Source organism: Arachis stenosperma, chromosome 10, assembly GCF_014773155.1.
Source record: "Arachis stenosperma cultivar V10309 chromosome 10, arast.V10309.gnm1.PFL2, whole genome shotgun sequence".
In the NCBI taxonomy this organism is placed as follows: Eukaryota; Viridiplantae; Streptophyta; class Magnoliopsida; order Fabales; family Fabaceae; genus Arachis; species Arachis stenosperma.
In genome coordinates this window covers 123,774,090-123,846,178 of record NC_080386.1, presented here as the reverse complement: position 1 = coordinate 123,846,178, position 72,089 = coordinate 123,774,090, and the positions used below count along the sequence as shown (strand labels likewise).

The window sequence follows — 72,089 nt, the reverse complement described above, 5'->3', positions numbered from 1 at the left end:
GAAATTAAAGAGAGATTAAAAAATTAGTAACCAAAAAAAAAAGATTGATAAAAAAAATATAAAAACTGAAATTAGAGAAAATGTTATTAGAAGAATATATAAGTGTGTACTTTCATATGCATTTTGCCCCTATTTTCAAATCACTTGTTACTGAAAATTGATATTGACTTGAATTCTGATTTGAGCTTATAGTCAATGAAAATACATGTGTTCTTGACCACTACTTTTCTGAATTCAATTGAATGAATTCAATGTCACACCTTTCAGTTCAGCGAGATTAACGATTCTCTCTCCATTTTTTGTTCTGATATATTTTTTTCCAAAATCCAAAAATTCAATGCATCTGTTTTAGGCTCCTCAACCGCACTATTTTCAGTTGTCTAATCCGTGGTTGTTTGTATGTTGTAAGATTTTTCTCTTAATGTTGTATGTCTTGAGTGTTTTCTTTCATTATTTTGTTTTCTTTTGTAGTTTTATGAGTTTTTTTTTTTTTAAACAAAAGAGCTCAACACATTAAAGTGGAGCATATAGCGTCAAACAACACAACTAGATAGGCAACTCCAAAAAGTACCAAAACCAAAAGAAAAGAAATTCGCATGTTATCTCCGGCATAGCCATCAACAACATTAGGAATAGGCACCTCTCCAATCGTCACAGCTAAACATGGTCATGCGGATGATGTCTTCTACGCCTCTGTTTTGATTCTGAAATATCATCCTATTCCTTTCCAACCAAATGTACCAAATGATCACACAGAAGCACCTCAAACGCTACTTTCGATCCTCTTTCCTACGTCCAACTTAGGAAATGGTCCTTCATCAACCCCAGAAAAGACCAGAGCCGGTCAAACACAGATAACCATGCACTCCACACCTGCCAAGCAAAATCATAGCCAAAGAACAAGTGATGGACCTGCTCAACATCCTTAGAACATAAAACACAACTCTTATCATCATGGCAAATAATCCCGAACCAACTGAGCCGTTCCTTGGTATTCACCCTGCCTACCAGGACAAACCAAGCAAACAGCTCCACTCTTGGTGGAACCAAACCTTTCCAGATAGACTTCGTGAAACTGTAGTTTGTTACATCCTCTGGTAGCATTCCTTCTTGTAGCACCTGCACAAAGGAGTTAGTCGAAAAAATACCAAGTCTATCATATTTCCACACAACTTTATCCTCCCTATTAATCACTAGCCTGACCGGTCTCAACGCCTCATGTAACTGACTCAGAAGGTCTAACTCCCACTGAAAAAGCTCTCGCCTCCATTGGAAGTTTCAAACCCATTCTAACCCATCCCAAAACCCACAATCCCCAATAGCCGAACCACATTGGTTTGTAACAGAGAAGAGCCTGAGAAACCGATCTTTCAAGGATCCACAATGTAACCAAACATCCTCCCAAAACCAAGTCCGTCGTCCATCACCAAGCTCCATAGCCAGGCCTGTAATCATCTTATCCCTTATATGCTGCTCCTTAATTTGTAGATGGCAAATATCCTTCCATGGGCCTCCTCTAGATGGCAGCACTTGAGTGGACAGTAACTCATTCGACCTCAGATCATTACAGGATCAGACCACCTTCTTCCAACACGGGCACTCTTCCTTAGCAAAATGCCACCACTACTTAAACAATAGTGCAATGTTTCTAATCATAGCATCTCCAATCCCCAACCCACCTAAGTTCTTAGGGGCCTACACCAACTCCCATCTCACCAATGCCATACCATTCCTCCCATCCTCCTTACTCCATAGGAATCTTCTCTGTAAAGAAATCAACTTCTTAGCAATTGCCTGCGACATCTTATATAAGCTTAAATAATACACTGGCAAGCTGTTCAAGACTGATTTGATGAGCACCAACTTTCCCGCTTTGCTTAGCACCTTGACTTTCCAAAGACTTAGTTTCTCTTCTACCTTGTCGATGATAGGCTTCCAAGTCTTAACCAGCCTCGGATTAGCTCCTAAGGGGACTCTAAGGTATTTAACAGGCAGAGTATCTTCCTTACAACCCCACAGCCTACACATATTTTGTACCCACTGCTCTTCACAATTGATTGGAATCAAACTGAACTTTTTGAAGTTGATACTGAGCCCTGACATCAACTCAAACCATCGTAGCAACCACTTGTAATTCTTTATAGTCTCATCTTCTGGTGGGCAAAACAGAATACTATCATCAGCAAACTGCATGTGTGATAGCTCCACCCGGTCTCGACCAACTACTAAAAGAGAAATACGTCCGTTCCTGACTGCCTCACCAACCATTCGATGCAGAACATCCATAACCAGCACAAACAAGAATGGAGAAAGTGGGTCACCTTGTCTCAAGCCCCTTTCCATTTTAAACGGTTTTGATAACGAACCATTGATCAAGATCGATATAGAAGCTGTGGTCACACACTCCATAACCCACGCCTGCCACCTGTTCCCAAACCCCATCTTTTGCAGCACAATATCCACAAAGCTCCACTTGACTCTATCATATGCTTTTTGAAAATCTAACTGGATAATGGCTACCTCCTTTTTCCTCCTTTTAAGCCAGTGCACTGTTTCACACGCTATGAGAGCCCCATCATGAATTTTTTTACCCTTCACAAAAGTACTCTGAGTCTCCTCTACCAACCCTGGCATCACTGCTCTCATCCTCCTAACTAATACCTTCGAAATAACCTTGTACACACAGCCAACTATACTAATAGGTCTGAGATCTTTAATCTCATTCGCACCAATAAACTTAGGAGCCAATGCAACCCATGTAATATTGGAACCTGCCGGTAGCCTAGACATCTGAAAGAACCCCATCACAGCTGCCGTAAATTCAGCCCCAATCTCATCCCAGCACCTCTTAATAAAATTCATGTTGTACCCATCACAGCCTAGCGCTTTTGATGACTCACAATCCCACACTGCCTCTCTAATTTCCTCAGCCGATGGCATTACCTCTAAGGCCATAGATTCTTCCTCATTTATCCTCTCCAACAGACCATCTTTGAACCCCAACAAAGGAGAACTCTCCTGGTGATACAGATTCTTATAAAATTTTCTAATAGCTATTTTTATTCTAACTTGATTCCTTACCAGTCTACCATTAACTATTAGGGTATCAATCTGATTATTCCTCCTTCTTGCCAACGCTATATATGGAAGTACCTTGTGTTTCTGTCCATTTCATTTGCTTGCCAAGACCGAGACATTTGCTTCCAGTGAATTTCTTTCCTTGCGTACCACTTCTCACAACAAGTAACTAACGCCTTCCTTCTAGCCTCGATGGTTTTATCATACACTCCATTACTTACCAAATCATCAACCTTTTTTATCTCTTCCTCAAATTTCAAGATCTTCTTGTCCATTTCACTAAAGTTGGCCTTATGCCACCTTCCAAAGGACCCGTTAACGCCTTCAACTTATCTGTGAACTGCAACTCCCCTAAACCTCTCTATTCCTCCTTAACCATTCTAAGAAGGCCTTGATGTGTATACCACGAATCAAGGCTCCGAAAAGGCCTAGGACCACCCCTCATTATTTTATCTTCCACAATAATAGGACAGTGATCTGACAGGCCCCTATGACCACCTCTTAATTGAGTCTCAGGAAACTCTTCCAACCATTCTATACTAACCATAGCTCTATCAATTCGACTGCATCAACGGCTTCGGAACCATGTAAACTTGCGATCTGTAAGCGACAGATCCACTAAGTGCATGTCTTGAATCCAAATCTTGAATTTTTCTACAGACAGAGGTAAACTAACAGTGCCTTTCTGTTCCTCCATATTCACTATCTCATTAAAGTCCTCCATGAAATAGCAGGGGACCTGATACAACCCAGCAATGTAACTCAACTCCTCCCACACATGACTCTTCTCTTCTCTACTATGTGAACCATAGACAAAGAAAAAAGTACAGTTGAAATTGTGTTTTAACAAGACACCTTCCCCCCTTATAGCAGTCATTCACTTTAAAAAATATTTCATCCCATATCATCAAGAGACCACCGGATGCACCATCCGACCCTATATATTGCCATCCAGTCCCAACATACCCCCAAATCCTTTCAACGTCAAGTCTCGTCACAACCTGTCTTTTAGTCTCAATTAAACCTACCAACTTAAGTTATGTTTGTTTTTTAAATCCTTTACCATTCCCATCTTCCCGTCATTCCGTAAACCCCTAACATTCCAAGAACTAAAAGTCATTTAGAACTATTAGTACACACCTATTTTTTAGTTTTGGATCTGCAACGCCTCATCTTCGCCTTTTGCTTCGCCAATTTTCTCCTCTGTGCTATTTCTTCATTCTGAGCCTGAAAAATTGCCATTATGTGTCTTCTTCATTGTACAACACAGCACCTGATTCCTTCGCCAGCTCCCAGGTCAGTTTGTTTTCCAACATCTGGTCCTCTAAGCACTGAGAGTCACTGACCTCATCCTCTTTGTCACAGTCACCCTACCCAGGTCCGGGACCTCCACCAACTTCCACAGCTTATCCAACAGTCCCATACCTCCACTGTGGTCCAGCACATTCCCTCGACTAGTCCTCAGCCCAACATTTGTTCCCCGAATACTGCTGCCGCATCAATCTCCGTGGCTAAAGCCAGCTGCAGCTCGCCCTCCACCACAACATCGTGCCCCTCGCCAATCACCCCAACATCCACCACCCTCCGATCCACACCACCACTTGCGTCATCGTCTAGAACCCGACCTGGTAAGACGGCTTCCCCACCGACAAGGCCAGCCCCGTCATTTTTGCCATCTCCAGCGTCTCCAACAGTTCGGACACAGCCATCCCCACCACGGCCCAGGCGCCTTCCCCGATTCCCACCATTGCTGTCTCCGTCGCGGGTGTCAGCGACCCCTTCAAGGGAGCTCGCCCCAACCAGGTCCCGAAGTTGCTGTGCAGGAGGAAGAAGAAGCTTCGGACTCCCCTCCCAAACCGGGTCGTGTCTATCAGCCAAAGGAGTGAGGCCCAAAGTGGGTCCAACCTCTACTTCCAATATGTTTTTTCTCCTAGGCCCAGCCCTTGGGACAGCCTTGTTTTTTTGTTTTCCCTTGTGAGTAGCCCTTTTCAGCCCATCAGCCCCTTTTAGCCCATAACACAATGCACGATAATCACAAGTAACCGTTCTATCCGCAGCTGAGGCCTAACTCAACTGGTTAAACCATATGATTCTTAATATGCTGCACGAGTCAGCCTCATAGCTAGCACCGTTATTTTTATGATATTTTTATGGAGATTGGATCTAAAGAGACCAAAATTTTTTTATTCTGGTGTGTGCTATCGGTGTTTGCACAGATCACAGTGAGGCCATTTGTCATATGTTCACGGTATTTCATGATTCATCCATCCTTTCGTTCTATTTTTTAGATTTGGTTATAATTCCTTCATGCCTTTTGGTATTAGCAGAAGGCAGCAGTATGGGAACTCATTGGGGTTTCCTTCTTCCCCAAGTACAACACCAAGTCCCAAATTGCACGAAAGAAATCAATGCTTCAGCGAGTCTAACGTCCATGGGAAATACTAATAGCACTTCATTTCTCCAGATTTTGACAAGAGAAACAGTGATACAGAAATCATTCGCATTGATCAATCGGGAAATACTAATAGCACTTCCATCCAGCTTGGCGGCCTGAATCAAAATGTAAATATTTCTAAATTTCATTGTTAGATTTTGCATCTAAACCAATTGCTTAGTCATTCTTTTATTTTGATCAGTGTTGAGGAAGCTCTAAGGCTGACACAATGGTTATCGTAGAACAACTAAGTCTTGTGTCTGTTAGGCTGTGTTTGTTTACAAAGACAGGATACTAAAACATGGACACAGAGACACAAAATTGTGTTTGGCAGAAAAGATATAGACAGAGACAATGTGTTTATAGATACTGAATTAGTGTATTTTGTATACATCCTGGCCGGAAGGATACGGAAACACTAACAAAGAACACAACTTATTTTTTATTTTTTACAAAGGACACAACTTATTTTTTATTTACTTTCATTATTTTTGTTAATTTTTCATAATTATATTTTTTATTATTATATTTTTCATCTCAAATTTTTTGAATGAAAAAAAAATGAGAATAAATTAGATTTTCATAATTTGTTCTAATTTATAACCAAACAGAATACAAGAACGCAACCTTATTGATCCTGCATTATACAGGTAAGACCCAGCATCTCCAGTGAGAAAGAGATCAGACATCTCATTTGGTGCCATTACAACAACAATAACTCAAGAAACAAGTTCTAGTTACATTTTAATTCTCTTCAAATTTTCTCATACAGGTGAAGAAGTTCTAAGTGCCGATGAAAACAGTGAGGCCTGTTGATCTTCCTTTATCGAACAAAACAAAAGCTAACTTCATCATTCATGATAGAGACTCGAATACCCAGAATTTCATTCAAATTCTTCAAGATATAAAATCACAATGATGAGAAATTCACCAGTTAAAATGACAATTAAGATCCTAACCATAAATATATAGCAGAAAGCCTGCTAGCATCAAGTCTTCTTAGCGGACATACTTCGAGCCAGATTTCTCATTCACCAGGTTGCTTGTTTAACCCAAAGTTATTCTTTGCATTAGAACAAATGAAAACAAACAAGGATTTTAACAGTGGCAAGATTATTAGTTCAGAGCAAACGCAAAGAAAACTCATTTGATGTGGTCAATGACATTCTTGTTCAAACATCATTCTTGGAGTGTTCTTATACTCAGTGGCGCCCAACAAACGAGCTACCAGGTAGAAACCTACAGGGTAAGCAGCATTTGGAGGAGGTATGCACAGAAATAGACCAGTTACAACCTCAAAAAGAATCTTAACCTGCCCATTGAGGATGAGAATTTGACATGTCTCTTATGCAGAGATTTGAATTTGATGCATCACCCTACAGTTTGGACTAACAGCAGCACTGAGATAACAAATGAATAGAGAAGTTGATCTTTAAAGATTTGATAATTTAAGTTGTTAGAGGACAATTAGAAAACTGATAAGCATTGCATTAGCTTCATAGCTTGACCCAAAAAGAGGAAAAAAGTTCCAATCTTGTGTGTCAACTTCCAATACACATAGTTTGAACTTTAAAGAGAGGATAATAAACTGCTTAGTTGAGTTTCACCCTTGTTTTTTGTATAAATTATTGCACATTTTAATGTCTTTCTTTATGTATTTATGGTTCATGAGTTCATAATTACATGCAGGAATAAAGGATTATGTATATCAGTATCTAGTAACAACATTTGGAACCAAGTTGACAGAGTCTAACCTCTATGCTTCCATCAAAAAAATTGACAAACGTTTAATTCCATATAATATCCAGGGTGTTTCCAATTGCTCACACAATAGCATGAACCTCGGAGAAATCTATTTCACACTTAAAGCCTTACTCCAAATCGAAGCTAAAATGTTATTCTTAACATACTAATCCTAGATACATGAGCAGCCTCGCAACCAACGTCCAGAGAAATCATTCTGCCCCCACAACAAACATGATACCATGACAATTGAGATTTCACATACTCACGAGGCAAAGAAGAAAAAGAATTCCGAGCTATACTTGGCCAGGGAGCAGATGTGACCTTAAACCCTGCCTTTTTAATATAACAGTAGCCTCAACGTGAAAAAATAGCCCTATTTAATAGAATTTGCATTAATAACAAAATACAACAAATGTACATACTATCATACAATTTGTTTCAATGCTATTATACTTAATTTACAAATATTGCAAACGAATTTCTCTACGATAATTTTATCTCTACGGTTTTAGATAAATTATAAAAACCATTACTATAAAGATCCTGCAAGCCAATAGAATATTTACAAAACTCTATATTGATGTGAATTGTATTGGTGACTAATTTTGATATATAGAATTGATAAACCAGAATATATAATAAATTACTCTAAGCATATGCATAACTAAATTCAATTTGATACCATTATCTACTAATATCTAGAAACGATACATTATATCACATTATGTATACTCGAAAACAAATTATAGGATTTTGTCCCTAATATTAGAAAATACCCTAAAATTTAATCTGACACTAACGTTTTCAATTATATTTTCAAGTTTTAAAATTATCCCTAAAAATTTTAAATTTTATTTTTATCATTTTACATGAAATTAAAATTCACTATAATTTTGACACAAATCTAAAAAGATAAAATTAAATATAACTAAACAATCAAAAATATTTTTGAAAACAAATTCATTCCTTAAGAAAAAAAAAGTATACTTTACTAAATTATATAACCTAAAAAAATTTATAAATTGAAATGTATGTCTCATGGCCAGTCCCAAATGGTAAAGGCAGCGACGCCGCTCCACAAGGCAATGGAATATGAGACAGCCCCCGGCGGAGATGCCACCCGTTAGGGCAGCGCCGTCGACGCCGATTAGCATTGATTTCTGACGGTTACTTGAGAACTATGCAAACACCAATTAAGTTTGCTCTCAATTATGTATGAGACTCCTCGGAGAAATCTCCCGTCAATAAAATTTTCCAAAATTTCTTAAAAAATAATAAAACTAAATAAATTTGTAGTTTCTGCTCAGTGAAGAATTATCATTCTCATTGACTTTTGAAAAATCTCTGAAGTCTGACATGTGAATTTTATTCTTAGTTCGTCATAGCAGAACACGAATCTATTACTCACTTTCAGCTGAAAATTTCAACAAAACAAAAAACAAAAAAAAACAATTGTGGATAGAACAATATAGCAAATTAGTAGTAGCTCTCATACGCAATAAAATTTCTACTCATACGTTAAATCGGAATAGCGTATACTGCAATGTATGCAAGAAATCACAGAGCAACCACTAATTGAAGGTTCAGACTAGTTGAATTTGAGATGTAAAATTCAAAACCCTAAGATTTGGGGAAAAAGGGAAATACGCTTTGTTATTTCGCTAATAGAGATCAGAGATTGGAAAAAGATGTCGGTCACGGTAATTCAGAAACACGGACCAATATAAAAATCATCATGTCTCTTAGCTTTCAATTCATGAAAACAAAAGTTTAAAAAAAAATAATAATAAAAAAGAAGCTGAATAGGAGAAACAAAAAGGTGCGATTAAATCATCAGAGACTTAAATACAGGTAATCATGGATTGAATCCATTTCATATTGTTGCAGTTTTATTTTCTCATCACTTGATTGAAAACAAACACACGATTAAGAAAGAAGCGAAATAGAGTAACCTAACGAAGATGAATGGAAAGAGTAGGGGATCTAGCACAGAAATATGGAGGAACGAAAAGAGCATAACCTGGAGGGAGTGACTGTAACCAGATGCTGCATCGGTTTATAAAGAGGATTTCGACGGCAAAGTAGAACGTAGAAACCCTAAACATGGAAAGGGGTGACTGGGTTATGGGCCTGGTCAAAAACAATTTCTAAGCTTTGTTTCTATTATTTCATAAAACATTATCAGCCCAATTTTCCATCCTATTTAATATCTTTTATGTTTGTATTCCAAGGAATGAGATTAGTGAATTTATAAAAATGATAAATTTAACGTTAATTAATTTTTTTACTATATATATTAAATAAGTATAGAAAATTATTTTTTAATTAGTCAATTTTTTATTATAAAATTATTTTTTTAGCCCTTTTTTTGAGATTTCAGATTTAGATTTTAAAATAAAAAAATAATTTCAAGAAAATAGTAAATATTAGTAAAAAAATTTGTATTTGTTTCAAGTAAAAAATGAAAAACCTATAAAATTATTTATTTTTAATTTTTTACTAAGACATTGTTAAATAGATTATCCAAAAAAATCCATGTAAATAACAATGATAATATCTGACATATAACATGATACATAGCAACATAGGTGTAAGTATGTATAACTTCACCAACATAACATTTTATACAGATCAAGACATATTAATATAAGTATGTATAACTTCTTCACCAACATAACATTTTATACAGATCAAGACATAATAATATTGACATAGCGAGTTTAAGGTTTTGTTTTTTCATAACACTTTTTATGAAGAGAAAAGAATACAAATAATTGAGTGTTTAAAAGCCAACATGCAAAAGTAGAAGAAACTGCTTTTCCAGAAGTGAAATTTAAAAAAAATGCAAGAACTGTGTTCCTTTTGTAGCAGCAACAACTAATTAGTTTCAACAATTTCAACCAATAAAATTCAATATCCCTTTTAATCTTAACATTAGAATTGATCCACATACACAACTTCATTGCTATATTTCAAACAATAAGTATTAATTTGATTTATTCTGATGAAATCAACCACCACACATAACCAAGACAAATACGTTAACAAATTAATTCTTAAATTCATATCAAAATTCTACTCAGATTGGTACTTACCACCATTACCATCACCGTTATTATCACCATCACCCAACCCATAAGGACAAAACGTTAACACGTACTCTTTAGAAAAACAATTCGCCAAAGGAGTAGGTGTATCAAAAGCATAACTAAAATAATATGGACAAGCCTCCTTAAAAATGTTTGAGTACACATTAGGCTTGCACTTCTCTGGACTACCATATTCATTCCTACAACAGAAATTGTCAACATCAAAAGCCAAACAAGCACTTTTACAAGCCACAACTTCTCCTCTAGTGTTCAAAACCTCAAGCTCATGGGGGCAATAATTTTTTAACTCTTTTAAGCATCCTAGAATTGAACATTTAGGATCCTTATTCTTTGCCATCACGGAAACCGGTATGTTATAGCCATCAACGAGGCTAACGTCATAGAAACTAGCCTTTTTCTCGCCCTGGAGCGAGAACTCGACTAGTGTTGCAGGGGGCGTGCCTATGAGCCCCTTGCAGGCTAGTCTTCCGTCGCAATCTCCGGTTTGGCATGCTGGTTTCCAATTCGAATTGAAGTTGCAACCAGTTCTAGCCCAAATTCTACCGTTCCATGTCAATGGTGCTATGATCTTTTGGGTTTGGTTTGGAGCAAGGTAGAATCCACCATCTGCTATTATTGGTTGGCCATTGTTTGGTGCAGTTGCTGGCCATATTGGAAAAGGACATTTATTGTGCACATAGAATGTTGCATTATGTGCTTCTATAACAATATTCCCTGCATTTATATATATTTTGTCATTTCAACAAACCAATAATTTTGCAAAATTTTTACATGTTGTAACATTAAAATAAATGGAAATCACTTAAATATACAGAGATTAACTTGATGTATGATGCATTAAGCTAATCCAAGTTAGTAATGTAAAATTATGCTAAAATGATAAAATCTATATCATAGATTATCCTAGTGTGTAATGCACAAAACTATATTTGAGGCATGGTATTATTGTCCGAAACATAGTTATATGAGTTTACTAATTTACAATTCATTTACATACTAAAATGTCATAAATATATTTTTTATATAAATATTTTCAATATGATGTATCATGTATCTATTCGCGTATCAAGACGTATTGCATTTTATATAACTATGGTCCAAAGTAAAATATTCAAATTCAATTACACTTTAGATTATAAGAGTATTATAAAACCAAACAAATTTGACAGGAAATAATATATATCTGTTTCTATTGTTTGGGAATAGTAGAGAGTTGAAATATGTAATTATTACCATAAAAAATGGAAGGGCAGATTATGAAGAAAAGCAAGGTGGAAATGGACTTTGGAAGCTGCATTCTGAATAAATTGGTATGAGTGCTGGAAAATGAACATGGAGGTAGTGAATGTTGTGTGTATATATATATAATGCGGTTGAAGATTAGGGAAAGGAAGCCAATGAAGTGCTTCTTCTTCAATTGTACTTCAAGATTTGATGTGGATATTCTTTAATTTACAGAAAAGCAAGAAGAATGATGATAATGGTGAACTTCAAGCATTGTATCATCGCTTGAAGAAAAGTAAAACAATGATTAAGGAGCTTCGATGAAATTAACACGTGCACACTAGAGTGAGAATGATGAAAATATTGCTTAGTGAGAGGTTATTATGTTATCAATTTTTAGTAAACATCTGGTTATTGTCCATTTTTACGAAAGATAAGACGACTTCTGTTTAAAAAAAATACTTTGATTTTTTATTTTTTATTTTTTATTTTGTGACACACGGTTAAAAAATTATTTAAATAATAACAAAAATTAATTTTGTGAGAATTTTATTTATAATTTGTAGCGATTTTATTATTTTAAACTCTTACAAATTATTAATAAATTTATTTTTGAAAATTTCTTCTTTGATAACGGATAAGTAGAAAAATACTATTATTAAAAATAATGTAAAAATAATTACAGTACAAATACTTTTAAAAAAAAATAACATCAAATAAGAAATAAAATAAGAGAACATTAATGTTAATGATATTGGTATTGATAATAATAAGTTAATAACGAGAAACAAAATAACAATGATAATAAAATATGGTTATAAAATAATAATAATAATAATAATAATAATAATAATAATAATAATAATAGATAAAGAAGATAGTGGTCATAATTAATTATATTATTAAAAAAAACTTTATAAAAATTTAAAACTCATTTAAAATACAAATAAATCTTCTCAAGTAATTATTATTACTATTTAATGAATCTTTTAACGGTTCCAAAATATAAAAACTGAAAATAAATTTTTTTTAACAAAAATCTTTTTCCTAAAAATAGACAAAAACTAAATTGAGCCTTTACTGAAACTCCAATTTTCGTTACCACTTAGGCACTTACCACAGACATTTCTATTTGTCCCAATAGCAATTCTATTAGCCACCTCAACAAAAAGTCAAAAACCATTAACGGAGATAAGTTGGATTCACGTTGGAACATTTTTATAGTTAAGTAAGGTCATTTATACAGCAAATTGTTTTGATTTTGTCTCATCTCTTTCTCTTTATCATTTATTTTGATTCAATTTTTTTTTTAATACCGTAATAAGACCATACATTTAGTGTCCGCTATAAAAAATGGACTTTTTCATTGTAAGTAAATCAAATTACAAATACCAGTTTCAAGATCCAAAACAAGTAGAAACAAACACAAACAGATAATTATATTTTTATAAAAAGATAACAAAAACCATTAAAAATATTACAAATACTAGTAGGGACACATTATTTATAATAAATTACTCAATCTACTCTCTCAACATATTTCATTATAAAATAAAATGGCAAATTATTAACAGAGGTATTTTTTTTAGACAATCTAATTCAATTTTAAACGACTTAGATTAAATTAGATTTACAATTTTATAAAAAAATAAATATACATAATAAATTTTAACATTAAATCTCAAATAACCAATAATAATATAATAAGTCTTAATAGTATTTTAAAAAAATAATAATAACATAAAAATAAAAACAAAATTATAAGTTGATTAAAATAAATAAATATCTTCTTAAAATTCATAAAATATTCACAAAATAATAATAAGACATGAATAAAATAAAAATGTATAACAAATTAAACATATTATAAATAAAATATTATATTATAATGTGTGATTTGAATTAAATTAAATAGATTTTGAAAAGTAGATTTCAAATTCTATCTAATTTACGTGAATTATCAAAATCTAATCAAATTTAAATGAGTGAATACTCCATTTGACCCTTAACAATTACCTTGAAAGAATGACGAGACCCCCAAGAAAAAAAAACACTCAATCTAGCCCTTGATTTTTTTAGATTGATTAATCCTTGTGCCAAAAAAAAATAACATTGATTTTTTTTGCACAGAGACCTCGTTGTCCTTTCGAAGTAATTGTCAGGAGGTGGACTTGATTTTTTTTGTTAAGGGCCTCATTGTCTTTCGAAATAATTGTTAGGGACTATTTTTTGAATTTTTTTCAATTTAAATTAATGCGATTTTTAGTCGATTTTTAATTTAAATTGAATTAGATAAATAATTTAATTTAGATTGGTTTAAATTTAAATGCTCTTATTATTATTATATTCTTATCATATATGACTTTCTTTTTACTTTTTAATATATCTCTTAATTCGATAAACTAAAAATTAATTTCTTGTAAAATTAATTCTATTTAAAAATTTATTAGTTAATAAATTACTGCTTTTATATCTCGTATGTAATAATAAATATCAAACCAACTCAATCTTAATTAGTCTAATCTCATTTGCAATGGTTAAAAATTAGAATAATGTTTAAAATTTGTTGTCAAGTCAACTCAATTAAGTTTTTTTTGTTTTGTTGCAATTAAGTTTCAATTATTTTCCCTCGACTATTTGGTCACCTCCTCTATTCTGTATTTATTATTTTTAAAATGTTTGAAAATTATTCTCAAGAGTGAAGACAATTTAATTTTGTTTTTAATTAAATTTTAATATATATTTAAACTAAAAGAACGAAATTTCAACGAATTTTATTACGATAAAATTAATTCTAGATATATATAAATTAATTGTCTTCAAAAATGTAATTATTGAGATTTTAATGTTTACTGTTTGGATTTTTTAATTAAATTAGGGAGTTTTAAAAATTGAACACATTTTTGTACTGAGATATCAATATGTGTTAGAAGAGTTAAATGGAGTATCAATATTTGAGACACATGCAAAACTAGAATATGAATTTAGTAGTGAGATATGCACAATGTACAATTAGTGACTCAGTATCTCAGATATACTCATCTAATTTAATTCAAATAATTTTAAAATTTAAAATTATAAAAATATTTCATTTAAAACTTAGATGATTATAATTTAAATTAATAATTTAATTTAATTCAATAAAAACAAATATATTTGTATTTGTTGCAAGCAAAATTAATTTAAAAAATGACATCATTAAATTAAATTATGCACGTATAAAAATAAATTGTTATACATACTTAATCTAACAATGTTTTTGATATAGTAAGATAGTATATGTATAATATAAAATTAGTCTAATAATATCACATAATAATATCTAAGAGACAATAATTTTATTAAATATAGTACTCTTTTAAAATAATCATAAATAATTTAATTATAAATAATAAAAAATATATAAATATAAATAATTAAATATAATAATTTGTCAGTACTCATAAATAATTAGTATAATAATACAAGTATATTTAATTAATAATTTAATTTATTTCAATAAAAACAAACATATCTATTCATTATTTATCAAAAAACCTTATAAAAAAGTTTAATTTTTAATTTATTTATTATTTATTATTAAAATAAAACTTTAAAATTTTTATTTATAATATATAAACACCATTTCAACCTAAAGAAAATAACATACTCGTAAAAAAAATTGAATTCACCAAAAACAGTTATACAGTAAAATAAGAAGCATCTATAGTAATTTCTATCATTCAAAACCAGACATATGTCTCTTTTCATTTTTGGTGAATTTTAGTATACAGATCAAAAAGTCATACAGATTTAAAGATTTGTTTACACTACACTTTTTAAAGTCACACTTTTTACTTTAAACCGTAACTCTTCACAAAAGCGTCACCTAATGGAAAAAAGTAAATTAGAATATTTAAGAGAAGAAATAATTAAGTTATCAAAATTAATAGATCAAAAATTAATGATTTTAACTAATGTTAACTGTAATGACACCGAATTCTTAAAATCAATACAAAATGATTTTTCTCAAAATCTTTATTTTACTATAAGTTTTATTGAAGGACTTCAAAAACCTGAAAAAACTTATTTTTCACACGGAATTTCTAAGAAATGTTACCATGGAAATGATTCCCCATATCTTTATCATACTTTTAACCCACAATTAAATTCTATAGTAGATATGCTTGAAGAAATATTAGTATCCATAAAATTTCAAAATATAATCAACATAACAGATTTAAAAGTAAAACTACCACTAAAATTATGAATATTGAGGAAAAATTAGAAGAAATTACAATGCTTTTTAAACAATTAAAAATGGCTCAAGAAAATAATATTATGGAACAAGGATTTCAAATAGAAGAAGAATTAGTAAATTCTGAAAATATAGAAAATGAAGAATACATCCTAGATTATTCAAGTGACGAAGAACCAGCAATTCCAATACAAGTAAAAAATGAAGCTGGAACATCTAAAGATAATCAATCTCAATTTAAATGGGAAACAGGTTTTGATAATTATGCTTTTAAAAAAGGGTTTATAAATAAAGATTCAAAATATACAAAAATACCATCAAAATACGTTCCTAAAATCCAGGAAATGGAAGGAGAAAGAATGCTTGATTTAGACTGTAAAAAGAATGAAAAAGAAATTTTTGAAAATTGGTTGAATTCCTTTTTATTAGAAGCTTTTACTAATCCAAAGCTTAGTGATTTGTCTGGAAGGGATATTTGGAATTACATAGGGTTTCATACTAAAGGAACTATAAGAGATTATATGACATCAATAGAAAACCAAATAATAGAAGATTTAGCAACAAAAACAACAGCTTATGACAAGATATTATATATAATGATGAATCTATATAAAGAATTTTTTGGAAAAAATATTATAGATCATAGACAAGAAGTCTATAATAAAGAATATCAAGAAGCAAAAAACCATTTAGCTAATATTCAGATATACGATCTATGTAATGTGGAATCTTATATATGCGAATATAGAATACATTATTACAAATTAAAAGAAGAAGATAAAAATCATTATCTTAGTATGTATATAACAAAACTTTCATATCCTGCTAATGAATTTCTAATGGGAAGATTTATAAGAGAAATAAATAGAGGGACAATTGAAAATAATTTTGGTGGAGCAACCTCTGCAATAAGAGAGGAAATAAAAGAACGTTGTATGCAAGAAGCAACTCAAAAAAGATTTGCAAATATAATTAGAATCTGCTGTCAGGATAATGAAGAGATACCTCAAAAATATGGTGTTAATAAAAACCTTCAAAGAAAAAGAAAATATCAATTTAGAAAAAGAAAATAATATCCAAACTGGAGAAAAAAGAGGTATTTTAGGAAGGAAAATAACAATAAAAATAAAAGACAAAAAAATAACTATTGCCCAAATAAAAAAGAAAATTGTAAGTGTTGGTATTGCCAAGAAGAAGGACACTATGCAAATGAATGTCCAAAAAAGAAGGATAAAAAGAATCTTACTAAACAAATAGAAATTGCTAAGTCTTGTTTTATGGAACCATTAGAGGAATCTGATGATAACTTAGACTATATTTTTGAATATGTATCAGAAACAGACTCAGAGATTGAGTAATAATGCCACATTTATTACTATAAAAATAACAGAAAAGTTTATAAATGCTTTCATAGATTCTGGAGCAACACAATGCTTTGCTAGTTCAAATATAAAACTTGATTGGAAAAAATTAAAGAAACCATTAAAAGTTAGAATAGCTGACAAATCAATACATAAAATTGACCAAAAAGTAGAGATGGTTGAAATTTTTATTCAAAATTATAATCTATATATATGTTAGATTATGGAATAGATTTTATCATAGGAAATAACTTTTTAAAGCTATATCATCCATTCATTCAAGAATTAACATATATAGTTTTAAAAGCTCCACACGATTCTTCAATAAATAAAAAATCGAAACGTATAAAAATACCAACCACTACTATAGATAAGATTCTAAAATTTAAAATATTTTCTATATTAGAGACATGTTATTTAAATTTATACTTTCAGATAAAAATTCTAAAAAATAAGCTTGAAACAAAGATAGAAGAACTTCTGGATGAAATTTGTGCTGAAAATCCTTTAGACATTAAAAATACAAATAACGAATTAGTAAGCATTAAATTAAAAGACCCTACAAAAGAGATAAATGTTCCAAATAAAATTCCTTATTCCGCAAGAGATAGAGAAGAGTTCTCATTAGAATGTAGAGATCTTTTGGAAAAAGGAATTATAAGATTAAGTAAAAGTCCTCACGCGGCTCCAGCCTTTTATGTCGAAAACAATAATGAAATTAAAAGGGGAAAACGAAGAATGGTTATTAACTATAAGAAGATGAATGAAGCAACTATTGGTGATGCTCATAAACTTCCAAGAAAAGATTCTATTTTAGAAAAAATCAAAGGAGCAACTTGATTTTCATCTCTTGATGCAAAATCAGGATATTGGCAACTTCGTTTAGACGAAGAAACAAAGAAATTAACTGCTTTTACTTGCCCAACAAAAGAATCAACAAGTGTGTTGCTCTATGAATGGAATGTATTACCATTCGGATTAAAACAAGCCCCATGTATTTATCAAAGATTTATGGAAGAAAATCTAAAGGAGTTAAATGAATTTGTTTTAGTGCACATTGATGATATACTAATTTTTACAAAACAGGATAAAGAAGATCATCTTCAAAAATTATTAATAGTTTTAGAAAGATGTAAAGAAAAAGGATTAGTTCTTAGCAAAAAGAAAGCAAGAATAGCAAAACAAGAAATAGAGTTTCTTGGATTAATTCTATCCACTCAAGGAAAGCTAAAACTTCAACCAAATGTTCTAGAAAAAGTAAATTTATTTCCTAATAAAATAGAAGATAGAAAACAATTACAAAGATTTTTAGGGTGTATAAATTATATTTCTGATCAAGGATTTTTAAAGAATATAACAGAATACACTAAAAGCTTATTTCCAAAAATAAGTACTAAAAAAGAATGGAAATGGGATGAAAAAGATAGTATGCAAATTCAAAGAATTAAAGAATTATGTGAAAAACTTCCAAAACTTTATATTCCAGAAGAAAATGACTACTTAATAGTAGAAACAGATGCTTCAGACATAACCTGGTCAGGATGTCTAAAAGCTAAGAAAGCTATAAAAAGCTTGGAACAAGAAAAAGAATCACTAGATTCTAAATATCCCCCAAAGGAATTACTATGCAGGTATATTTCAGGAACTTTTACTCCAACAGAACAGAGATATACCACTCATGAAAAGGAAACTCTGGCAGCAATTAAATCTCTTAAGAAATGGAAAATTGATTTACTACCCAGAGAATTTACATTAAGGACAGATTCAAGTTACCTAACAGGTTTTATACGATATAATTTAAAAGTTGATTATAATCATAGACGATTGGTAAGATGGCAATTATTTTTGTTACAATATCCAATAAAAATTGAATATATTAAGGGTGACAAAAATGTTATTGCAGATACATTAACGAGAGAATGGAGTTCGTCTACAACGCATTAGATCAAGAAATTCAAAAATATGAACAAGAACTCGAAAAATGCAAGCATTGTCAGCAAATAAGGACACAGATCCAATCCTTCAAGAAAGCTATTGAAGCAATGAAATCAACACAACAAGCAAAACCATCAGAGTTCAGCCAGCTAAGCATGGTGGACAAATCAGGTGAAGAAAAAATTTCAGAAAATAAAACAATTGCTGAAATCATTAAAAAATCCACCCAAGATAAAAAATATTATGTAATTTATAATGCCCCATGAAAGGAGTATATGATGCCTGGGAAAAAGCAGCACCATTCACACATCAATCAAGGATAATTTATAAAGGAGGATTTCTAACATTGGAAGAAGCAAAGGAATCCTTCAGGGAATATGAAGCTCTCCATCCAGAGCAAACCCTAAAAAGAGCAGATAAAGCTCCAATTCAAACCCAGAGAACAGGGATAATAAGAAACATTCCTACAAGGGCTGAAATCAAGGAAAAGAAAAGGGTCTGTAGATTAAATCTAAGAGAAACCCTTAACATAGTCCTAAATTGGACTGAAGAAAAAAGGGCAATTTTGGGATATTATCCTATTGCCAAAGAACAGCTAACAAAGCTGGTTATATTTCCATATGCTTCCCCATCGGACACCTATCAGTTTTTCCAATATGGATTAATTGATACAATTTTAATTTTTAATGATCTAAAAATTATTAGTGAGTTTCCTGTAGGATTTGTTGATGCAGTAAAGAGATTTAAAAATATGATTGACAATGTAAATCCAAGGGATATATCCCTAAAATTTACAAACAGTCAACCTATTTTTAATGAAGAAGAAGAATGCTTGGTTCCAGCACACCAAGTAATATTCATGTCCGTCTTTCCAAGAAATTTTCAACCAATTGATCAGATTCAAGACTTAATGATTTACAGTCATGAAGGAAGACTAGCCAGCACACTAGCAAGGGTATTCAAAAGAACTCAAAAGATAACAAGGGAATCTCACACAAGAATCAATTATAAAAGCAGAAATACTCTGCTTGTGTCCAGTAAAAGAAATGAAATTGAAGAAAGAGAGATGAGACTCTTGGTAGAGTTTGAATCTGCATTCTACAATCTATCCGGACTCTTAGAAAAACTCCCTGAAGGGATAAAAAGGAATCTCTGCTATTTGATAAAAAAACAGAGAAGACCACAAGTGCCAGCTGTGTGTCTCAGAAATATCTGAAGAAAGCAATAATGAAATGGGATCCACCCACATGATAAAAGAAGAAGACAGCTCATCCACCCACATAAAAGAAGAGGACAGCGCATCTAAAGCATCTCTCTCGACATTATTGCATAATGACGTAAGCGCTTAGGTCATAGAGCACCAACAATGTAGCTGGTGCAAGATAATAAACAATGACGTAAGCAATGACGTCATAAGAAGGGTAAGGATGGGAATTGTCCATCAGACCCAACCATTATAAATAGATTGCTTAGGCAATTGTAGAAGGCATCAGACAATAGAAAGCAGGAGGCTAAGAGTACTCGTATGCTAGGAGAGCAAGGAGGAAGCTGCCAAGGCGATTCTATAGTTTGAAGAAGAATTCCCTTATGAAAAACCAATTCTAAACTCCCCTCTGGAGTTAGTATCTACAATCTCCCCTCTGGAGACAAAAACATCTTATGTAAAATATTCTAAATAAAGGAAGTTTTTCTCCAGAAAGGTACGCCTTTATCCTAATCTCTTAGTTATGAATTATTTAGAAAGTTTAGAATTAACGGAAGAATCTGATTATTATAGATTATCTGCCTTATTAGATAATGAAAAACAGGCTGTTCTAAAAACAGAATTAAATCTCAAATCAAATGAAAATTTTAATAAACAAAATCTTTTAAAAGAAGTTTTTAATAGAAAAAATATAATATACTATGGAAAAATTCAACTTGAAGCACCTATAAAGATAAAATCCGCCAATGGAGAACTTGAAATAGCTTTGATAAATAATAAAGAATTGAGTAAACAGATTGAGAAAATTAAGGATCAACAAAAAAAGATCTAAAATTGGATGGATCCATATTAGTACTATACAAGTTTTAATCAAATCTACATACATGAAAGGAATTAATTCACCAATAAGCTTAGCAATCTGCGATAAAAGAATTACTGATGACCCAATAGATCAAATAATTGGAATTGTTCATGGAAACTTGGCAAACGTAAATGTTAAATTCAATGCCCATCTTGGATACGCTATACCATTATCAACTGAAAATCTTGGAAGATCTATAAGTTTAGCTTATAAATTTCACAGAAAGAATCTAATGGAACAAGATGATGAACCATTTTCAATTACATATGCAATAAATTATGCTTTAACAAATAGCCATCATAGTATAATATTTAAAAACAGAGAAAGAATTTATGTTGATGAATTATTTCAGAAAATCGTAAAAACAGAAATACCAAAATATAAAGCTATTGAAAACCCATTTCTATTATTAAAAGAACCATCAGGAAAATTAGTTTCATCGAATTTTCAAATAAGAGAATCTAAAATTAATAGCCCTTTAAGTTTATCTAAGTTAAAGATTAAAGAAGAAATTTCTGAAATAAAAGAATTAACAAAAAAGGTGGAAAAATTAAATGAAACCCTAAACACTAAGTTATGACAATAAATAAAGAAAAAATATATGTAACCTATCAAGACAAGAAACAAGAGCTATTTGAAAGAGAAAATCGGTTGAATTATTTACAGTTTTCTGAAATAAATCAAAGAGCATTTGAAGCTCTAAAAGTAATCTATGACAAATTGAAAGGAGAAGTTGAAGAGTTAGAAAAATTAATAGAATCTCTAGAAAATAGTGATGAATCAACGATAGAATTTGCAGAAATTCTAAGATAAATAATGAAGTATACAAAGATTGAAAGACCAGAAAACAAAATAAAAAGAAAAAGGGCGAAAAAAATTAAAAAGTAAAATAAAGGAGTATAAAAGGGAATTAAATAACCTTCAGTTCGAAATTAATGACCTTATAATAAAAAGGATAGAAATAAGAACAAATATAAACAAGTTGGAGCTAAACTTAAAAAATTTATAAATGTCTTAAAACCATATTATGACTTAAAAGAATTAAAGCTGTTGAAAGAAAAAATGGAGAATGAAGTTGAAAAATTAAAAAGATATTTAGAAACAACAGAAAGTGTAGAAATAAAAGAAGTTTTTGAGGATTTGAAAAATTATATTAAAGAAAAAGACAAACAGATAAAAGATTTTATATACAATAATCCATGCAAAAAAGAATATTATAAACTAAAACAAGATTGAAAAAAACTATAAAAATAAAATCAGAATTAGTAATAGTAGAAATGGTCAATACTTTTGCAAATTATAAAGTACCACCAACCAAATCTATACAAATTATAAACTTATTCGAAACAAAATATGAAGAGTTAATAGAAATTTTGAAAAAGAAATTACATTTTAAAATTGGTATCAGAGCCAAGTTAACGATTAAGGATAACACTTTTTCTTTAAGCAACACTTTTAGTGATACACTTTTAAATCAATAAACAACCAAATAAAAACAAAAATCTGTAAATCTGTACCAAAATACATCTGTACACTGGATGGACCCTTCATTTTTATGTACTTTTTCTCGTCTCATTCAGTTTCCCATAAATTCTTAACAATCCAATAATATAACTGTTACGGTAGGTAACCGGAGATTAGTCCAATGGATGGCGTTCGGCGGCCCAAGTGTATAATAGAGGAGGACTCCAGGCAGGTTCGCAACTCGGGAGGCTCCGTCCGACTCGTGCTCGCGTGTGAATGGGGGGTGGTACCTGCAAAGACACTCCAATGCCTAAGTTAGCAAGGGTGTAAGCAGGTCTAGAGAGTATTGGACTTAGTGATACCTGAGGGGTGTCAGTGTATTTATAGTGGTGAGCCAATAACCACCGTTGGAGTAGTGCCGTATCTTTAGGATGGTAACCGTCCCATTATCTTAGGGAGGTTAAGATACGGCTTTATGAAGTGGTTAGAGAGATTTTAGGGGCGGTTACTCATTTGAATGAGCATTTATCTGCCAGCTAATCTCACAACCGACTTCTTCGTACCAAGTCGGGGTTGACACCGACCTCTTGAGTGGAGGTGGGTGCTTTGCTAGGTTTAATCTATTGGATCAGGCCTTTCGATTGGACCTGGGCCCTTAGCATTGGGCCAGGGTATGAACAGTGCCCCTACTTGAGCCCAAATTTTCTTTTAGGTTTGGGTTCAAGTATTCAACTCGGGTTCGTAGTCGACTTGTTTGAGAGAATACGGATCTTGGAAACCGACGTGATTTTCGCGACCTTTGATTTCTGACAGTTACGTCAATTCAAGCGTCGTGTCCGTTGAGGGATCATTTAGGGATTGAGGGCTTTGGTAACGGTGCAGTCGCATTTATGGCTGCCTCGCTTTTACCATTATGCCCCTTAGCCTTTTTTATAAATACTTTCCCTCTCTTTCCATTTTCCGTTTCTGCAATCTTTCAAACTTCTTCTTATCCTGTTCGTGTTGCATCCTTGCGTTCAAAGATTTCTGTTCTTCTCCAACCTCCATTTTCGGATAAAGGTTAGTTTTGCTTTTTTCATGCCATGCTTTATGCTTGCATGTTTTGTTTTGCGAGTAGATAGGTTGACCTGTAGATTCTAGTTTTGAATCTCTCCTCTTTAGTGGCCGTATTTTTTGATTTTCTTTTTCTTTTTCCTTTTTGTAGGTTTTCTGCCACTTTCTTCTTTATAAAAAATGGCTTCTGTAGACATTCTTTCTCAGTGGGTTGACGATATGGTCCTTGGGGAGGAACCGTTGGTTGACGCTGAGTTCATCACCCACCTTCGCACTCATCATAGGCTCTGTACTTCGGACGAGGACGAGCCCAAATATGAACTGATAATCCCGGGTCCTGAAGACCGGGTCTGTTTTGGGAGAGCTAATGAGGCGGCCCCTCATTTTTTCTTCCTGTATGAATGCATGATCACCCGTTTGGGTATTTTTCTTCCTTTCTCTGATTTCGAGATATCCGTTTTGCACCACTGTAAGGTTGCCCCTACTCAACTCCACCCCAATTCATGGGGTTTTTTGAAGATTTACCAGTTTATAAGCCACGCTCTGGACTTCCCGACTTCCTTGAGAATCTTCTTTTATCTTTTCCATATGACTAAGCCCTTTAGTGGGCTAAACAACAAACAACAATGGGTATCCTTCCGAGCCATTCAAGGTCGGAGGATTTTCACCCTTTTTGACGAATCTTTCCACGACTTCAAAAATTTCTTCTTCAAGGTTCAGGCCGTAGAGGGTCACCACCCCTTTTTTCTGGACGAGCATTCCTCCCTTCGCTTTCCCCTTTATTGGCTGCCGGCCACCCCTTGTGAGAAGATTGGTCTAGATGACCTAGACGAGGTGGAGGCGGCCATTGTAGGGTTTTTCCGAGAAGCGTGGGGGAAGTCTCCATATTTGGATACCAGAAAAATTCTTCAGGGAACACCGACTTTCGTTCAATCTCAAATAGGTAGTGCATGCATTCTTTATTTCCGAGTAGTTTTCGCCGACTTATATTTTACCGACTTGTAACCTTTGTTTTCTTTTGTAGATATGGCAAAAAAGAATGCTCAAGAGTCCTACCAGCGGGTGCAGGAAGCCAAGGCAAAGTCCCGGGCCAGGTCCGGGGGTTCCAAGGCGGTCGTCTCTCCTCCTCCTCCTCCTCCTCCTAGAAATGTGGGTACTCCCTCTCAACCTCTTATCATCTCTTCCTCCTCAAGTTTGGCTCGACCACTTCCTTCTGCCCCACTACTTTCCGAGCCAGAGAAGAAGAAGCGCAAGACTTCGGAGTCTGGCCCTTCTTGGGAAGGTGGGGTTAAGGCGGATGCTTTTGCATTCGTCCAAAAGAACATCTATCCTCTCATAAATATGGATGATGTTTCTGTTCGGAAACACCTTGCCACTCTGGCCGAAGAAAGTTTTAGGGCGGCGGGAGTTTGTGGCAAACTTTTGGACATGTTTGAGAAGACTCCTCTCAGCTCCTTGGGGACTTCCTCAAAGGTTGAGGAGCTAGAGGAGAGGCTTCTTTTATTTGAAAAACATCAAAAGGAGTTGAAGGAGGAGAGGGATAAGTTGAGGAAGGAGAGAGATGACCTCCGGGAGAAGGAGAGCCAGCTGCGAGCCCAATGTACTATGGAGGCTAATCTGAGGAAGGCAGCCCAGGAGAGCTACCAAAGCCTATTTAAAGATATGGTGGAGGTGAAGAAGGATTTGTTGAACTCTCGGAATGCCTATGCTGACTTGGAGGACTCTATCGCCGATGCCTCCGAGGAGTCTTGGAGAATTTTCCTGGAGCAGGTCAGGGTTATAGCCCCCGACTTGAATCTTTCTCCATTACATCCTGACAAAGTGGTGATTGATGGCGCCATCGTTGATCCTCCTGCTCCCAAGGTCCTTTCCGAGTCAGACCTAAAGACTCGGGGGCAGAGGATTATAGAGTCTCCTCCTTATTCCGCAGATCCACCGAGTTCTTCAACCCTTGCTCCGACTTCCTCTTTGGCTCCTCCTCCCGGTCCTGGTGGTGTTCCTCCTGGTGGTGGTGATTCCTCTACTCCGTCCAAGAAATGACTTTTTATTTTTGTGGCTACATGGGGGCCCGGCCTGTGGGTCCCCTCTTTTTTAAACTTCTATTTATTTGCTGGTGGTTGTGAACAATTTGCTTCTGGCCTTTCAAGGCCGTAAACAAAATATTCTGTTTGTTGCCCTTTTTTGGATAAGGGTTTCAAACAAAATAAATGCCCTTTTTGGATAAGGGTTTTCTAATCGCAGTAGGTGCCCTTTTTTGGATAAGGGTTTAAGTTACTTTGCGCGTGCACATGCTTTTCTATTTTGAAATATGTTTGATCTTTTCGAAAAAACTTTTTTGCTAGCTTGCATTATTTTCTCGAGCCTTTTTCGTGGAAAGGCTTGCAAGCTTTAAACTTTTCAGGTTGTCATATCTCTTTTGTTATCCTTTATACTCGACTTTGCTTTAGTGAGTTTTTATGACTTAGGTTATTTTTGCGATGCGTTTTTCTTCTACTCGGTGTTATACTCCGATCTGTGGATCAAAGTTTTCCAAGTTTCCCTACTCGGGATCACTTTCCGACTTATGAGTCGGGTTGGTTCCCGAGTTTTTTACGATCGACTTATATAACCTCTTTACACCGACTTGTACCTCGTCGTTTTATCCTGACGACCATCTAGGTCGGTTCATGGGATTTTCACGCTTTGTCGAGCTTAAGTCGGCGCGTTTCGTAGAAAGACTTAGAAAAATAAAGGAGGATATTATAAGAGATATTATGAATGAAAAAAGATCTTTATTAATCGGGAAGGTACCTTTTTGCTACTAAGGGTCTTGACAGTATATTTTCCCTTAGCCTCTACTATGATGCCTCGTTAAAAACCCCTCTCCAGAAAAAACCCTTTTTTGGGAAAAAATCATGAAGCTGGGAAAAGAGTACATCAGGGAGTAGAGTTCGCTTCTAACTGTAGTACCTTTTCATATTACAAGCATGCCACGACCTTGGTAACTCAGTGCCATCCAGGTCGGTTACTTTATAATAACCTTTCCCTAACACTTCCTTGATTTTGTATGGCCCTTTCCAATTTGCGGCTAGCTTTCCATCTCCTGATTTGTTGACCCCAATGTCGTTTCTAATTAGGACCAGGTCATCTACGGCGAATGTTCTTCGAATGACTTTCTTGTTGTATCTGGTAGTCATCCTTTGCTTTAATGCCGCTTCTCTTATCTGGGCGTTCTCTAGGACTTCGGGGAGCAAGTCGAGCTCCTCTTTGTGCCCCTGTACATTTCCGATCTCATCATGGAGAATTACCCTTGGGCTTTGCTCACTGATTTCTATAGGAATCATGGCTTCTACGCCGTAGACTAGTCGGAAGGGTGTTTCTCCTGTGGCGGATTGGGGGGTCGTCCTATAAGCCCATAGCACTTGGGGGAGCTCTTCCGCCCAAGCTCCCTTTGCTTCCTGTAATCTCTTCTTCAATCCTGCCAGTATAACTTTGTTAGCTGCCTCAGCTTGCCCATTGGCTTGTGGGTGTTCTACCGAGGTGAACTGGTGCTTGATTTTCATACTGGCTACCAGACTTCTGAAGGTGGCGTCAGTGAATTGGGTTCCATTATCCGTGGTGATGGAATAAGGTATTCCATACCTTGTGATGATGTTTTTGTAGAGGAACCTGCGACTTCTTTGAGCGGTGATAGTGGCTAATGGTTCTGCTTCTATCCACTTCGTGAAGTAGTCTATTCCCACGATCAAGTATTTGATTTGCCCTGGTGCTTGAGGAAAAGGACCTAACAAATCCATTCCCCATTTTGCGAAAGGCCAGGGGAAAGTTATACTAATGAGCTCTTCTGGTGGAGCCACGTGGAAATTTGCATGCATCTGACATGGCTGGCATTTTTTCACAAAGTCTGTTGCGTCTTTCTGCAAGGTCGGCCAATAGAATCCTGCTCGGATCACTTTTCTGGCCAGCGACCTCGCTCCGAGATGGTTTCCGCAGATCCCACTATGTACTTCCTCCAACACCTCGGTGGTTCTTGAGGTCGGTACGCACTTCAGCAATGGCGTTGATATTCCTCTTCTGTAGAGGATATTTCTCACCAAAGTATAATGTTGTGCTTCCCTTCGGATCTTTTTAGCCTCTTTCTCCTCTTTGGGGAGGATGTCGAATTTCAGGTATTCGACTAAGGGGTTCATCCATCCGAGGTTTAGGCCGACTACCTCAAGTACCTCTTGTTGATCCCCTGTTTTTGATACCGAGGGCTCTTGGAGGGTTTCTTGGATCAGGCTTCTATTGTTCCCTCCGGGTTTGGTACTTGCTAACTTGGATAGGGCGTCAGCTCTGCTATTTAGATCCCGAGTTATGTGCTTAACCTCGGTTTCCGCAAAGTGCCCCAAATGTTCCAAGGTTTTTTCCAAGTATTTCTTCATATTGGGGTCCTTCGCCTGATATTCTCCGCTTATTTGGGAAGTCACCACTTGTGAGTCGCTGTAGATCATCACCTTTGTAGCGCCAACTTCTTCTGCTAACTTTAATCCGGCAATCAAGGCTTCATATTCTGCCTGATTGTTTGAAGCCGGAAATTCAAATTTTAAGGAGACCTCTATCTGGGTTCCTTTTCCATCTACCAATATTATACCTGCGCCGCTCCCTGTTTTGTTGGAGGATCCGTCTACATAGAGCTCCCATGTAGTCGGTTTTTCCTCTTGTTCTCCTGCATATTCTGCAATGAAGTCGGCGAGGCATTGGGCTTTGATTGCTGTCCGAGTTTCATATCTCAAATCGAACTCGGAGAGCTCTATCGCCCATTGAACCATTCTCCCTGCAACATCCATCTTTTGGAGGATTTGCTTCATGGGTTGGTTTGTACGGACTCTTATTGTATGAGCCTGAAAGTAAGGTCGTAGCCTTCGTGAGGCTATCACTAAGGAGTAGGCAAACTTTTCTAGTTTGTGGTACCTTAGTTTAGGACCTTGTAGAACCTTACTGGTGAAGTAGACCGGGTGTTGCCCGACCTCATCTTCTCTGATCAGGGCTGATGAGACAGCCCTGTTTGCGACGGATAGGTATATGACGAGGTCTTTTCCCGGTACTGGTCGAGTTAATATAGGAGGTTGGCTTAAGAATTTTTTGAACTCTTGGAATGCCTCCTCACATTCCGGAGTCCACTCAAACTGGCATCCCTTCCTTAATAGGGAAAATAATGGAAGGGATTTTAGTGCCGATCCTGCCAAAAACCTGGAGAGGGCTGCAAGTCGGCCATTAAGCTGTTGAACCTCCCTCAAACAAGTCGGGCTTTTCATTTCTAGGATGGCTCTGCATTTTTCGGGATTGGCCTCAATCCCTCTTTGTGTTAGCATGAAGCCTAGAAATTTTCCTGCTTCTACTGCGAAGGCGCATTTTGCGGGATTTAGTCTCATCCCATGCAACCTTATAGTGTTGAAGACTTGCGAGAGGTCGGTTAAGAGGTCGACTTCTTGCTTGGTTTTTACTAACATGTCGTCGACGTATACCTCCATTAAGCTCCCTAAATGGGGGGAAAACACTTTGTTCATCAGCCTTTGGTACGTGGCTCCTGCATTCTTCAGTCCGAATGGCATGACCACGTAGCAATAGTTGGCTTTTGGCGTGATGAACGATGTTTTCTCCTGGTCGGGTTCATGCATCGGGATTTGGTTATATCCCGAGTAGGCGTCCATGAATGATAGGTATTGGTACCCTGAGCTGGAGTCTACCAGGGCATCGATACTCGGTAGGGGATAAGGGTCCTTAGGACATGCCTTATTCAAGTCGGTATAGTCGACGCACATTCTCCATTTACCATTTTGTTTTTTGACCAGCACTACATTGGCTAGCCATGTTGGGTATTTGACCTCTCTGATAAAGCCGGCTTCCAGGAGCGCCTGTACTTGCTCTTCTACTATGGAGGCCCTCTCTGGGCCGAGCTTGCGTCTTCTTTGCTGTACAGGTCGGGACCCTGGGTAAACCGAGAGCCTATGGGACATGAGCTCGGGATCAATCCCGGGCATGTCGGAAGCCTTCCAGGCGAAGAGGTCGGAATTAGCTCTTAGGAGTTCACCCAACCTTTGTTTCAGGGCTTTCCCCAGGTTGGCTCCTATGTAGGTCTTTTTTCCGTCCTCCTCCCCGACTTGTATCTCCTCGGTTTTTCCTCCCGGCTGGGGTCGTAGTTCTTCTCTGGTTCTTGCTCCACCCAACTCTATGGTGTGGACTTCTTTGCCTTTTCCTCTCAGGTTTAGGCTTTCGTTATAGCACTTCCTCGCCAATTTCTGATCTCCCCTCACCGTTGCTATTCCCCCTGGAGTTGGGAATTTCATGCAGAGGTGAGGAGTTGATACCACTGCTCCAAGGCGATTAAGGGTAGTCCTGCCGATTAAGGCATTGTAGGCTGACCTTTCATCGATGACTATAAAGTCTATGCTTAGAGTCCTTGATTTTTCCCCTTTTCCAAAGGTGGTGTGAAGGGGTAAAAATCCCAGTGGCTTTATTGGCGTATCCCCTAACCCGTATAGGGTGTCGGGGTAAGCTTTCAACTCTTTTTCATCTAACCCTAGCTTGTCGAAGGCGGGTTTGAAAAGGATGTCCGCCGAGCTTCCTTGATCTACTAGGGTTCTGTGGAGATGGGCATTAGCTAGGATCATAGTTATCACCACGGGGTCATCATGCCCGGGGATTATCCCTTGCCCATCTTCTTTTGTAAATGAGATAGTGGGGAGGTCGGGTGTCTCATCCCCGACCTGATAGACTCTTTTGAGATGTCTTTTGCGAGAAGATTTGGTGATTCCTCCTCCCGCAAATCCTCCTGAGATCATGTGGATGTGCCTCTCAGGGGTCTGGGGTGGAGGATCTCTCCTGTCCATATCATCTCGCTTTCTCTTTCCATGGGTGTCCGACCTCTCCATGAGATATCTATCAAGCCGACCTTCTCTAGCCAGCTTTTCTATCACATTTTTGAGGTCGTAACAGTCGTTGGTGGAGTGACCATATATCTTATGGTACTCACAATACTCGCTGCGACTTCCCCCTTTTTTATTTTTAATAGGTCTTGGGGGTGGCAGCCTTTCAGTGTTGCAAATCTCTCTGTATACGTCCACTATAGAGGTCTTTAGAGGAGTATAAGAGTGATATTTCCTGGGCCTCTCGAGACTGGGTTCTTCCTTCTTCCTGACTTCCCTTTCCCTCTCCTTAGAGGAGGAAGTAGGTCCCGGTCGTGAACTCAGGTCTCTAAGTTTTGCGTTCTCTTCCATGTTGATGTACTTCTCGGCCCTTTCTTGTACATCACTTAGAGAAATGGGGTGTCTTTTAGATATGGACTGTGAGAAAGGGCCTTCTCTGAGTCCGTTGACTAACCCCATTATCACTGCCTCTGTGGGCAGGTCTTGGATCTCTAAACATGCCTTGTTGAACCTTTCCATATAGGCTCGTAAAGACTCTCCGACCTCCTGTTTTATTCCCAGGAGGCTCGGTGCATGTTTTACCTTATCTTTTTGGATTGAGAACCTCATCAAGAATTTCCTCGAGAGGTCTTCAAAACTAGTGATGGATCTTGGGGGAAGGCTATCGAACCACTTCATCGCTGCTTTCGATAAAGTGGTCGGGAAAGCCTTGCATCTCGTAGCGTCGGAGGCGTCAGCCAGATACATCCGACTTTTAAAATTGCTAAGATGATGCTTTGGATCCGTAGTTCCATCATAGAGGTCCATATCAGGGCTTTTGAAGTTCCTTGGAACTTTTGCCCTCATTATGTCCTCGCTGAAAGGATCTTCTCCGCCTGGGAGTTGATCTTCTCCTTCATCGCGGGAATTCTTGAGAGAGAATTCTAGCTGCAAGAGTTTTCTTTCTAACTCTTTTCGCCGTTCCATCTCTTCTTTAAGGTACCTTTCGGTTTCCTTTTGCCTCTCCCGTTCTTGTTCCAATTGCTCCAGGCGGCTATGGACCAATCCCATTAGTTCAGCTACGTGAGCTGGTCCGCCTTTTTCTGATTCACGCCCATCTGAGGAATTTACCTTCGGATTCTTTACTCCGGAGGTACCCTCTCTATGTTGATCATTGTCTTGATGTTGGGCCGTGTCTTCATTGTCATTGCCCATGTCTAGATTCTCTTGCTCAGAATCCGTCTCGACATGGCCTTCTTCATGGGATCTTTCCGCCATCGAGGGATGATCTCGCGGGTCCCCGGCAACGGCGCCAATGTTACGGTAGGTAACCGGAGATTAGTCCAATGGATGGCGTTCGGCGGCCCAAGTGTATAATAGAGGAGGACTCCAGGCAGGTTCGCAACTCGGGAGGCTCCGTCCGACTCGTGCTCGCGTGTGAATGGGGGGTGGTACCTGCAAAGACACTCCAATGCCTAAGTTAGCAAGGGTGTAAGCAGGTCTAGAGAGTATTGGACTTAGTGATACCTGAGGGGTGTCAGTGTATTTATAGTGGTGAGCCAATAACCACCGTTGGAGTAGTGCCGTATCTTTAGGATGGTAACCGTCCCATTATCTTAGGGAGGTTAAGATACGGCTTTATGAAGTGGTTAGAGAGATTTTAGGGGCGGTTACTCATTTGAATGAGCATTTATCTGCCAGCTAATCTCACAACCGACTTCTTCGTACCAAGTCGGGGTTGACACCGACCTCTTGAGTGGAGGTGGGTGCTTTGCTAGGTTTAATCTATTGGATCAGGCCTTTCGATTGGACCTGGGCCCTTAGCATTGGGTCAGGGTATGAACAATAACCAACTGCAGTAATATTATGATCAAGTTTATACTCACACGTTTTAATAAAAATGATCATATTTCAGATATTAAGTCATTAATTTGTCCATTATGTATATCTCAGATATTGAACTCATATTTTATTTTTGCATATATTTCCGATACTGAGATTTTATTTAACTTTTCTATTATAGATTAAAGTCTAGTATCCTTCTATAACCGAGATGTGGCTAATTATATATTTATGTAATTATATGGTATTTTATATATTTTTATAAATTTTATATTTATTTAATTTAAATAAAAAACCCTTATTATTTAGTGTTTATTTATTTGTGTGTGTTATGAGTTAAGACAAAGGGAGGAAGAAGAAGCTTCCAGAAAGTAAACAGTGTTGGGAGATTAGAAAATTAGAAAAACACAGAGAGAAGCTCAAACCCGAAGCCATTACCCAAATCCAGTGGGCGGTTTTCATTGTACTTCGTTGAATTTATTGTCACGAAAAAAACGACATCATACAATCTAAAGAAGAATTCACACTTTTCCCCTTTTCTCAAACCCTAATTCCTCAAAATTAATTTCATCAATTTCTTTGATTTTGCGCAATGCTGCTGTCTCGTCGCCATTTCCTTCTCCATTTCATATCTTTCCTCTTTCTCTTCGCCGATCTCTCTGTTTTCTCAATTCGCTTGCACTCTTCCGATGCAACCAAGACCACGTAATTACCCTGCACCCTACCCCTCTTTTTTGTTATTATTTTTAGTTTTTTTTCTTATTATAATATTTGTATAATATTTTTATTGTTCATATAGGCATGGATCGCTTCTTAGATTGAACAGAGGTGGTTCTTCAGTGTTTGATCCAACAAGGGTCATTCAGCTATCGTGGCAACCAAGGTATAAAACCCCTTTTTCCCTATTTAATTTTTCCAAAGGGTAATTTTTATTTATTTATTTTCATTTTATTATTATAAATAATAGTTAACTTAGTAGTAATAATATAATTTGGTGAGTGATGTCATGCAGGGCTTTTATATACAAGAAGTTTTTAACTGACGAAGAATGTGACCATTTGATCACTCTGGTTAGTTCTTTGATTTTTTTTTTTTTTATGTATCTTGTAATGGTAGTATTTGATTGAAATTTTGTTCCACGGTTAGAAATTTCAAAACTTCAAGGAGAGAAAAGAAGTGGGGGGGGGGGGGGGGGGGGGGGGAATTAATTTATTATGATGTTTCTTACCTGAGTTTTTATTTATTTATTTGATTTGTTGATGGTTTTAGGCCAAGGATAAGCTTGAGAAATCTATGGTGGCGGATAATGAATCTGGGAAAAGTATAGAGAGTGAAGTTAGAACCAGTTCTGGGATGTTTCTCGGCAAGGGACAGGTATTGTGTATTTTTTTTATTTTCTTTTAGTGATAAAAGGTACTGTAAAATGTTTTTAATGCTAGCTTTTTCATAATGCTATACCTTGTTGGCTTTCGTGATAGTTCTGGATTATGAGTAAACTAGGAGGAGCAAGTTTCATTTTATGAATGATGAAAATAATGTAGAGTAATCATAGTGAACTGCCATTCAGCACCACCATCACTATCGCAAATGTTGTTATACATATATTTATTAATGTCTTGAAGCAATGGAAATTGTGGGACCTAGTAATTTTTTGGTCATTAAGCAATGAAAACCATAGTTTATGTCTGTGAAGAAGTGAACTTTGTATCCAAGGGAGTGAGTGTATGTATTTTGTGCGTTGGTGAGTGAGCACATGTGTGTGGCTGACATATATTCTGAGAGGAGTTACTTCCATACACTACCAATGATTTTAACTCTATGCGCTGTTATTAATAAGTAAATGGTTTACTTATCATATCTGAATAATTTCGCTGAAGCTCTTGGCACAAAGCATGAGGTTTGCATCAAATAGATAACAAAAGACAGTCACATAAGACTGCAGAGAGTCTATGTTGCTGGAGAGAGGAATTGGGGCCAGTGAATGATCTGGAGATGACTCACATTTAGTCATTTATTTTAAAGTAGTTTATATGTCTAGCGTGTTCAATGGTCACCAATAACTCCTGCCGTCTCTCACAATAAATCACTCTTCTTCCTCTACTTAGATTGAGAAAATGACTAAGTACATCTGTGTTCAAGAACTGAAGTTTTACTCTCTAAAAGCTGTTTTTGACAAAGTTACTGTCTTTTACTCTTTTTTTTTCTTTCATTGCTTTTAATATTCAAGGATGAAGTAGTTGCTGCCATCGAAGCTCGGATTGCTGCTTGGACATTCCTTCCCATAGGTAACTAGATAATATCGTTCTTTGGTCCATTCTATTTTTGCTTTTGCTCTCGATGACTGAATTATCTGCCTTCAACGTCATCAGAGAATGGGGAGTCTATCCAAATTTTGCACTATGAGAATGGCCAGAAGTACGAACCACATTTTGATTACTTCCATGACAAGGCAAATCAAATTATGGGTGGCCATCGGATTGCCACTGTATTGATGTATTTATCTAATGTCGAAAAGGGTGGGGAAACCATTTTCCCCAATGCTGAGGTAAAGTGTTCGTCACATTTGTTTCTATTATGGCCCATTCTAATGATCACCTCTTCTGTCTCCCTCTCTCCCCTTGCACTAACGGGATTCGAATCAAATCTTCCTCAGGCAAAGGAATCCCAGCCGAAAGATGAGAGCTGGTCCGAATGTGCTCACAAAGGATATGCAGGTACACGTTTCTTGATTGTTATACAAACAATATACATGGTTTCTTCATTTCTTGACGTGTGAGATTTAAGGCGTTAAGCTGTATAATATTTCAAAAAGACATTATATTGAGTGGTCTCAGTAACTTACTTTCAAGGGTGCGATGGTTGATTTTCTTTTCAGTTTTCATGATGTAGCTGGCATCTTTTCTATCCACTTGTTCAGAGTGCTAGATTAACTAAATTTCCCTTTCCTCAAGTGTTGAGTATGTACATATATAAACCCATGATTTCACCATTTTTGGCAATATGTTCTAGTTATTATTCACCTCTTGGTATGAAGTTTATTAGAGTTTAAGGTGAAGGATTAAATTGATGTTGAAAATGTTGAGGTTAACTTAATTCAACGACATATATCTGGGGAGCACTAATTCTTGTCCACTCTCTAAAAAAATTGGCATCTTGGCATTCCTTGTTACATAATCTAATCACGAGAATTTGCTGCAATTATGTTTTTGGCTGTGATCTAAACTCAGGATTTTATTCTTATCATTTCAGTAAAACCAGAGAAGGGCGATGCCCTGTTGTTCTTCAGTCTTCATCTGGATGCAACTACCGATTCCAGAAGCTTGCATGGGAGCTGCCCGGTGATCGAGGGTGAAAAATGGTCTGCAACGAAGTGGATACACGTGGCTGACTTTGAAAAACCAATCAAGAAATTTGAGAGTGGTGGTGGGGATTGTGCTGATCTGAATGAGAACTGTTCTAGATGGGCTAGAGTAGGGGAATGTGAGAAGAACCCTCTTTATATGGTTGGTAATGGTGATGTCAAAGGGTATTGTATGAAGAGCTGCAATGTTTGCTGATGAGGGAGTTTGCTATCACAATTTTCATGTAGAGTCACAAATACATTGTCAAATATAATGTATATTAGTATATATAATTGGTTTTAGACATTTAGTTGAACTGCAACATGGAATTTAGCTGCAACTTTATATATTGCTGTTTTTGATACTGGTTTTTCTGGTCTAGCAACTTTTCAAAGGGTAAAGAAAAAACTAAAGGTTTAAAACATTTTCTATATGAAGTGGATATTTATACTGTTTCTTTTTCCCCAGGTTTGGCTTTATTTATTTACCTCACTTTGGTTCCTTTAAATTGTATGCTCGAAAAGAAAAGAAAAGAAAATATTTAAAATGAGCTTCTTTTAAAGTAAGGGATTCTTCTTAAAGCAAGAGTGATATTAAAGTGTGTTATGTTCCTTCTATCCTTGTAACTAAATTTATTATTGATGATTCCTTAATATCTTCTATAAGCAAGGTCATTCTACACAATCCTTGCTTTAAAAAGCATAATACAGTTGACAGATTGCTCTTAAATGAGAATGACTAAAAATGGAAGAGTAAAGTAAACTAAAACAAAGAAGTCCTGAATTAATGAATTAACAAATTACTAATAAAAATACTTTTTTAAGTTTGTTAATAATAAAAATATTTTTAAATGCAATTAAAATAATATTTTTTTTATGAATTCAAAATGATTTTTTTATTTGACAAATTGATTGTACTTTTAATTTAAAATTTTGTTGAATATTAGGATAATTATTTGTGCAATTATAAAATTAGACTAAAATTCAATCTCTAAATTATTCTTTTATTTTTAAAATATATTTTTAGCCATTGATAAAAAAAAATCATTTTTTGTGAAAGTATCAAATTTTAAGAATAAAAATGTTTTATCTTTTATCTAATTGCTTGCAAAAAGTTGTATGGAAATTCGATACCGAAAATTCTTGAGAATATATATTACGTTTGGATATTTTTATTCTATTTTAAAATATTTTTGAAGCATTTTTATCTTAACAAATTTAAAAAGTATTCCTTTCAACCCATTTGATATTCAAAAGCATCTTTGCCCTGATAAGTCTATTGAAATGATATGTTCATCTTTTGGAAAATAAATGTGCATCCTTATTTTTCTCTTATATACAACAGTAGTAATGTTGACCAATACTTAAAAGTTAAAACAGTGTGTAAATCTGACAATACTATCCATTAAAGGGGATTTGGTGCAACTGGACCAACCTAAACTTGTTATTATGAACTAAAATTGTGTATTTAAATCATTCCTTTCAGCTACATTTCTTTGGCATTAAACTCTTTCCTTCCTCAAAAATTTTTTTCCCTTTTAATTGAAAAAAGAAAAAGGGAATGCAAGAAAGAAACAAAAAAGTATGATTCTGGGAACCAATTTTAATAACTTCTTGATAGAATGCTTACTGGTGCTCTATCTACTATGACTTTTGATAATGCATTTGACCTATTTCATCATTATTTTGTACTGTGTACTGTAATATGGACACTATAAAGTAGCATAAGATGAAACAATTTTGAGTTGCATGTATATTCTATGGTATCAGAATCAAATTAACCGATTCAGTTTTAACCAAATTGGTCATTCAAATTGCACCTGAAATAGGAATTGGAAGCACTTGCATTATATGTTTCTGATGTCATACAAATGGTTTTGGTTTTTTAATTTCATTTGAGATTTACATAAAGATGGAAATATAATCATGCATTTGTTGTTATTAGGAGCCAAAAATTGCATGCTTTTCTTGCCTCCTCATACCTCTCTTCTCTCATTCACCACTTTAAAGTTATAAACCCTTTCAATGCACATTGCATCACTCATTACATAATTCCTTCAATCTTTTCAATCTCTCTCTCTCTCTCTGTTTTTCAAGAATGGGAAGACCTCCTTGCTGTGACAAAACCAATGTGAAGAGGGGTCTTTGGACTCCTGAGGAAGATGCTAAGATACTTGCTTATGTCTCCAACCATGGAATTGGAAACTGGACCTTGGTTCCCAAGAAAGCAGGTTCTAATTTGTTCATAACTTTCTTTATGAAGATAGTTGAAATTGGAATCATGGTGCATAATTTCAAATGGTTTGAGATTACCCTCTTGTTTTTTTGTGTGTTTGAATGTGTTTTTAGGACTGAACCGATGCGGAAAGAGCTGCCGGCTAAGATGGACTAACTACCTCAGACCGGATCTAAAGCATGACAATTTCACTCCCCAAGAAGAAGAGCTCATTATTAACCTTCATGCAGCTATAGGAAGCAGGTATTTGTATTTTTTTTTTCACTTACATTTGGAGAGAATTTTTTGTATGAATCTTATCATATTAGTATTTATTTACACTACATTTATGTTTCATTTACATTTTTGCTTCATTTTAGAAATGGGATTTATTTTCCAAAGTGGGATGCAACTAAGTTCTGTTTTTCTGATCTAACAATTAGTCTAAGCAAAATTAGCATGACAAAACATTATGCAAATGCAGTTAATGGTTTATAATTTATGACATGAGGAAATTATGAACTGTATTTTCTTGATTTATGTAGAGAGTGAAATGAACTAACCATTAAGTTGGCACACATCATTAACATGCTCTCCCTTTCTATCCTTTGATTAAGCCTAAAAGATATTTTCATTTTATTTGTATAATAATCTCATTAAAAACCATTGTTGCCCTTTTCTTGAATTCAATGCAGATGGTCATTAATTGCCAAACGGCTTCCCGGGAGAACAGACAATGATGTCAAGAATTACTGGAACACAAAGCTGAGGAAAAAGCTTATGAACATGGGAATCGATCCGGTAACTCATAAGCCGGTGTCACAAGTCCTTTCTGACTTGGGAAGCATCAATGGCCTCCCAAGCACAGGAAACCAAATTGGTTTAGCTGCCAACAAGGATTTGATGAACAATACGTTACCAACCAGAACAGAACCATCCACAATGGTGGAGCAGACACAAGAGGAACAAGCTCAATTTTGGGAAAATCAGGTGCAATACCAACAAGTCTTGGCCTCAGAATGTGTCCAACCAAATGTAGTCTTCAGCGAAGCTGCTTCGTCGAGTTCTTCGTCATCATCCTCCAATCTCACTCAATTGAGCTCCCCTCAGCAGTCATATAACTGTCACAATTCTCAAATAACTCCTCCTTGTTCCTCGTCGTTCGATTGGAGTGACTTTCTTCATGGTGACTCAATCATGTGGTCAGAGATGCAGCAGTGTGATCCACAGAGGGTTATGTCATCCAGTGAGGCATTCGGCGCTGTTGCTTGCGGCGCAAGCATGTGTGAAGGCCGTTCAAATTCAGGGGATTCATTTGTGGATGGTATTTTGGACAGGGACAGTGAAATAAGGGCAGCATTCCCTGAACTTTTGGATGATGCTTTTGATTATTGACTCATAATTGCATGCCATTTATTATTATTATTTTCTTCTTAATAATCAATTAGTTGGATAATCAACAAGACATTCACATTAGATTTCTTCCTTTGTCTTAATTGAAAAGTTTGACAATCTGTGTGGTTATTAGTATATATGATCTTTTTATTATGGTGTTAATCCTCTCTAGTCTCTACCTTCATAGTTCTGAACTAAAAAAATTTATCTTAATTATCTAACTCCAACTACTCTTTTTTTCTCCCTTTAAAAAACCAAAATTTTCCAAGTTTCTAATGTAAACGTACCAAAATTTCATTCATCAACTTGTTATAAACGTAACTAAATGAAATCTATCAAAAGAATCAAATAAATCATTTGTTTACTAGCTAAAATTTTTCCGTTTTCAATACAATATAACTTTAATTTTGATACATTGGATTCAGTCATTCAGTTAGTTAATTACATCTGTTTTTGGATGACCATTATACATCTGGTGACATTTATTTGCATGGATGAAAATAAATTCATAAAATATAAAAACCTATTAAAAATATTAAAATAAGTAATTCATCTAATTTTTCGTCTATTTTTTTTCTTACCAAATTATAAAATAAAATTTGTACGGGAGGACTTAAAAAAAAATTGAAAATCTCAATCTGTAATGTGGGAACGAAATACTTTTTGCATGACGTATTTTTTTCATGAATTAATTTTATAACAATATATATGCGATTGCATTACCCAAAAGAAAAAAAATATGTTATGAAAATTAGAAATTGAATGAATAATAAGTAAATTTTACATGTATGGAAAACAAATTTTGCATGAAACGTAAAACTTCTAATCATGCAATATGAGTGGGAAATAAATTTTGATTTTTGAAAATTTTGGAGGATTTTTTAAAATTAATTGATTGGTTATGCTAATATTAGCATCATATAAATTTACATCACTTATCTACAAGTATAGATAAAAGGACATTTGTTAGATTCCAATTATGGAATACCATGAAATGAATCTGTCAAGATTCAATGGATAAGACGGAAAAACAGAAGGCTATTTACTAATTATGAAGCTACATGCTAATTGAGTCATAAACATTTTCTCATCACAAAACAATAATAATTATTTAAAGTAAAAGGTGTTAACACATACTTAGAAAGAAAAGGGACAAGAAAGAAAGAATAAGAAAAATATATTACAACTCAAGGAACTGTAATGAAATCATGAATAATTTGACAAGATCATCTTGTTCATTTAGAAGACAAGGATCTTCCGGTCGAATATGGACGGATCAAGTGTTCGTGGATCCTAAAGTGAATGGGGTTGCTGCATCATCTAACGTCGGTGAGAGCAGATACGAGGTTGCTCCACATTCACATCCTCTTAATTCAAATTCTCTGAGTTCAACTTCAACTTCGTCAGCAAAATCTGGAGCCGGAGGCAAGGGACATAGAAGTTTTTTCTCTATCATATTTGGACGATGTATGAGTGCTCCAGCAATTCGCGAGTGATTACTGTTAGTTTTTTTTTTTAAGTTTAATATTTGTTTTGATGGGAATTAGCTGCTTCAATTTATGTAAATATGTTAACATTTGGATTGCTCCTTTCAATTTCAACCAAATAAATTAAGGTTATTGGCTATATTTGTGAAGAAGAAACTAATTAGTTTAGAACAGAATCAGAATAACGATTGCCCATGAGTTGGAAAAGATAGCTACTGTAAAATTAAAATAAATCTCGAACACTAAAATACAGCCAAATAAATAACAAAAAAGAAATTCTTTTTATAATCTATAAATCTTGATTAAACTAGTATTGTATTAACTTTCGCTAGTATAGTTTCTTCCTTTTTTTTTCCTCATGTAATGGAACAATTTTAAGGCTTTGTTGTTGTGGTATGTAATCGAACAATTTTAAATACCATACAAATATACCAACTTGAGTTAGTCGAATGGTCAACTCACTCGTCCGCTTAACCAAGTGTCGAGAGTTCGAATACCATATAAATATGTCAGGGGTTTAAATTTCGCTCTATGCATGTAACATCTCATTAGACAACAATAAACTCTTAAATAAAATTTCGATAAAATACCGTTAAAAAAAAAGAGCTACATGTGCGACTTAAAATTAAATGTCACGGACCCTTGAGCTTTCATAACGAATACTATCTTTAATGTTAAGAGGAAATTCGTCATATACATCACTTCCTTTCCTGTCCTGTATCATTTCATAGCAGCTATGAAAAAGAGAAAAGTATATGCAATTGCTTGAATTGATAATAGACCAATTTCTGCACCCACTTTCATAATTATAACCAATATGCAAATATCCAACGATATGTATTGTATGGTGACCCAACTCATGATTTTACTACAGTTTGGGGATTGCTTATATATTTGGAAAAGACAATTTTCTCCTTGATTATTTCCAATTTATGAATTCTTATCACTGTACATTCTACACCTTTAGTGTGTTTGTTTTCAAGATTCAGTTTTCAAGGAGAACGAAAGAAAAGGAAAGGGTTTGAAGAATAGAATGAATTCATAGCTACACTTCAAACCCTTTTCTTCAATTCATTCCCTTCCAAAACCTTAACCCTTAACCAACAAACACACCCTTATATCAATGAATCAATAAATTCAACGATACATTGGAGTTAGCTAAAGAATTTCCCATTCTTAAACCACCTCTGAGTAAGCGGCTTGCAATTCTTCATAATAATATATATTATGGTTAAAGCTCTGTTGATGCTGTGACCTTAAGAGCCAAGATGGTTGAACTTGCTATAATCAATTTTATTCAGCCTTATTGCACATAATATATGCTCTGGCAAGTCTTCTGCCTTGTTTCCCTGTAGCATAAAGACCATAGTTAGTCTTAGTTCTTGTTTCGGCGCCATTAAAATTACTTTCTAAGTTTGTTAGCATGTTCGGGAAATTATTATCTTAAAGTAAACTCATTTGAAAAGCACAAAAAAAAACTTAAAAACGTTTGTTGAAGGATTATCTCTTTGTTGCTGATAAAGTGGTTAGAACTTACCTGAATTGTCAAAGCAAAATCCAGGTTACAATGCTTCAGTCTTTCAATAAATCCTTCAAACCCTTTTCTAGCAATGTAGCTAAATCGGTGCACGTCCAAATCTATCTCAAGATAGTTTTCTCCCTGCGCAAGAAATAGCATAAACGACGACTTTGAAAAATATTTTCAAGATATTTCAAGCATACACTGAGATGGAGGAACACATTTTTGTTTGTCTTACAGCAGGATTAACATAAGTTTATTAATAAAACTCTAATATTTTAGAGAAACAAACTTCAATAATCTCTGTTGAATGGCAAATGAAGTGTCTACTTGAGCGTTAAATCTGTAAATAAAATAGGTGTAATTACCACAAAAAAATCATGTTGAGGGCGTGAGAGAACAGGTTTTTCATTGTAAGCATTCATGAGCTTTTTTTCAGTTGCGCCTAAGGAAAGACTCTCCACATTTGCCACTCTCCCTAAGATTTTTAATCTCTCCCTAAAGGGTGCAATTGTATCTAGGGGGAAGCCTTTAACTCTCTCCACTTCGTCATTGAGCAATTTCTGCCAAGAAATAAGAAAAAGCACAAAATTTGTTAATTGAGCATAAAAAGACCATAAGATTACTCCATAGCATGAGGCAGAATGATGTGGCAAAAGTCCTTACAGTGATATGTTCTCGGAATTGGTCTGGGAGGTCTTTAGAATACTTTTCGGATAATTTGAAATACAAAACCACATTCATTCCTTCACCATCATTTTCACTTTGGAAGATAGTGGCAGGATACAATGGAATCTGCAGTTTGAACAGCACACAATTTCAGGGGAAATCATACAAGAGTATGAAAAATTGCCGTGCATATACAGAACATGAATAAACTAATATTCAGATGTCGAACATAAAATTTGCACCCCAATAATGTAAGATAAGAAATTCTCAGTTGAAGTTCAATCTGGACTAGGGAATATGCAGCTACCTGAATATTTACAATAAGAATAGAAGGAACATCCCCAGGTATGTTTATAGAAGGAATTTGTATAAAGCGCGCAATATGTTCAATTTTTCGCTGAGACAGAAAGAGGTCTGCTCCAAGGGGATAGAAAGCAGCATTGGTTGGCGCAAATTCTTTCTTCTTGTCCCTGCCAACCAAGTCCAAGCAACAATGAATTCTAGCACTATCAATAATGAAAAATTTTCTTTTTATCATAATATCCTCTACATGAGAGTGATCATAACCCAAAGGTTAAGCATTAATCCCCCCAAAACGGTGTGTATACAAAAACAAGTATTTTGTACCAACCTAAAGTAGTTTTTCCCTCTGACTTTGAATGAACTTGGCTCAATTAATGACCAAGAACCAGGGCTTTGTTTCTCTATTGCACAAAATGGAATTGACAAACCTGCTATTGGCTTTAGTTTAGGTGCCTTGGGTGAAACTGAAACAAATGAGACCAGAGTGAGAAACAAGAAAAACTACCAAGAAACAAGGGTAGTAAACATCCGAAAACTAAAAGCCAATAAACTGGGAAACTAAATTTTCATGTTTATTTATTTGTAACTTCTTGTCTTAACAGCTGGGGAAATAAAAGAAGCTCAATCATTCACAAGAAACACCATTTTCGCACTCATTCTAACTCTTCTACTGACATAAAATAGAAAAATAAACAAAATTAGGAAACCACAAGACAACACTCACGTAATATCGTGTCGGAAGACCCTTCCCTCCATTTAAACGACAGTTTAGAAAGCGACTTTCTCCTCGAAGTTGGTGTCTCTGGACTTGACGGCCTTCTTTTGTCAACGGCAATGGCATTAGAAGAAAGACAAGGCAAGCAAGTATTTGGCAGAATCCCGCAGTGATCTGAGGTAAGCTTTTTGTTGTCCTCTACAATTTCATCAGCATGGCTCGAAATAGCTTCCCCTGCAGAAACAAAATATAACTCAGCTCTACAACCAACCCTGATTCCAATGCAGAATTTTAAAATCTTTTGGCTGATCTTGATCTTGGTTGTTTATGCACAAAAAATTAGGGTAAAGTACTAAATTGGTCCCCTAGGTTTGGGCGTAATTCTGTTTTAGTCCTTAAGGTTTAAAGTGTTCTATTTGAATCCAAAAAAGTTTCATTTAGCATCAATTTAGTCCCACAGTGAGATTAAAATTAAATAATTAACAAAATGTCCTACATAACAACAGTACAAGAACAAAATCGATAATTTGGAGAACAAGTACAAGCACTAGAGGCATAAAATCAACCATTGATACATCAATACATTTATTTATTATTTTTTTATAATATAAATAAAATATTTTCTATAAAACTAAAGAAAATGATAAATAAATGTATTGATGCATCAATGGTTGATTTTGTGCCTCTGGAGCTTGTACTTGTTCTCCAGATTATCGATTTTGTTCTTGAATTGTTGTTATGTAGGATATTTTGTTAATTATTTAATTTTAATCTCACTGTGGGACTAAATTGATGCTAAATGAAACTTTTTTGGATTCAAATAGAACACTTTAAACCTTTAAGGACCAAAACAGAATTAAGCCCAAACCTAGGGGACCAATTTAGTACTTTACCCAAAAATTATAAGTGACCTTTAATTTTCTGCTACTGTTGCTAGGTATCTAATGCTAGAAAACCAGTTAATAATCATGCTGCTAAAACCTAAAATAAAAAAGCTAAACATAAAATTAGCAAATTGATTCTCAAAATTAGCAAGAGAAGGCACTTACCATCGTAGACACTGTAAAATTCTTCGTCGCACTCAGAATCCAAGGCTGAAGTAGAATCAAACCAAGCAGCATCTAGAAACAGAAACAAAACAAGCCGTTTCACTCCGATTTCAGATTTCAAATATTCAGTCAAACCAGCATTAAATTAAATCATTTGAAAAAAAACGAAATTTCAGCTCATGGAAAAAAAAAACTAAACATGCAATAAAGCAAGTAGCAGCATTCATTACACCAGAGATCAATCAATCATAGGGTTCTGTAAATTTATAATCTATTCATAACAAAACTACAATTCCATGACGGAAAAAAAGAGGGAAGAAAGGGTACCGGAAGTGCGATGAGAAAGTTGAAGAGCTGAGTTGCAGTGAGATACGTTATTGGCTTCGATCTTGCTAGAAGAGACTCTTCTTCGGAGGATTCTTCTTCTTCTCCTTCGATGATGGCGATTCTTCTTCGTGAAGGGGTCTTCTGAGACCTTAGGTCTAGACCCGCAACTCCCCATATTCCTCTTCTTCTTCCAGATTCTTCTATATCTTCCTATTAATTAAGAAGAAGAAACAGTAGTTGGTTCTGAGAAGAAGGAGTTGGGGGAAAATCAAATCAAAGTAGGGTAATGGTGTTGAGTTTCATCTAATTCGTCATATTGTTGAGCTGTGTGAAAGGGTTCAAAGTGGGTTTGGCTGTGAATGGTGATGGTGATGGGGGATTTAATCGGACGGTTGCGAAAGGTGACACGTGGAGGCGCGTGTTCGGGTCCACAGTAATAATAATGGAACAAGTAGAAGAAGATTAGGGAGTCGGTCCAAACTCCAACAAAGTACTAGTTCAGAATTCAGATAGGATGACGTTACATAATAATCCCTTCTTTAAACTCATTAATATTCCATTATTATTATGATTATCATTCTCAGATAAGATATGGATTTAAGGTTAAAAATTAAAAGTTTGACTGATCTTATTTTATAGAAATAATAAGTTGATGAGCTAAAGTATTAATTTCTTCCGTCAAAGTCATTTTTGTATCGAATTTTTATTTAGTATTATAAATTTTTTAATTAATTTAAAATATTTTAATATTTTTTATTGACAGATGTCATCAAGTAAGTCGGCATATTCTCTTAAATTAATGTAAAAATATCCTTTATTTAAGAAATATGTTAACATAATTAAAAACAAAAAATAATTTTAAAATATCTAAATACTAAAGTATTTTTAATTATATCACTTAAAAAATATTTAAAAAAACTCATCTAAACATCTAAAAATGTCTACAATTATAACTTTTTTTAACAATCGGTATATTTATCTTAGGATACCGTTATTTTTTTTTTTTCAAATTTGTATGATCAAAATTAATTATTGATACATTAAATTTGATAAATTAAAAAAAATCATATTTTTAGATTTATGATTTTCTTTTTAAAATAAATAAAAGGTAAAAAGTAAACGTGTGTAAATTATATGCAATAGAATTGAAAGCGGGGTGTGCTGCTCACCGCTAATTATGAGTGTGTGTGTGTGTGTGTCGTGCAGAGTGCTTCAACTGCGTGTGTGTGATTGTGTCTTTAGGTCCATAGTTGGAGCACGTGTTTTCCATTTAATGCACAACCTTTGAAAAGTCATCCCTTGATTTTGGTCTTCTTTGTTTGATTTGTTCGTGATTTTTTTTTTAAATTGGATTTATGCTGATTAGGCATGGCAAAAAAATCTATTTCGTGGGATTATCCGAGAAGGAAAGAATAGTGGGGATTTGTAAAATTTTTATGGAATGGAGATCTGTTTTCACGAATAAATAGATAAGTACAGAAATTGAGGTATTTGTAAAATTTTTACGAAAAAAAAATACATTTAAATATTATTATATATATAAATTGTGTAAATAATTTCGCAACAAGTATAATTTAAATGGCATAATCTTTCTATATTTATTTAAAAAATCGTGAATTTAAGTCTCTTTATCTTTGATAAAAAAAAAGTTATGTAATTAATTTTAATTTATTTTATTTTATTTTAATTTATATGTTAAAAATTATATATATATATATATTATGTTAAATTTATATTTAATTTGATATATTTAATTAAATTGTATATTATTATATTAAGTTTTTTTTTTAATTTAAAACTTAATAACAAAAAAATTTATTTATGATGTGTCGTTAAAATTACAAAATAAAAAAAAATTAATTAAAAAGATAAAATATTTAAAATTTTTTGTCTTCTCGTGCAAAAGAAAAATAAATAAAACTCCTGACAAAAATGGACAGGACGGGGTGGACAGGAGTCCCACCCATAAAGACCCATTACCATCCCTTATTCCTTATTAACGAATACTTACAAAACATAAAAAATTTATAATTAAAAGTTTTAGTGGAGCAAAGTACCAATTCAATCCGGTCTTTTTTGAGAATATTAATGCGTTTTTTGAGTAAAAAAGGTTTATGCCTGCTCCTATTCATGATCTATGAGATAATGTCATAATGAGATCATGCGACTCTTCTTCAGTATTACTGTCATCTGGTAACAAAAGTAGTTGGCGTGTCACGTTTAATGTTAATTACCAATCCAAATAGGAATTGATTTATCCTTAAATTCAAATTGATCAAAGATTTATTTATCTCTATTCATTTAACAAAATAACATTATTTTAATATCAAATTAATCAAAAATTTATTTATCAAATATTTATTTGTCTTAAAAAGAATTTATACAATTTTATTTTTAATTTAATTTTTATTGTTGTAATATTTATTAATAAATTATTAAATATATAGTATAATAAATATACATTAATTAATAAATTATTTAAATTCAAAAGTATAAAATAATTAATAATTAATTCAATAGTATTATGAAATTATAATTAAAATTTGAAAATTTTTTGTACTCCTCCTTTGTAATAATTATATAATAATAATTGATACAGAATCAGGCATTAAATAAGTATATTCTTAATGTCAAAACACATTAATTTATATCTATTTTTAATTTTTATTATTATTTTTCATGTAAAACATTCAATTCTATTAAAAATATTATATAACTAGCAAATATTATTATTCTAGATTAATATTTTATCAGTAATAATTTCGCCTATGTTACACTTGCGGTACATAACTATCCCAAGCCCGGATAAAGGAGGAGAGTTGTATTAGGTCTTCGACAACCAACATAAAAATATAGTCGAACCCCATGACATGAATCAAAGATATTATTGCGCTAAAGTTAGGTCGTTGCCCGGAAGCAACGCGTTGTATGGCTCGAGTACGGTGTCAAATGAGCAAGAGCCACTGCATCGGTGCCCGGATGTAGTGTTAAATGAGTAAGGGTTCTCGCGTTTTCGTGAACGGATGAGGGTAAATAAGCTAGTTCACAAAGTAAAAGGTAAAGGTCGGAGCGACAGAAGGTTGAGATTTGGGACATGGAACATAGGCACTCGAACAAGAAATCCATGGAGGTGGTGGACACCATGCCAAGGAGGAAGATTAACATTATGTGCCTACAAGAAACAAAATGGGTTGGTGCGAAGGTTAGGAAGTTGGATACTTCTGGTTTCAAACTTTGGTATACAGGAAAGGTGAAGAATAGGAATGGGGTTGGAATAATTGTGGATAAGCAGTGGAAGAAGAACGTAGTGGATGTCAAGAGGGTGAGAGATCGGATCATCTCTATCAAACTTGTGGTGGAGGGATGTGCTTTTCATGTGATTAGCGCCTATGCACCACAAGTGGGTTCGAACGAACAACACAAGATAAGGTTTTGGGAGGATCTAGAGTGTTTAGTTCAAGACATACTTTTGGGAGATAAGATTTTCTTAGGAGATTTAAATGGCCATGTTGGGAGAGAAGTGACTGGATATGGGAGTATCCACGGAGGCCATGGTTTCCGGGTGATCAATGCCGAGGGTAAAACTATTTTGGACTTTTCCTCAATCTTTGATCTTCTCATCACAAATACATGTTTTAAAAAGAGAGACGGACATCTTATAACCTATAAGAGTGGCATGACAAACTCTCAAATTGACTTCTTCTTGTTGAGGAGAGTTGGCCGAAAATTTTACATTAATTATAAAATTATCCCGGGAGAGAGTTTGACAACACAACATAGGGTGCTCGTCATGGATTTTCGCGTTGAATAAAAGTTGAGGAAAAGACATCATACGAAGAACCCAAGGATGAGGTGGCAGCGAATGAAATGTGAGGAACAAAGAAGCTTCCTAAGATGAGTAGGAGAAAAGGCAAAGTGGGATGGGAATGGAAGCGCGGAAGAGTTGTGGAGGGAGATGACAGAAGTTATTAGAAGAACAGCAAAAGAAAGCTTTGGTGAATCTAAAAGAATAGGACCAAGAGACAACGAGTTCTGGTGGTAGAATGCGAGTGTACAAGATAAGATAAAGATAAAAAGGGAGTGATTTAAAGAGTGGTCTTTATGCCGCAACGCAGATAACTGGGAAAAATATAAGGCGGCTAAGAAAGAGACAAAAGTGGCTGTAAGTGAAGCAAGAACAAGAGCATATGAGGGTCTCTACCAGTCTTTGGGCACGAAAGAATGAGAAAAAGGTATATATAGAATTGCAAAAAGCCGTGAAAGAAGAACAAGAGATTTGGATCAGGTAAAGTGCATAAAGGATAAGGATGGAGAGGTGTTAGCTCAAGAGGAGAAGATTAATGAAAGGTGGAAGAGCTACTTCTACAAGTTATTTAATGAGGGACAGAAGACTCTTCCGAGCCTTGGTCAGTTATGCACAAGGGAAGAAGATCAAAATTTTGACTACTATCGAAGGATTCGAGACTTCGAGGTAAAATAGGCTCTAAAACAGATGAAAAATGGCAGGGCAGTAGGACCTGATAATATCCCGATTGAGGTTTGAAAGGGTCTTGGAGAAAAAGGCATCAACTGAATAACCAAGCTTTTTATTGAGATTTTAAGGTCAAAGAAGATGCTTGATGAGTGGAGAAAGAGCACCTTGATACCTATCTACAAGAATAAGAGGGATATACAAAGTTGTGAAAACTATAGAGGGATCAAGCTTATGAGTCATACCATGAAGTTATGGGAAAGGGTGATAGAATGGAGGTTGAGAAAAGAGACACAAGTAATAGAAAACCAATTTGAATTTATGCCAGACAGATCTACCACTGAAGCGATATACCTATTAAGAAGGATGATGGAGAGGTATCATAGTAATAAAAGGGATCTACATATGGTGTTTATTGATTTGGAAAAAGCGTATAATAGAGTATCAAGGAAAGTCTTATGGAAGGTTTTAGAAAAGAGGAGAGTAAGGATCGCATATATTCGTGCAATTAAAGACATGTATGATGGGACTACAACTAGTGTGAAGACTCAAGGTGGTGTGATAGAGGAATTTTTCATTGGTATAGGATTACACCAGAGATCATCCTTAAGTCCATACCTTTTCACATTAGTCTTGGAAGTACTCACAGAGCACATCCAAGAGCCTGTGCCATGGTGCATGCTTTTTGCCGATGATATCGTCCTTATGGGAGAGTCAAGGGAAGACCTAAATAAGAAGTTGGAGTTATGGAGAGAAACTCTAGAAGTGTATAAGCCGTAGCAAGACAGAATATATGGAATGTAAGTTCAGTTTGAGAAGGGAAAACCCTAATATAGAGGTGAAGATTGGAGAAAACATCCTACGAAAAGTTAAAAGTTTTAAGTATCTTGGGTACATCATACAAGATAATGGAGAGATTGAACATGACGTAGATCATAGAATCCAAGCAGGTTGATCAAAATGGCGGAGTGCATCTGGTTTTATATGCGACAAAAAAGTGCCTTTAAAACTTAAAGGTAAATTCTATCGCACCGCTATAAAACCGGCTATGCTTTATGGTACGTAGTGTTGTGCGGCTGAAGGGGGAGCACGAACATAAGCTGAGTGTGGCAGAGATGAAGATGTTGAGATGGATGAGTGGTCATACGCGATTGGATAAAATAAGGAACGAAGATATAAGGGAGAGAGTTGGAGTAGCACCCATTGTGGAAAAGATGGTTGAATCGCGTCTTAGGTGGTTTGGACATGTGAGAAGAAGACTGATAGAACATTCAGTCAGGAGGATGGATGAGATGGAAGATGGACAATGGGCGAAAGGCAAAGGAAGACCTAAGAAGATCATCCATGGGGTGGTCAAACGAGATCTACATGTAAACGTTCTCTCTGTAGACATGATACATGACAGAGCACAATGACGTCATTTGATTTATGTAGCCGACCCCACTTAGTGGGACAAGGCTTTGTTGTTGTTGTTGTAATATTTTATCAGTAATAATTTGCACCCACATTTATAAAAATTTGCACGTAAAATACATAATTTGCACTTAGTGCTTGTTTGGGTGTCATTATTTTGATAAAAAAGATTTTTTTCAATGAAAAATATATATTTTTTTATTTTTTAGTGTGTTTAGCATATTTTTAGTAGTAAAAATATAAGTACTAGAAAAATAAAAAATATCTTTTTTGAGAAGTTACAATTTATATCTCTTTTTAAAAGATCTTTTTTCTTAAAAAAAGATGTTTTTTACATAATAAATAAACAAAAAAGTACTTTTATCTTATTTTACCCAATCATAATTGATAAATAAAAAAAGTTTTTTACATGAGATATCTAAATATAAAATTACTTTTATTTTTGTAAAAATTCTTTCAAAAAAAATATCATTTAAAAAAAGATCTTTTTCAAGAATGACGCCCAAATAAATCTTTATATTTATCAAAATTTGTACATATAAATTAATACAATTTATATCTATATTTATTAAAATTTATATAAATAAATTAATAAAATTTATTTGTTGATAAAAACTTAGTAGTTGTGCTGACTAAATATTAGTTAAAATTATTAAAAATTACTGGCCACTAATTATGTTTTTAAAATTACAAGATAAAAAACTGAGGAGTAACATCAAAAGTCAATGACTAGCACATGCTTTAAATAAGTTAATCAACTTTTAGCAATACAAGATGTTTCACATATATAAATTTATATATATTTTAGTCTAAATCATTCTACATGGTTATATATATTAACAACTACTTACTGTTTATTAGAAGTCATTATTCCATAATTATTAGTTATATTGTTTAATCAATTGAATTTCGAGTCATTATTAGGTGTTCTTAGAGTAAATAAAAAAAATTTATTCTCTCTAATCAATTTATGCCACATACACTAAAATAATTTTATTATAAAAGTTATAATTAATTTACAATTTTACACGAAAAGCACCTAATATTTTTTTTTAAATTTCAATGTACACAAAATTTTAATAAATCTACATTATTTCTTATATTACTAATAAATATATATATGCAGCTGGTGTATTTCAAAACAAAGATATCAAATATAATAATTAATTCAGTTAAAAAAATGATAAATTAAGTTTATAATTAATCAAAAAAAAATTCTGCAAATTAAAGCCTAGTAAAAGTATTATAATTATTATATATGCCACGTATATTAAATAGTATTTCTAGTTTCTACTTTATTACGTAAATTATTTAGATCATAATATTAATAATATATTTTAAGATTATTATTTTTTAAATTATATTATTAATCTATTAATTGTATTTTAATTTTTACTATTTATATATTTTTTACACCGATAATTATTTATTACTAACATAATAAATAATATTTTTAAATTTGAATAATTTATTAATTAGTTTATATTTATTATACTATATATTTAGAAATTTATTAAAAAATATTAATATAATAAATATTATAATACTAAAAATTTAATTTAAAAAAATATTGTCTAATTTTTTTAAGATAAATAGATCCATGATAAATAAATTTTTAACTAATTTGATATCAAAATGATGTCATTTTGTCTGAATAAATAAGGATAAATAAACTCTTGATTTCACATCATTTTTATACTAATAATTAATTAATGGTGTCTATATAAAATTATTAGTAACTAAATTTTAAATAATATAATTATAAAAAATTAATAAAAATAATAAAAAATAAAAATAAATTATGTCTTTTATTAATATTTATGTATCTTTCTTATCAAGATAGATACAAAATATATTAATTTAATATCTCTGAACATAATATCTCTATTTATATCTCATCTGTTAAATATAATTTTATATTTTTTTTCCTATTTTAATGTTTTTTACCTAAAAACAAACACAACTTTTGAGACTTTAACAGAATTAGTTATAGACAGTAAAAATTGCATTAGTGTAAATTTTTTTCTAAGATATTTTAAAACAATAAATAAAATTTGATATTTGAATATCTCATAAAAATATATTATTATTTATCAATTATGTTTGAGTTTAATAATTTAAAATATTTTTTAAAACAAAAATTTTTTTTAAATAAAATATAAATGATAACTTATAGAAAAAAGATTTTTTTATTTTTATTATTAAAAATTTATCAAAGATAATATTTTTTTTAACCACTTAATCCCACCCAAATAAATTCTATATGTATTCCATAACTGATTGATACTTATTGTACAAGTAACAGATATTAATTCAATTCATAAGGGAAAAAATAAAAAAATCAAACCCTAGCACACTTTATGTCACAAACCCCCAATTCCTTCACTTTCTCAGCAACAACGAAGGATCATTCAAACATGGCTTCCACTCTCCTCGAAGAAGCAATGGAGTATTCATACTTGGTGGCTGCGGTTTCGTTTGAGGAAGCAAGATTCTACGGCTTAGAACCAACAACAATGGACGACGACGACGTGGATGACGAAGGCGACGATCGAATAAGACTAGACCAAACTACGCTTCCTTTTCAAGATCTAATGTTATGCAAGTCAGTAGCAGAAAAAGCAAGAACCATAAAAGATTATTTTTGTTCATACACGCCAAAGCTTTCTTTCGAAGAAGCAAGATTCTTCTATGGCCCTCAGGGTGAGAGGAGAGCAAAAGCAGAAAAAAGATTAAAATCAAAGGCATTAAATGCGTTAAAGAAAGCTACTCGCGTTAACAAATTGCTTCTGAAAACAGCAATAAAGAACTCTATGGTGAAGAAAGGGGGGATTGAAGCCATGGTAGCAGAAGATGTCTTTGATATAATCAAGCCACGAAAACAACGTGGTTTTGATCGCACACGCTTTAAAATCAGGGCCTCTAAGCTGGGTGTGTGTGGGTATTGAATTCTGAGCAAGTTACTGGTTAGAAAGGCACTTCTTTATAAGACGATTTCATATTATTTCTATACTAATAACTAATTAATGGTGTCTGTATAAAAATTATTAATAACTAATTTTTAACGATAAGCTTTTGTATATACGAGTATATGACGTTACTTTATTTCAATCTCTCTCAGATTTTAAGCAGAGTTTATTTTTGATACTGGACTGAAATGAGGACTAAAATTGAGAAATTAGAATTCAATATTATATTTGGTAGAAGTAAAATTTTGGGTAAATCACAGATATAAATTAAATAGAGGCATATATTACATAATTTTATTAAACTCAAAAACGCTACAAGAATTTATCGAAGGATAATTTCATATAGTTAGAATAAGGCTCATTCGAATTACACAAATCAAAAGTAATTAGAATCAATCAAATTCGAATGACAAGTGATCAACATAAATTGAATTGGACCAATTTGATTTATAGATACATGAATTTTAGGGGTAATTCGAATCACCTTGATTCGAACTACACACATTTTGTGATATAATTTGCAGAATTTTTCTGCTCATTCTTTTATTAAAAAATTTATTAAAAAACTTATTAATTTAAAAATTTAAAAAATATATTTTATTTCATGCATTAAAAAAACTAACAAAATATTTAATTACGAGACTTCTTTAAAATATTAATGAGTTATCGATTCGAATTTTATACAATACTCTTTTGTCCATTTTTGATAACTCATGAATATTTTTTAATAATTTTTTAATAAATTTATTTAAATTATACTAAAAAAATATTTTATTCTATCCAATTAATTTTTAAAAAATGGCTTAAAAGATGTTATGAGTACTATAAAAATTTGTAATATTCTAATGACTTAGATAAATACATGCATGTACTCAAATTTTAAATAAAATACTCTATATAGTCAATAATAATTTAGAAATGAAAGAAAATATCTTATTCCATACAAAACAATTAAAAAAATATTTTATTTTATAAAAAATAATTTTAAAAAATGGCTTAAAAGATATTAGGAGGACTATAAAAATTTATAATGTCCTAGTGGCTTAGGTAAATACATGATAAAAATATATTTTCTTTCATTTCTAAATTATTATTGACTATGTAGAGTATTTTATTTAAAATTTGAGTATATGCATGAATTTACCTAAGTCATTAGAACATTACAAACTTTTATAGTACTCCTAACATCTTTTAAGCTATTTTTTTAAAAATTATTTTACATAGAATAAAATACTTTTTTTGTGGTATATATTTAAATAAATTTATTAAAAAATATTCATGAGCTATCAAAAATGGTTAGAAGAGTATTGTATGAAATTCAAATTGATAGCTTATAAATATTTTGAAAAACTCTCGTAATTAAATATTTTGTTAACTTTTTTTTAATATATGGAATAAAATATATATTTTTTAATTTTTAAATTATTAATTTTTTTAATAAAATTTTTAAATTTTTTATTTTTTAAATTATTAATTTTTAATATATTTTTTTAATAAATTATTAATTTTTTTAATAAAAAAATAGGTAGAAGAATATAGCAAATTATATCATAAAACGTGAGTGTATTCGAATTATCTCTGGAATTCATGCATGCATAATTCGAATTGATCCAATTCGATTTATGTTGATCACTTGTAATTTGAATTTGATTGCTTCGAGTTACTCTTGGTTTGTGTAATTCGAATGAGTCTCATTCGAACTATATGAAATTGTCCTTCTGGTTGATATTTGTAACGTTTTTGAATTTGGTAGAATTGTGTAATATATGCCTCCATTTGGTTTATATCTATGATTTACCCTAAAATTTTAGTCAATATCTCTAAAATTTCATTTTCAAATGAAGATAGAGAGACTAAAATTTTTAGAGAAGAGAACTAAAATTTTAATAACATTTTATTTCAAAAATACCTTCACTCAAATTTTCATATTTTAAATTTACCATTCACCTCTAATCCCATCTTATCTCTCACTCAACCACCACACTAGGGGTGTATATAAATTGAGTGAAACCGACTTCTTTTAATCCATATCGGGCTCTAAATACATACCGAATTTATTTGTCAAACCCTAATCTGACTCTAAACTCGATAAAATTTAAATACTTTCATGCATCAATTAAACCGAATAAAAACTGGGCCTTTAACAATAATTTGTACAAAAAAATCAGATATTGTTTCGCAATAATAAATAATGAAGGTTGTGGTAGACTTAGAGAAGGGGGGTTGAATCTATGCCTTTCTTTTAAGTTATAGAAATGACCCTTTAAAATAAACTTTCAGTTCAGATTCTGTTTGAACTCAGCAGCGAAAATTTATGAGACAATTTATTTTTGTCTCATGAATATCAGAAAACAGAACACAGCAGAGAAGAGAGAAGCTAACACCAGCATGTATCTTGGTTCGGTTGCCTTGTGCAATGCAACCTACGTCCAGTCTCCTCCACAACTATGGAGGAATTTCACTATAGTTAAAAGTATTACATACACCAATTCCACAGGATTGACACAATCCTTTCACACTCAAGTTCTAACCTAACTTGACATTGGCTATACTAATACCTAACTCTTCACTCTTAGTGCTAACTGGTGCGGTGTTTTACAACCCACAAACTAACCGGCAAGTTCACCGGGTCGTACCAAGTAATACCTTACATGAGTAAGGGTCGATTCCACGAGGATTGATGGATTAAGCAACAATTATTGAGTGATAGGATTAGTTAGACAAACAGAAAATAGTGTTTGGAAGTTCAAAAACATTAATAGTAAATTTAGAATATTAAAGACAGGCAGATAAATAAGTTGGGAATAAAATATGGAGAAAACTTGTTAAGGCTTCAGAGTTATCTATTTTTCCGGATTAACTTTTCTTACTAACTAATTTAATCAAGTATGATTTAATTCATGGCAAACTATATGCGACTAGACCCTAATTCCTTAGACCTTCCTAGTCTCCTCTAATATTTATTAACTGCCAATTCTTTGGTCAATTAAATCCAATTAGAAGGTAATGATCAATTTCTAGTTTATATGCCAAAAGAATCCTAATTATCCAAAAATAAGGGAATTATATGTCACGTATCCCTTTAAATACAAACAATTAGAAATTCAGTATAATATGTTTTCAAGCTGCTGTTCAAGTAAAGAGCTTTTCCAAGTTTTACAAGAACTCAATTAGAACATGGGTCATACTTCTGTTCCACCCATATTCATAAAATAAAGAGCAAAAATAATTATTGAAATATAAATCAAAACATGGATTAAATTAGAAAGATCAAACGAAAAAATCCATACAAATAGACAGAGCTTCTAACCTTAACAATGAAGGATTTAGTTGCTCATGGTTCAGAGAAGAAAAATAAGGGTTCTGGTAAAAATGTACTGCGTTCCAATCTGATGGCATCTAAATTCCTATTTATAACTAATCCTACTAAATTTAAAATCTAATTATCTAAAATTAAAAATAATATCTTTTCCTAAAAATAAGATTTGAATTTAAATTCGAGTTAATTAACAAGTCTTCAGCTGATGAGTGGGGACCACTTATTTTGTCCATTCTGCAGCTTCTAATCTGTGTTTTCTGGGCTGGAAACTGGGTCAAAACAGTCCAGAGTTCGCCCCCAGCGTTTTCTGCATTTTTCTGCACGTGGCACATGTCACGCGTACGCGTCAGTCACGCATACGCGTCGATGGTCTTTTCTGCGAGTCACGCGGACGCGTCGGTCATGTGGACGTGTCGCTAAGCAAATCTTCAATTCACGCGTGCGCATCAGTCACGTGCACGCGTCGCCATGGATACCTCCAATTCACGCGCACGCGTCAGGCACGCATGCGCGTCGCTCCTCGCAGCCATCTCCTTTGATTCTTATGCTGCAGAAACTCCATCAAATCTAGCCGAATGTTACCTAAAATAAACAGTATTGCACAAAACTCAAAATAGCATCCATAGTGACTAAAATATAATTAATTCTTGATTAAACTCAACAAATTAGATGCAAATTCACTAGAAAAAGATAGAAAAGATGCTCACGCATCACTAAACCAACTAAGAAAGGGATACCTCACAGGTACAAGATACAAGACATAGACATATCTAAAGAAATCTGAAAATAATTCTAGGCTTTTCTCTCAACTGTATCACTCAGCCTTTTTCACTCATGGCTTTTACTTGAGCTCTCTCAATATGCCTTTTCTCACAAGAAATTACAGATAGATAAACATAGAAAAGTACATTACAATCTGTAAAACATGAAGGAGATTGACTTCATCAACAGCCTCTTTGCTATGTGATAAACCAGATTTGCAAGCCTCAAATTTAGTTCTTCAGTATTGGCTGAATGCTTCTTTGAAAGAAAGTATTATCCAAGTAGAGGAACTTCTTTAGAGAATACAACTCCCAAACTCTAGTTTTTTCTCCTTGCCTTCTGAATGAGCAGAAAGCTTCTTTTATCTCCTTGCATGTTGCTGGGTTCTTCTTCCTAAGTCAACTTCTTGAGCCTTGAGCTTCACCAACCCAGCCGATCACCTTTTTTCCAGTAATCTTCAAAATAGAAACTTCACTTCTGACTTTTCTATCTTGACTGAAAGTCATAAAGCAGCAACCACAAGAGTTTTCCAATGGTAAACCAAATCTGAGCCATTGAGAAATAACTTGGTCCCTAAGAATCATTTGTGATCGCAGATACACAACAGTGAGGAACAAAAATCCTCTTTTCCCTATAACTCAAAAACAGAGTGGCAGAGAGTTAAAGATGAAGAGAAGAAAGTGTGTTGCATGTATAAGAAAATGGGTTACCTTTAACCTCCTGATCTTTTCTTGATATGGTTTGAAATGGTTGATTAGACCTTACCCTTCTTTGCTTAACCTTCTCTTTTCTTCTTCTTTCATGACTAGCTTAGGAACTAAGCTCTCTTTCTTACTTTTCTGAGTTCTGTGATTTGACTGAGACAGAGAAGAGAACGTTGCTTTGAAAGCAAGATTGAGGGATTTGAAATCAACTCAGGCTTGGATCGGGTTCTTATCATGTTCAGCCCGTTGGTTCCTTGCCTTTGCTTCTTGAAGAATTGAGCTTGAGACGGATGACTTGGGCTTCATTTTTATTTTAGCCCACCAGCCTTGATGTTTTTATTTTCATTCTAATTTGGGCTGCTGGACTAAGTTTTGGCCTGCCATATTTAATAAATAATTAGCAACATATAATTATTATCACTCAACACTAACTATTTATTTCCCAAAAATAATGTTTGTCATCACTAATTAATTTAGTTAATTTCTTAACTCAACAATCTCCCCCTTGATGACAAACATATTTAAGCAATATCCAAAAGGAATTGAATTTTAGTAAAGTTAGAAACTTCCCTTTGATTGATGTTTCTTGCTTTGGTGTTGCTCTCCCTTTCTTTTTTAAGATTAGCTCCCCCTAGATTTATGCTTCTTCTCTTTGTTCCTGTTTTACAATGCACTTATAGAGAACACAATAAAAGAGCTACACACCTTTATCTTGACTAAGGGAGTTTAAACAAACAACTATAAAATCAGCCCAACATATTATATCAGCAGCAAGATTAAGATCAAGTTAATATCAACAGCAAAATTAAGCATCAAGTTAATCAGCACTTATTACTATTACTCTCCTTTTTGTCATCAAGGGCAGACAATAAGTAAGATCAACAAAAACACCCTTGAAAACCTGCAGGAAAGAGTTAGAGCACAGTTCAAAGTACTAACTAAACTACCAGAAGTGTAGCAGTATTAAGAGTTATTACAGTCATCCAAGATAAAGATAAACTAGTTCAACAGTGGCAAAAAAAAAAACAGAATTTATGAGACAAAAAGAGAGCAGCAGCAGTTTTCATGAGATAATTTTAGGCATCAGAACTATTTCCCTCCGAATCAGCTTCCTCTTCAACATCAATGGTAGGGTCTTCATCCTTTTGAAGATTATCAATGAAAGTTATGAACACAGCCACTCTATCTCTTGACTTCTGGAGGAAATTCTCATTCTTTCTTGCTAGCTTCCTTTGTTCCTTACTCATGGAAATCATATGATTGGATTGGGAGACAAAATCTTGAATAACATCCTTGACTATATTCAGCAGAGCGGATTTCTTCCCAGTAGAGATGGAAGTACCCTCGGTGGAAGGAGGAGGAGATTCCTCAAGGACAAAGTCATCATCTTCATCATCTAAGACCATCCTCTCATATCGAGTAGGTCCCTTGGGCTGTTTCACTGCACCACCTCCCTTTAGATATGAATGTCTATTTTGATAATCCTCATTGGTCAAGTCAACACCAAAATGCTAAAAAATACAAGTTAGAAATATGCCATATGGAAGTGCTTTGTCTTTTTCACTTCTAACAGAGTCAAACATGTATCTAACCATCAAATATGTAAATGAAATTTCTGTTTTGGTGAGTAGGACATACAAAACAAGTGTGTCTGTCTAAGAAACCCTTTGATATGAACTGCTTTGAGGGAGAATAATGTGGTTGACAATACGGTGCAACTGAGCACGTTCATATTCTAGGGCTCTATGAGTGGGTGTGATGCCATCAATCAAGAAAACGTGTTCATAGATATGAGCCAAAGCATCATTGTAAGAAATACCAACTCCTTCATCCCACTTAACAGAAGTGTAAGCACAAGGCCCAACATCAGTATACTTTAAAGAATCACTAATTGTTTCATCATTTAAAATAATGTCTCTGCCCTTAACATAAGACTATAAGATACTGCCTTTATGATAAGTCATGTTAGCATAAAATTCTTTGACCAAAAGAGGGTAAATAGGCTTTTTGATGGAAAAGAGATGATGCCAGTCCAGAAATTCTAAATTTTCAACAAAAGAAAAACCTTTTCTTTTCAAAGTTGGCAAATCAGCAAGAAAAGAGGGACATAGGGTACGGTACTTAATAACTCCATCATAAAAATCATTATTCATGGCAGATTTGAATCTATAAGGGTTATAGTTCGAATATGAGGTAATGAAGTGAGATTTGTGATCAAAAGGGCCAACGTCAGGTTCTTTAACAGTATTAAGAGGAACTCGAGTTTTACCTCTCTGAGAGCGCACTGGAACAGACCTCAACTTTGGTTGAGGGGGCTCAGAGGTAGGTTCAGGCGCTGCTGGTTTTTTTCCTTTTGATGAACTCGACTTCGATGATCCAGGCCTTGAAGAAGGTTCCTTTGGAGGAGGCGTTGGCTTGGCTGAAGATGGAACCCTGGAGGGATTCTTTGTGCGAGCCATAGGGTCGGTTCGTGGAGGAGAGGTAGGAGGAGAAGGTGAGGGAGTGAATGTATGGTCTTGAGAGCGAGTTGATGGTCTAGGATTTGCTGGAAGCTTATGAATCTTTTCACGCGGTGCTCTTTTTGCAATGACTTTCTTCCTCATTTGGTTAGTTTCAGGCTTTTGAGGGAAGAGAAGCAGTAAAGATAGTGGAGGAAATCGAGGAGTTGAGGAGAAGTTAATGGAGGGAAGAGAGGGAGTGTTGGTAACTGTACCCAAAAGAAATTTTTCACAAACCATGCAACTACATCACCTCTTGATATGACTTGAAAAGACATGACCTCATAAAAGAAAGATTTGATTTGATTTAAAAAGAAAAGGAAATTTATTTTTAAATTTTGAAAACCTTTTTGAAAAAAAATTAAATCAAACTGAAAATCTTTTTGGATCCAGAAACATTAAATGAAAACCCTTTCAAAAAAATTTAAACACACAGGCCAACAAAAAATCAACCAAACAAAAAATTGTAACATTCATATTTAGGCCCGGAGATGGTTGGATTTAAGGAAACACATTGGACCACTCTAGATCTGATTTTTGAGGAGGGCCCAAATTAACTTTCACTTGAAACAAGCCCAGAACACGCTGATTTGAAGAGAACATTCATCGCTTGCCCAGAATTGTCTCACACCTGTTTATGATACAAAATGCTCCAGCAAACACATTAGCAATTTTCAAACAATGAATTATAACTCAAAATTTCAAGACTAGTGTTAAGCATGCAGAATTTGTCCTCAGGCAGTGGTTTAGTCAAAATGTCTGCCAATTGCTCTTCTAATTTAACAAATTGAATGCTAATATCCCCTTTTTGAACATGTTCTCTTATTGAATGAAATTTCACTTCAATATGTTTAGTCATAGAGTGCAAAACTGAATTTTTAGAAATATTAATGGCACTCATATTATCACAGAATAAGGAAATATTTTCAGCATTTAACTTGTAATCAACAAGCTGTGTTTTTAACCATAAAATCTGAGAACAACATGAAGAAGCAACTATATACTCAGCCTCAGCAGTGGATAACGCCACTGTTGGCTGCTTCTTACTTGACCAAACATTTAAGGACTTTCCAAGGAAGCAACATAAGCCTGAAGTGCTCCTTCTATCAACTCTATCACCAGCAAAATCTGCATCACAATAACCAACTGCAAAAAAATCATCAATCTTAGGATACCAAAGACCAAAATTGGATGTGCCATGAACATATCTAATGATCCTCTTAACTGCTGAAAGATGTGACTCTTTAGGTTTGGATTGTGCTCCTGTCTAGTAATCTGAGCCGAGGTATAACTCCTTCTAGTGCCGAGATATAACTCCTTTTTCCGTGTGTATGGAGTTTTCTGTCCTAAGAGCACAGATGCTGAGCTATACTCCAGCCGTCAAGGAACACCAGAGGAGGTTGGGACCTGCAAAGAGACTCCAACGCTCAAGTTAGTAAGAGTATAAGATGAATATCAAATGACCCAGAATGAATCGTGTTGTGTACCTAAGAATTGTTGTGGTATGATTACTCTGATATTGTGGAGCTGTTACTTAGTGGGTCTAATTATGTGATAAATGCTCTTTAGTGAGCTTGTTTAGAGAGATTTGCGGAGAGATTCCTGTGCCATCTGGGTTGGCATGTAGTTATTTGATTGTATAGGATAAGTTCGTTAGGAGAGCAAAACACGTACTCTCCATGTACTCCTGCACGTGTGTATTTAGTTTTAACCAGATTGATTCCGATTTATAGTCCTGAGCCGAATTATAGCCGACGGACGGATCATAGCCCCCAAGCTTGACCTGTGAAAATTTTCAATTGAACAGGTTGAGCTTCCGACCTATAAATCGGAATTGTGATTATGGCAGCCCCCAAGCTCAACTTGTTAGATTGAAAAAGAGAGGAAAAAAATTGGTAGTAACAGATGAAACAATGAAATAGATAAACAAATAAATAAAGATGAATAAAAAAGGTGAGATAGTTATGGCTATTCAATTAGTGGTAGCCCCCCAAACTTAGACAGTTAGTCGATATTTATTCAAAAACAATTGAATGGTAAGAGTTGTTCGATCAATATAATTATGTGGGGGATACTTTTCTGTTTTGAGAACAATTTTTCATGAATGGCATATAGTATTTGATTGACGCGAACTGAAAAGTTCGTCGAATCGATTGTATGATCCAGAATGTAGTGATCAATTGTCTTTGACAATTTTTCCGACCCACAATAATTTATTGACGAATTTCTTACCCAAAGCAATTAATTATTGAATATTGAGTGAATAATAAAAATTTGTAACAAATAAAATGGGTTGAAAGTAAACATGCATAACATATTTTAAAATAGAAAAATAAAAGAGATGAGTCCATCACCATGTATTAAAGTAACGATCATTGCTAATCGAGTTTGTTTTTTTTTATTGGTATTTTTCGGATTGATATTTTGAAGTTGAATGATTGCATCAAAGTATCACGTGTGTGTTGTACTTGAGCTTGAGTGTCCAATCTTTATGGTCGGTTATTACGGATAATTGGACATAATAGATAGGTTGGTATCTTGTGCGTTCGAAAATTGGAGTATAGTTCCGTTTTGATCTGATCGTATACTGGATGGCTTATAGATCAAGGAAGATTAACAGAAAAAAATTGAAAGTAAAAAAGTAAAGATATTTTAAAAAGAGAGCACATAACTGCGTTTCGACGTATGAACTTAGCTTAAATACACCTTTGAGAAAAAGATATTCCCTGTACTTGTTAGAATTTGGTATGTGTCTATCATGGGTGTCCATCACCGCGGTTTTAGCTTCCGAGGTATAGTGTTATCATTACTAGAATTTTTTTTGTCATTCGCTAAACTTTTGTTCACAGCGCTCGGCCTGGCCTCGGTGGAAGGAGGAGGTGGATTATTTTACTCTTCCTGCAAAATAAGATAAATAATTCGGTAGAAAAAATAGTAGTGGGGTTAAGTAAACTCGGCCCCACGGTGGGCGCCATATGTTCCTGTCTAGTAATCTGAGCCGAGGTATAACTCCTTCTAGTGCCGAGATATAACTTCTTTTTCTGTGTGTATGGAGTTTTCTGTCCTAAGAGCATAGATGCTGAGCTATACTCCAGCCGTCAAGGAACATCGGAGGAGGTTGGGACCTGCAAAGAGACTCCAACGCTCAAGTTAGTAAGAGTATAAGATGAATATCAAATGACTTATAATGAATCGTGTTGTGTAGCTAAAATTAGGAGTTGACGTATTTATAGAATTGTTGTGGTATGATTACTCTGATATTGTGGAGTTGTTGCTTAGTGGGTCTAATTATGTGATAACTGCTCTTTAGTGAGCTTGTTTAGAGACATTTGCGGAGAGATTCCTGTGCCATCTGGGTTGGCACGTAGTTATTTGATTGTATAGGATAAGTTCGTTAGGAGAGCAAAACACGTACTCTCCATGTACTCCTGCACGTGTGTATTTAGTTTTAACCAGATTGATTCCGATTTATAGTCCTGAGCCGAATTATAGCCAACGGACGGATCAGATTGGAACCTTGAACACAATCCAACACTTTGCACAATATCGGGTCTAGAGGAAGTTAAGTACATATGAAAACCAATCATTCCTCTATACCTAGTCTCATCTACATCTTTCTCAGTTTCTCCCGTATCTAGAGGTGCATGGGAGTTTCCATGGGTTTGGAATTTTTCATACCAAATTTCTTAACTAATTTCTTGGCATACTTCTCTTGATGAATGAAAATACCATTTTTAGTTTGTTTAATTTGCAGCTCAAGGAAAAAATTAAGTTCACCCATCATACTCATGTCGAATTCACTTGTCATGAGTTTTCCAAATTCAAAACAAAGGGATTTATTGGCTGATCCAAAAATAATGTCATCAACATATATTTGGACTAGAATAAAAGAATCATTAGAGTTCTTGATAAATATAGTTGTGTCTGTGGTGCCTCTTTGAAAACCATTTTTCAAAAGAAAATAGCTAAGTCTATCATACCAAGCTCTAGGAGCTTGTCTTAAACCATAGAGAGCTTTAGATAATTTGAAAACATGATAAGAATGCTCTTTATTTTCAAAACCAGGTGGCTGCTCCACATACACTTCTCTATCTATTACACCATTCAAAAATGCACATTTCACATCCATTTGATATAATTTAAAACCACAAAATGCAGCATAAGCTAAGAGAAGTCTTATGGCCTCCATTCGGACAACAGGGGCAAAGGATTCATCAAAGTCTATTCCTTCTTCTTGGTCATATCCTTGTGCCACTAGCCTTGCTTTGTTTCTTGCAATGCTGTCATCTTCTCCTAACTTGTTCCGAAATATCCACTTGGTGCCGGTCACTTTCTTTTCACTTGGCCTTGGAACCAAAGTCCACACTTGGTTCTTCTCAAACTCAAGAAGCTCATCCTCCATTGCTTTTACCCAAGAAGGGTCACTAAGGGCTTCCTTAATATTTTGAGACTCCATTTGTGAGAGAAGGGCAATGTTAGTTCCTTCATTCGCCTTTCTAGTTGAAGACCGAGTTTTCACTCCATGAGAGACGTCCCCAATGACAAATTCCTCAGGATAATTTTTCAAGAATCTCCATTCACGAGGTCTGGTGGACTTAGAGGTAGATTCAGTCACCAAGGGATTCTTGGTGCTGCTGGTTTCAGGGTCTCCTTCATATTCATAAGACAAAATGGAATTGTCTCTTGAATTTTCAGCAGCTGCAGTATGGTGCACGAAATTGTGATCATCAATGGCGCCATCAACATGGTACGCTCAATTGCAATCTCAACTCTTTATCACAACTTCGCACAACTAACCAGCAAGTGCACTGGGTCGTCCAAGTAATAAACCTTACGCGAGTAAGGGTCGATCCCACGGAGATTGTTGGTATGAAGCAAGCTATGGTCATCTTGTAAATCTCAGTCAGGCAGATTCAAATGGTTATGGATGATATATGAATAAAACATAAAACAAGGATAGAGATACTTATGTAATTCATTGGTGGGAATTTCAGATAAGCGTATGGAGATGCTTTGTCCCTTCCGTCTCTCTGCTTTCCTACTGTCTTCATCCAATCCTTCTTACTCCTTTCCATGGCAAGCTGTATGTTGGGCATCACCGTTGTCAGTGGCTACAGTCCCGTCCTCTCAGTGAAAATGTTCAACGCGCTCTGTCACAGCACGGCTAATCATCTGTCGGTTCTCAATCAGGTTGGAATAGAATCCATTGATTCTTTTGCGTCTGTCACTAACGCCCAGCCTTCAGGAGTTTGAAGCTCGTCACAGTCATTCAATCATTGAATCCTACTCAGAATACCACAGACAAGGTTTAGACCTTCCAGATTCTCTTGAATGCCGCCATCAATTCTAGCTTATACCACGAAGATTCTGATTAGGGAATCCAAGAGATAAACATTCAAGCCTTGTTTGCTTGTAGAACGGGAGTGGTTGTCAGGCACGTGTTCATAAGTGAGAATGATGATGAGCGTCACATAATCATCACATTCATCAAGTTCTTGAGTGCGAATGAATATCTTGGAATAAGAACAAGCCGAATTGAATAGAAGAACAATAGTAATTGCATTAATACTCGAGGTACAGCAGAGCTCCACACCTTAATCTATGGTGTGTAGAAACTCCACCGTTGAAAATACATAAGAAAAAGGTCTAGGCATGGCCGTGAGGCCAGCCCCATGATCTAAGATAGCATAAAACTACTCAAAGATAGCTACCCAGATGAGAATACAATAGTAAAAGGTCCTATATGTAGAGAACTAGTAGCCTAGGGTTTACAGAAATGAGTAAATGACATAAAAATTCACTTCCAGGCCCACTTGGTGTGTGTTTGGGCTGAGCATTGAAGCATTTTCGTGTAGAGACTTCTCTTGGAGTTAAACGCCAGCTTTTGTGCCAGTTTGGGCGTTTAACTCCCATTCTTGTGCCAGTTCCGGCGTTTAACGCCGGGCAGTTTTGAGCTGATTTGGAACGCCAGTTTGGGCCATCAAATCTCGGGAAAAGTATGGACTATTATACATTGCTGAAAAGCCCAGTATGTCTACTTTCCAACGCCGTTGAGAGCGCGCCAATTAGGCTTCTGTAGCTCCAGAAAATCCACTTCGAGTGTAGGGAGGTCAGAATCCAACAGCATCTGCAGTCCTTTTCAGTCTCTGAATCAGATTTTTGCTCAAGTCCCTCAATTTCAGCCAGAAAATACCTGAAATCCCAGAAAAACACACAAACTCATAGTAAAGTCCAGAAAAGTGAATTTTAACTAAAAACTAATAAAAATATAATAAAAACTAACTAAAACATACTAAAAACATACTAAAAACAATGCCAAAAAGCGTATAAATTATCCGCTCATCACAACACCAAACTTAAATTGTTGCTTGTCCCCAAGCAACTGAAAATCAAATAAGATAAAGAGAAGAGAATATGCAATGAATTCCAAAAACATATATGAAGATCAGTATTAATTAGATGAGCGGGGCTTTTAGCTTTTTTGCCTCTGAATAGTTTTGGCATCTCACTCTATCCTTTGAAATTCAGAATGATTAGCTTTTATAGGAACTCAGAATCCAGATAGTGTTATTGATTCTCCTAGTTATGTATGATGATTCTTGAACACAGCTACTTTATGAGTCTTGGTCGTGGCCCAAAGCACTCTGTCTTCCAGTTTTACCACCGGATACATACATGCCACAGACACATAATTGGGTGAACTTTTTCAGATTGTGACTCAGCTTTGCTAGAGTCCCCAATTAGAGGTGTTCAGGGTTCTTAAGCACACTCTTTTTGCCTTGGATCACAACTTTATTTCTTTCTTTTTCTTTCTTTTTCTCTTTCTCCCTTTTTTTTCGTTTTTTTTCTCTTTTTTTTGCTTCTTCTTTTTTTTGTATTCACTGCTTTTTCTTGCTTCAAGAATCATTTTTATGATTTTTCAGATCCTCAGTAACATGTCTCCTTTTTCATCATTCTTTCAAGAGCCAACCATTCATGAACAACAAATTCAAAAGACATATGCACTGTTTAAGCATACATTCAGAAAACAAAAGTATTGCCACCACATCAAAATAATTAATCTGTTATAAAATTTAAAATTCATGCAATTCTTCTCTTTTTCAATTAAGAACATTTTTCATTTAAGAAAGGTGATGGATTCATAGGACATTCATAACTTTAAGGCATAGACACAAAGACACTAATGATCACAAGACACAAACATAGATAAATATAAGCATGATTTTTCGAAAAACAGAAAAATAAAGAACAAGGAAATTAAAGAACGGGTCCACCTTAGTGATGGCGGCTTGTTCTTCCTCTTGAAGATCTTATGGAGTGCTTGAGCTCTTCAATGTCTCTTCCTTGCCTTTGTTGCTCCTCTCTCATGATTCTTTGATCTTCTCTAATTTCATGGAGGAGGATGGAATGTTCTTGGTGCTCCACCCTTAGTTGTCCCATGTTGGAACTCAATTCTCCTAGGAAGGTGTTGATTTGCTCCCAATAGTTTTGTGGAGGAAAGTGCATCCCTTGAGGCATCTTAGGAATTTCATGATGAGTGGGATCTCTTGTTTGCTCCATCCTTTTCTTAGTGATGGGCTTGTCCTCATCAATGGGGATGTCTCCCTCTATGTCAACTCCAACTGAATAACAGAGGTGATAAATGAGATGAGGAAAGGCTAACCTTACCAAGGTAGAGGACTTGTCCGCCACCTTATAAAGTTCTTGGGCTATAACCTCATGAACTTCTACTTCTTCTCTAATTATGATGCTATGGATCATGATGGCCCGGTCTAGAGTAACTTCAGACCGGTTGCTAGTGGGAATGATTGAGCGTTGGATAAACTCCAACCATCCCCTAGCCACGGGCTTGAGGTCATGCCTTCTCAGTTGAACCGGCTTCCCTCTTGAATCTCTCTTCCATTGGGCGCCCTCTTCACAGATGTCTATGAAGACTTGGTCTAACCTTTGATCAAAGTTGACCCTTTTAGTGTAAGGGTGTTCATCTCCTAGCATCATGGGCAAGTTGAATGCCAACCTTACATTTTCCGGACTAAAATCTAAGTATTTCCCCCGAACCATTGTAAGCCAATTCTTTGGGTCCGGGTTCACACTTCGATCATGGTTCTTGGTGATCCATGCATTGGCATAGAACTCTTGAACCATTAAGATTCCGACTTGTTGAATGGGGTTGGTAAGAACTTCCCAACCTCTTTTTCGAATCTCATGTCGGATCTCCGGATATTCACTCTTTTTGAGTTTGAAAGAGACCTCGGGGATCACCTTCTTCAAGGCCACAACTTCATAGAAGTGGTCTTGATGCACCCTTGAGATGAATCTCTCCATCTCCCATGACTCGGAGGTGAAAGCTTTTGCCTTCCCTTTCCTCTTTCTAGAGGTTTCTCCGGCCTTGGATGCCATAAATGGTTATGAAAAAACAAAAAGCAATACTTTTACCACACCAACCTTAAAAGGTTTGCTCGTCCTCGAGCAAAAAAAGAAAGAAGAGAGTAGAAGAAGAAGAAATAGAGGAGATGGAGGTGGCTTTGTGGTTCGGCCAAAGGGGGAGAAGTAGTGTTTAGGGTGTGTGAAAATGAGGGAGTGAAGATGGGTTTATATAGGGGTGGAGAGAGGGGTAGGGTTCGGTTATGGGAGGGTGGAAAAACTTGGTTTGAATTTGAATGGTGAGGTAGGTGAGGTTTTATGAAGGATGGATGTGAGTGGTGAAGAGAATAGTGGGATTTGATAGGTGAGGGGTTTTTTGGGGAAGAGTGGTTGAGGTGATTGGTGAATGGGTGAAGAAGAAGAGAGAGGGTGGTGGGGTAGGTGGGGATCCTGTGGGGTCCACAGATCCTGAGGTGTCAAGAAAAAGTCATCCCTGCACCAAGTGGCGAGCAAAAATGCTCTCTGTGCCAATTCTGGCGTTAAACGCCGGGCTGGTGCCCATTTTTGACATTTAACGCCAACTTCTTGCCCTTTCCTGGCGTTTAACGTCAGTCTGGTGCCCTTTTCTGGCGTTAAACGCCCAGAATGGTGCCAGACTGGGCGTTAAACGCCCATTTGTTAGCTTCACTGGCGTTTAAACGCCAGCAAGTTCTCCTCCAGGGTGTGCTATTTTTCTTTCTATTTTTCATTCTGTTTTTGCTTTTTCAATTGATTTTGTGACTTCCTATGATCATCAACCTACAGAAAACATAAAATAACAAAGAAAATAGATTAAATATAACATTGGGTTGCCTCTCACAAGCGCTTCTTTAATGTCAGTAGCTTGACAGTGGGCTCTCATGGAGCCTCACAAATGCTCAGAGCAATGTTGGAACTCACAACACCAAACTTAGAGTTTGAATGTGGGGGTTCAACACCAAACTTAGAATTGGTTGTGGCTCCAACACCAAACTTAGAGTTTGACTGTGGGGGCTCTGTTTGACTCTGTTTTGAGAGAAGCTCTTCATGCTTACTCTCCACAAGGATTCTCATTTCACTTGAATGATCAATTCTTCTCTGTACATCAATCACAGCCTTTGCTGTGGCTAGGAAGGGTCTGCAAGGATGATGGACTCTGTTTGACTCTGTTTTGAGAGAAGCTCTTGCTTACTCTCCATGGTGACAGAGGGATATCCTTGAGCCTTAAACACAAAGGATTCTTCATTCACTTGAATGATCAATTCTTCTCTGTCTACATCAATCACAGCCTTTGCTGTGGCTAGGAAGGGTGCCAAGGATGATTTTCTTGAGTTATCTGCCATCTCTAGTGAGATTCTTGCAGCTTGTACCTCAAAGATCCCTAGCTTCTCTATTACAGAGAGAGGCATGAGGTTTACACTTGACCCTAAGTCACACAGAGCCTTCTTAAAGGTCACGGTGCCTATGGTACAAGGTATTGAAAACTTTTCAGGATCTTGTCTCTTTTGAGGTAATCTCTGCCTAGACAAGTCATCCAGTTCTTTGGTGAACAAAGGAGGTTCGTTCTCCCAAGTCTCATTACCAAATAACTTGTCATTTAGCTTCATGATTGCTCCAAGGTATTTAACAACTTGCTCTTCAGTGACATACTCATCCTCTTCAGAGGAAGAATACTCATCAGAGCTCATGAATGGCAGAAGTAAATCCAATGGAATCTCTATGGTCTCAGTGTGAGCTTCAGATTCCCATGGTTCCTCATTGGGGAACTTATTGGAGGCCAGTGGACGTCCATTGAGGTCTTCCTCAGTGGCGCTCACTGCCTCTTCATCCTCTCTAAGTTCGGCCATGTTGATGGCCTTGCACTCTCCTTTTGGATTTTCTTCTGTATTGCTTGGAAGAGTACTAGGAGGGAGTTCAGTAATTTTCTTGCTCAGCTGTCCCACTTGTGCCTTCAAATTCCTAATGGAGGACCTTGTTTCAGTCATGAAACTTTGAGTGGTTTTGATTAGATCAGAGACCATGGTTGCTAAGTCAGAGTGGCTCTGCTTAGAATTCTCTGTCTGTTGCTGAGAAGATGATGGAAAAGGCTTGCCATTGCTAAACCTGTTTCTTCCACCATTATTGTTGTCGAAACCT

The 72,089-nt window shown here is 34.8% G+C and overlaps 4 protein-coding genes and 4 non-coding genes across 8 annotated transcripts; 2 read left to right on the top strand and 6 right to left on the bottom strand.

Moving 5' to 3' along the window:
• Positions 1–8,554: 8,554 nt before the first annotated feature.
• LOC130959326 (small nucleolar RNA R64/Z200 family) lies at positions 8,555–8,649 on the bottom strand. The gene has a single exon (XR_009078417.1). It is a non-coding gene; the product is annotated as a small nucleolar RNA R64/Z200 family (small nucleolar RNA).
• Positions 8,650–8,742: 93 nt separating this feature from the next.
• LOC130959324 (small nucleolar RNA U54) lies at positions 8,743–8,825 on the bottom strand. The gene has a single exon (XR_009078415.1). It is a non-coding gene; the product is annotated as a small nucleolar RNA U54 (small nucleolar RNA).
• Positions 8,826–8,925: 100 nt separating this feature from the next.
• Positions 8,926–9,000, bottom strand: LOC130959757 (small nucleolar RNA SNORD18). Its single transcript, XR_009078824.1, has one exon. It is a non-coding gene; the product is annotated as a small nucleolar RNA SNORD18 (small nucleolar RNA).
• Positions 9,001–9,086: 86 nt separating this feature from the next.
• On the bottom strand, positions 9,087–9,168 carry LOC130959323 (small nucleolar RNA Z199). The gene has a single exon (XR_009078414.1). It is a non-coding gene; the product is annotated as a small nucleolar RNA Z199 (small nucleolar RNA).
• A 1,110-nt stretch (positions 9,169–10,278) lies between these two features.
• LOC130958015 (pathogenesis-related thaumatin-like protein 3.5) lies at positions 10,279–11,679 on the bottom strand. The gene is made up of 2 exons (XM_057884888.1): positions 11,602–11,679; positions 10,279–11,082 (listed from the first exon to the last, which is right to left on the bottom strand). Exons 1-2 carry the CDS (start codon positions 11,663–11,665, stop codon positions 10,334–10,336), a joined length of 813 nt encoding a protein of 270 aa, XP_057740871.1. The 5' UTR covers positions 11,666–11,679; the 3' UTR covers positions 10,279–10,333.
• A 21,086-nt stretch (positions 11,680–32,765) lies between these two features.
• Positions 32,766–36,121, top strand: LOC130956381 (probable prolyl 4-hydroxylase 6). The gene is made up of 8 exons (XM_057883419.1): positions 32,766–33,121; positions 33,216–33,299; positions 33,429–33,486; positions 33,686–33,790; positions 34,644–34,701; positions 34,786–34,961; positions 35,070–35,130; positions 35,666–36,121. Exons 1-8 carry the CDS (start codon positions 33,009–33,011, stop codon positions 35,971–35,973), a joined length of 963 nt encoding a protein of 320 aa, XP_057739402.1. The 5' UTR covers positions 32,766–33,008; the 3' UTR covers positions 35,974–36,121.
• Positions 36,122–37,854: 1,733 nt separating this feature from the next.
• On the top strand, positions 37,855–39,366 carry LOC130958029 (transcription factor MYB35). Its single transcript, XM_057884907.1, has 3 exons — positions 37,855–37,987; positions 38,106–38,235; positions 38,667–39,366. Exons 1-3 carry the CDS (start codon positions 37,855–37,857, stop codon positions 39,364–39,366), a joined length of 963 nt encoding a protein of 320 aa, XP_057740890.1.
• A 2,257-nt stretch (positions 39,367–41,623) lies between these two features.
• On the bottom strand, positions 41,624–45,763 carry LOC130955830 (uncharacterized). The gene is made up of 9 exons (XM_057882806.1): positions 45,436–45,763; positions 45,109–45,180; positions 44,069–44,293; positions 43,673–43,808; positions 43,349–43,511; positions 43,039–43,167; positions 42,741–42,935; positions 42,391–42,513; positions 41,624–42,202 (listed from the first exon to the last, which is right to left on the bottom strand). The coding sequence occupies exons 1-9, from the start codon at positions 45,608–45,610 to the stop codon at positions 42,110–42,112; spliced, it is 1,311 nt and encodes a 436-aa protein (XP_057738789.1). The 5' UTR covers positions 45,611–45,763; the 3' UTR covers positions 41,624–42,109.
• Positions 45,764–72,089: the final 26,326 nt, after the last annotated feature.

Bases quoted from the DNA above. Each gene is read 5' to 3' on its own strand.
- LOC130955830 (XM_057882806.1), bottom strand. From the start codon at position 45,610: ATGGGGAGTTGCGGGTCTAGACCTAAGGTCTCAGAAGACCCCTTCACG. The intron at 43,168-43,348 runs GTAGCTGCATAT...TTCAAACTGCAG, and splicing joins TTCTTATTGTAAATATTCAG to ATTCCATTGTATCCTGCCAC. The intron at 42,203-42,390 runs GTAAGTTCTAAC...TTTATGCTACAG, and splicing joins ATTTTGCTTTGACAATTCAG to GGAAACAAGGCAGAAGACTT.
- LOC130956381 (XM_057883419.1), top strand. From the start codon at position 33,009: ATGCTGCTGTCTCGTCGCCATTTCCTTCTCCATTTCATATCTTTCCTC. The intron at 33,122-33,215 runs GTAATTACCCTG...TTGTTCATATAG, and splicing joins TCCGATGCAACCAAGACCAC to GCATGGATCGCTTCTTAGAT. The intron at 33,791-34,643 runs GTATTGTGTATT...TTAATATTCAAG, and splicing joins TGTTTCTCGGCAAGGGACAG to GATGAAGTAGTTGCTGCCAT.
- LOC130958029 (XM_057884907.1), top strand. From the start codon at position 37,855: ATGGGAAGACCTCCTTGCTGTGACAAAACCAATGTGAAGAGGGGTCTT. The intron at 37,988-38,105 runs GTTCTAATTTGT...ATGTGTTTTTAG, and splicing joins CTTGGTTCCCAAGAAAGCAG to GACTGAACCGATGCGGAAAG. The intron at 38,236-38,666 runs GTATTTGTATTT...AATTCAATGCAG, and splicing joins CATGCAGCTATAGGAAGCAG to ATGGTCATTAATTGCCAAAC.
- LOC130958015 (XM_057884888.1), bottom strand. From the start codon at position 11,665: ATGCAGCTTCCAAAGTCCATTTCCACCTTGCTTTTCTTCATAATCTGC. The intron at 11,083-11,601 runs GTAATAATTACA...ATATAAATGCAG, and splicing joins CTGCCCTTCCATTTTTTATG to GGAATATTGTTATAGAAGCA.